This window comes from Melopsittacus undulatus, chromosome 2 (assembly GCF_012275295.1).
Source record: "Melopsittacus undulatus isolate bMelUnd1 chromosome 2, bMelUnd1.mat.Z, whole genome shotgun sequence".
Classification (NCBI taxonomy): Eukaryota; Metazoa; Chordata; class Aves; order Psittaciformes; family Psittaculidae; genus Melopsittacus; species Melopsittacus undulatus.
The window spans coordinates 110,096,937-110,154,584 of NC_047528.1; the positions used below are offsets into that span (position 1 = coordinate 110,096,937).

At 46.3% G+C, this 57,648-nt stretch overlaps 2 protein-coding genes across 2 annotated transcripts in view; one reads left to right on the plus strand and one right to left on the minus strand.

The window, feature by feature from the left end:
* QTRT2 (queuine tRNA-ribosyltransferase accessory subunit 2) overlaps positions 1-8,666 on the plus strand; it is a 16,529-nt gene extending 7,863 nt beyond the window's left edge. Inside the window, exons 4-8 of the mRNA XM_034060244.1 lie at positions 841-1,050; positions 2,103-2,302; positions 4,253-4,404; positions 5,870-5,987; positions 6,963-8,666. Coding sequence (XP_033916135.1) covers positions 841-1,050; positions 2,103-2,302; positions 4,253-4,404; positions 5,870-5,987; positions 6,963-7,224 — 942 coding nt within the window. The 3' untranslated portion in view covers positions 7,225-8,666. The remainder of the gene's footprint in view (positions 1-840; positions 1,051-2,102; positions 2,303-4,252; positions 4,405-5,869; positions 5,988-6,962) is intronic.
* A 10,128-nt stretch (positions 8,667-18,794) lies between these two features.
* Positions 18,795-28,977, minus strand: DRD3 (dopamine receptor D3). Its single transcript, XM_034074543.1, has 6 exons — positions 28,696-28,977; positions 23,645-23,757; positions 22,370-22,512; positions 21,134-21,330; positions 19,912-20,254; positions 18,795-19,082 (listed from the first exon to the last, which is right to left on the minus strand). The coding sequence occupies exons 1-6, from the start codon at positions 28,975-28,977 to the stop codon at positions 18,886-18,888; spliced, it is 1,275 nt and encodes a 424-aa protein (XP_033930434.1). The 3' UTR covers positions 18,795-18,885.
* Positions 28,978-57,648: the final 28,671 nt, after the last annotated feature.

Consider the following 57,648-nt stretch of genomic DNA (forward strand, 5'->3'; position numbering starts at 1 on the left):
GGCCAAAGTCTGCTCTCTTGCAGTCCAGGGCAGTGAGCTTACTGCACGCTCTTCTCACTGTCCTGAGGATCTCAAATTCAACCATCTCGTGATCACTGCAACCAAGGCTGCCCTGGAGTATCACATTTCCAACGAGCCCTTCCCTGTTGGTGAGCATGAGATCAAACACGGCACCTCTCCTTGTCAGCTCCTCTATGACTTGCAGAAGGAAGTTGTCTTCCACACAATCAAGGAACCTCCTGGATTACTTGTGCCGGGCCGTACCGTTGCTCCAACAGATATCAGGGTGGTTGGAGTCCCCCGTGAGAACAAGGGCCTGCGAGTGTGAGGCTGTTCCTACCTGTCTATAGAGTGCTTTATCTGCAGGTTCCTCTTGATCAGGCAGCCTGTAACAGATCCCCACAATAATGTCCCCCATAGCTCTTCTCCCTTTAACCCTGACCCACAAACTCTCTGTTGACTGCTCACCTGTCCCCAGAGTTCCATACTCTCCAGCCTGTTTTCTTCTTTTTTAGTTTTCTTTTTCCAATTCTGCCACTAATTTGGGTGATGATAGGCCATATGCTCTATCCCAGAGACTTTCAAATATGTGGAGAATTACTGTGTTGTGTGTTATGGTTTCATCAAAGCAGATCCCAGACATCCCAGTTAAGTAATTTATCTCCTTTCACTCATTGTGCCAAATGCAGCTGATTACCCGAACCATGGTCCTGGAGAACTTGCCTATGAAGTATCATTTCAGTATCTGGTGTTTCACCAGACCAGTTCCTTCTCTACTTTGACACTCTTAATATCTGTTAACTTTTGCAACTAACATTCATCCCTATTTGTCCTTGACAGACAGTGTCCCTGTGGGGAAGCTCAGGGCGCATAGAAATCACAGCTTCCAAGTTCATGGATATGCAGCGGGCTATCCAGCCAGATTGGTTCCAGTGCATCTCTGATGGAGACACCATTTCTGGAGAAGCTGGTAGAAAAAGGGCCAAGAAGTCTGTGGACAGGTCACTTTCCTTCCTGGATGCATGCCTTCAGATCCTAGAAAAATCACCGGTAAGATCCTCAGAATATGGGGCTGCTTTTTGGTCTGTGCTGCATCTTTGAATGGTCCCAGTATGAGACTTAATAGGAAATCGTGTCGCACAGATGTATCAGAGAACGCCCAGGTGAGAGTCCTGCATGAGGTATAAGCAGTAGCACTGTGGAGTTTCCTTCCTTCCTTTAATAACTTGCCTCCTGCACCAGGATACCCATAGAATAATAGAATGGTTGGGGTTGGAAAGGACCTTAAGATCATCCAGTTCCAAACCCCCTGCCATGGGCAGGGACACCTCACACTAGACCAAGGGTCACCCAAGGCTCTGTCCAGCCTAGCCTTGATCACTGCCAGGTATGAATCTCTACTAGTTGAGGAGAGCTATATAACCTTTTCCTGCTTTTGGACTGTAGTGCATTTCTTTTACTTCCCTTTGTGTTAATGCATGGGCAAAGTTCTCTGTCAGATTGAGAAAACCCATCTTTTTGCTCTGAAGTTCTCTCAGTTCCAAGTGGGGGAGGACTTGCTAAAATTTGCCAGTGCTGTTCTTAATTTCCTCCAGCAGTTTTGAAATTTCCCTCCCTTTTGGTGAGAGGGAACATACTAAGTCTGTACTACAAAGGAAAACGGGTGACAGGACCTGATATTAGTATCCCCGAAAGGAAGTTCATTGTGAGATCTGGAGTCTGACAGGATAGTGGCACCTGCTTTGTTTTCTGCACTGACACATGCAATATTGAGAGGCTGTCTATAAAAAGCCCTGTACAAAGATAATCTGTGGTTATTCCTTCTATAGAAAAGTGAGATAGCACTAAAATTCTCAGGGAATCAAAATTTTCAGTGTCATGGTAAGGAGCAGAATCTTGTCTCTGAATCCTTTTTCTGCCTTACACTTGAACTTCACAGTGCTATGTGGGGAATAGTCATACATGGGGTGAAACACTGTGCTTCTGCTAAGTTCCTGGCAGTGTGGGGCTTAAGTAGTTGGCATTTGGAGTCTGGGCTGTGAGATGTCTTGCATGTCTTTGGCAGAGCACACTGTAACACTTGTAGCTTTCTCCTGGGCCAGGAACTACAAAGAAGTGTGATGTTTGGGGCAATTGAAGGTGGAGATACCCTGGAAGAGAGGATCAGATCAGCCAGGGAGACTGCCAAGCGGCCTGTGGGTGGCTTTCTGCTAGATGGCTTCCAGGGACGTGCCATGGCCAAGGAGACCAAGTTGAAACTGATAACTTCTGTCATTGCAGAGTTGCCAGAGGATAAACCAAGGTAAGCTGTATGGGAAACATCCCAAGAAGTTTGTCTGTCCTATTATGAGCAGCATATACAGGCTACTGTGCAATATCACTGTATTGTACTGCTTTCTGTATGTGCCAGGCTGCATATGTTCTACCATTGTCAGGCTGCAGTGTTCAACCCCTGTTTCAGTTTTTAGCTGCAACTGGCACCAAGCTGTGCCTGCACTGTGGGCATAGGTGCTTCCTTCATCATTTCCTGAAGAGGGTGATTCAGGCCCCATTGTCTTCCTGCTGCCTTCTGCGCTGCTTTGACCTAAGTGTTCAAAATGCAATTAAATGCAAAAGCATGTGTCTGGTGTTGCAGCTTGTTCATGCTTAGTGGAACCTGGTGTTTGAAGTTTCCTGGTAATTACAAGGCTTGCTGTGTTGTTGCCATGCTGTCTGGTTTTGCTACTTAAAAGATCCCCTGGGAGCATTAAAGAGTCCAATCTGCTCAGGTAACCTCAGTGGCTACCAGTGCATCTGCTTCATCTATCAAGTAGTTTGCTTGTCTGGTTAAGACAAGTGTTTCTGACCTCTTTGTAGAAAGAAAGCTGGTTGCCCCTCAGGGGTCTTGTAAGTACTTCAAGTGAATTTCAGACAGTCCTGCTCTCCTGAATCACCCTTGCCATTCTGGCTGCAGAAGTTGTTTTGCAGCTGTGTTCTACCCCAAAATGAAATCCTCTAGAAGACAAATGCTTCCTGTGCTTCACCCAAGAAGTGACTGCTTTTTGTGTGATGGTGAAATGATCTTATAAATGTACTCTGAGTCCTGTCATGTACCTAAAGATGCTGAAGTTTCTTATTAAAATTTGTTTTACTTTCCAGTACCCTTACAAGAATAAATGTTTGTTATTACCTCTGCAAAGATACGTTTTAGCAAGGGTTTGGATCATATATGCAGAGCTACTGTGTTAACTATTAAGTATAACTTTTTTTCTGTGCCACTAGATCCTGAAACATAAGACACTCATGCTGTAGACTGCTCCTGTCCTTATTCTGTGCTCACAAATTTAATTGGAGTAGTTAGAAAGGTGATTAAAAATGGCACCTTGTGACTTCATTTTATCAGCCCCTATGTATTTTCATAGTTATCTGTTTAGATCATTGCCCTGCATTAGCTTCTACTGTTGTCAGCCCAGCCATGCACCTGCAGGAGAGCAGGCCCTGCTCTGTTCTCTTCTATTTCACCCACCCTCAGGGAAGCTGCCAACTAAATTTGGCTAACAGCAGGATCTCTGTTACCAGTGATAGCAATCCAGCTGGGCTCTTCCTGGCTCTTAATGCCATGTCCTAGGAGATGTTACAGCCTAGGTTTTGGGACAAATCATGTGAGCAGGTAGAGTGTAAAGAGGAGGGAAGAAGAAAGCAAGACACTTCTATTTCCAATGACGTTTGTCATTAGTGCATTCTCTTCCAGGCAGTTCTCCAAGTGCTATATGATGTGTCTGTCACCTGGAGGACTTGTATCTTTGACCAGCCATCTCCTGCTGTCTCTGCTGCTCTTGTCAAATCTTCCTAGAGTTTCTCCTAAATAGTTACCAGGCAAAGGGGTCCATGTATCTGGAAACTGGTAGTTCCCTGCAGCACAAACATGACTAAGGAAAATATCTGTTCTATGCCATACATGCTAGGGGAATTTTGAATCTGAGTGTGTTTGTGTATGTACTTCAAACATCGTGGACACAATGAGGTTTTTCTGCAGTAAATGAGGGATTACTGATGTCTTCCAAACAGGAGATAAAGAAAAGCCTGCTATGTACTGGATGAATTGGAAGTGTATAACTGGAAGCACACAGTGATGACTGTTGTATACACTTGCCTTCTGGTTAGCAGTTGCAGGGATAAGCTACATGTGCTGCACAGGTGTCTTTTCCTTCAGGTACTTGATTGCTTTCTAGACAGAATATTCTAGATTTGTCTTCTTGTGTGTCTCTTACAGGCTCATCCATGGTGTAGGCAAACCAGATGAGGTGCTTGAGTGCATTGAAAGAGGCGTGGACATTTTTGAGAGCTTCTTTCCCTTCCAAGTGACAGAGCGAGGCTGTGCCTTGGTTTTCAGTTATGACTGGCATCCAGATCCTGAAACAACAGGTAAGCTCCCTGATGGTCATGACAGTTTTTACTGTATCAGCCAGTATTGTGAGAAGCATAATTCATGCTTTGGTGGAATCTATACTTGAGGGGTTTGTTCCTGAAATAAGTGAAGTAACGACTGGAAAAACTGGGATTCCACTGTCAAGTATTGCTTTTGAAGGTGGGATATTTTGAAGTGAACTTGAGACTTCCACTTAGGGTCTGAATGATTAGCCAAAATTATTTCTGAAACATTTACTGAATAGAGACGTTTCTGTTCTACACCATTGGCAAATGTTCTATTACAGTTAGCAGTGAAGGCTGGACCTATTACATGGAGATCCAAGATATTTGATCTCTAGACTTAACTGAGTATGTACCCATTTAGATGATGTATTTTTTAAGCCCCTTTTTTCTACCTGACAGAAGTTAGGGATTCCAGTTCTTTGGGCAGCTTTCCTCTCTGGCCTTGTATTTGATAGTTCCTATCAAAACAAAAAGGAGCTGTTCATAACTCATTACCTGGTTGCTCTGTGAGATGGGAGCCTGTGTGTCGCCCATTAAAGCATCTATAAAATGTTTTTCAAGCAGCTGTTTTGGTTTGGCCTATTAAATCCTTTTAATACAGAAAAACCATTTCACATTTTTCCTCCTGGGTAGCACATAGCAGCTTTTTATGCCTGGATAATTCAAAACCTGAATAGAATGGAACATCTTGATTCTTTGTGCTTGCTGCTGTTTTTTAATCCTTCTTTTTGTTTGTTATTCTTTACCTTGTCTCATCTTATTCTTAAATCAGAAGATTCTGGGTAAGGACAGAATCTGTTCTGTGTCTGTTTAACACTCAGTGGACATGGACTGTGCAAACCCTAATATTGATGTGTCCAGGTAACGTCTCCTGCTTAAGAACAAACCTAAAAATGCAAGCCTACAAAATTATGTGGTGAGTTTTTGTTTTTCAAACAGACTGCTGGAAGGCAGATATGGAATCTACATTTTCTGCATTAGTGCTACCAGCCTCTTTCCATTGCAACTGTCTTCAAGGAAAGAACAAAAAGGGCATCTTTTTGAGCCTGGTAACAGCATGGAGTATAGAATGAGCAAATGCAAATGAGTTGCCTGTCATAATCTCAATAAAATCACTTTGTTCAGGTGATTGCAGTCTATCCAGCATGCAGTTCAGGCTGGAAGTATTTTTGACATTTTATTAAGAATGAAGTAAAGCAGCAGAAAGTTACACTGTTGTTTCAGCCCTAACTCTTCATTAGGTTTAGTAGATAAGTTTTCACTTTCCTCTTTCTGTTTTAATAATCTAAAATTGTATTTGTGTTAACTAACCTATGCTAATTGAAGAAAATCAGCTGCTTACTATAGGAATGAGGCGGAAACTTGGGGTAGGAGTAGCAGAAACACCTACTTTAAGGTTGTTACCCTTCCTCTGTCCTTCCTGTCCATAAAAGGCTGTTGTCTTGATTTAAAACAGTTTTCATGCAAAATGGCACCCAGGACCTGGAGAAGAATGATGCTGAAGAAGACCAGGGTGAAATCTCCAAAGCTGACCCAGAAATGACACCATTTGAGATATGTCTAAAGGACAAAAGGTACGTGAGTTTGTGAGGAGGGTACATACAGCTGTATCACTCAATATGATGCTTTTGTCCTCTGTGTTTGATGGCATGTGGTCAGTAGCTGGACAGGAGACTTTATAAAACATGAAGGTGTTGAGGGCAGTACTTCCAGACACATGAGTGGAGAGTGTTGGGCAAGCATTATAGCTTGTGATCAGGCAACAGTGTGTGGCTGGAAGCACTGACTTTTGCTTGACCTAAAGTCAGGGGGTTTCTGATCATTTATCCAGCAGATGTACTGTGGTCATAACTGTGTTCCAGCTGAATGACAGTAGGTTCACAAAGGTTATCTGGGGATTGTTCTGGTCTTCCAAATCTAGCAGGGGTCATCTTGAGATGCTAGATTTTATATAAACCATGGGGAGCCTCCACTTTCTGACTCTGGACAGCTGCAGAGCAGTTATGCAGTGTTCTGGATACTTACAAAAACTTAGGGCAGTGTTACCATGTGTTCTTCCTTCTCTTTTACACAGCTACCATTAGGCTCAGTAGACAGCTGTGTTACTTTGATCAATCCTCTCTCCACTTTGAGAATGGTGCTCTCACAATAGAGGGGAATACTGTTTGCTAAACAGTAAATCCTGAGTTTTGATAATTTTTTCTTTCATAAACTGATAGGTAGTGAGGTGTGTCTTGTGCTGCAGCTTTGCTGCCAGGGAAGACATTAGGTGAGGACTGTCTCTGCTGTTAGCTGTGTATAGTTGAAAGTCATCCTCTGACTTAGCTGTGTGGCATTTTTGGTTCTGTGGTGAGTTCCAGCATGATACTTGAAGTCCTACATGGCAGTAGAGCTGGTCTTGAATGTTAACACATCTCACAGCAACTGGATTCAGGCCCTCAAGACTTTTATGCTCAGGTTCCTGCAAAAGGCTGTATAGTAGCTGGATACTCTGTTGCTTAAATGTGTCTTCTTTCCTTTGATGTAATCCAACATTGCTTCCTCCTTAGGTACCAAGATGATTTTGGTCCTGTGCTGGAAGGATGCACGTGTTACTGTTGTCAGAGGCATACTCGTGCCTATGTCCATCACCTCCTCGTGACCAATGAGCTGTTGGCTGGTGTTCTGCTCATGATGCACAACTTCCAGCACTACTTCAGTTTCTTCAGTGCCATAAGGGATGCCTTAAAAGACAATAAACTGGATCAGCTGAAAGAGCTTGTCTTCAGGCAGGCACTTCAAAGCCCAGCAAATGCGAAGCCAGGCCAGTAACTTCAGAAAGCATAGAGGAGGATGCAGGCTACATCCTCATCTATTGGGACTGTGCTAAGGTGACTGCCAGCAGGGTCACCTGGACCTATTAGTAGTAAAATGCTTGCTTTCCTAGAGGGAACTGAAGGAGACATTTGAAGATCTCTCTTCTGTGGAGAAGGAAGGTCTTACTCTAACCCTCAATGTCCCTTCCAGTTAGTTGGCTTAAGTTTTTATTGGGGTATAAAAGAGACTGAACAGCTCAAGACCAGTATGGGTAGCTTTGTTTTCAGTTACTCACTGTTGGCTTTCATGTAGAAGGACAGAATTATTGAACTTGTGACTGAAGAAGCAGCAAGCTGAGAAAGTTGGGGCTATTCAGGCTGGAGAAGAGAAGCTGCATGGAGATCTCATAGCAGCCTTTCAGTATCTGAAGGGGGCCTACAAGGATGCTGGAGAGGGACTCTTCATCAGGGCCTATAGGGATAGGACAAGGGGTGATGATTTTAAACTTACAGAAGGGATGTTCAGGTTAGATATAAGGAAGAGGTTCTTTACTGTGAGGGTGGTGAGGCACTGGAACAGGCTGCCCAAAAAAGTAGTAAATGCTCCATCTCTGGCAGTGTTCAGGGCCAGATTGGAAAGAGCCTTAGATGACCTGGTCTATTCTGAGGCATCCCTGCCAATGGCAGGGGATTGGAACTGGATGATCTGAAGGTCCTTTCCAACCCAAACCAGTCTGTGATTCTGTATACTTAAGATTAATCCAGCTGCCTGGAGGCTCAGCAGCTGTTTGGGACTCTGATCCAATACCCAATGGATATTATAGGTAATTATTTTTCTTAGAAAATCCTAGTGATGTGGTTGTCCCATCGTGCAGCTCCTCGATGAGAGATCCCACCTCACTTTAACATGGTTCCTTGTGGCTGTTGTGAGCATCTGTGTCCCTGAATAGAACTGACTGGAAGTGCTGCTGTGTTCAGTGGCACAAGGAACTGACTGTACTACTCTCATGCTGCCTGTGGTACAGTATGTTCTCTGGGCCAGGAGGAATCCCTCCACCCCAGCCTGGCCTAAAAAACCCCTGCCTCAGGAACCACAGTCTATGCCATGAGAGCCAGAAGGAAGAGAACGTATGTAATCCATGCCCTGCTGTAGAAAGTTTTTTGACTTTGTACCCTTTCACCTGTATGGACGAATGTTTCACTCCTGCCTAGCATGTGGATGGTGATGAATGTACCACTCTTTCCAGCTGTCCTAGTGCTGCTCAGAGATCAAGCTACACAAATGTCAGGGTGGGATGGAGCTATGGAAGTGATGGATCTCAAGAAAGTGTTCAGAAAAGATTCTTGTGACTCCTTGTTTTAAAATAAGACTTTGTTATGACACATTCCTCTCATTCAGTTTTATTTTTTTATGCCCTGAGCTTTAGAATCCTGGATTTATTAATTTTTTATTATGAAGCAACAATAAAATATTTTTATTATTTGTTACACTGGCTCCTCACTGTGTGACAGAGGTGATGTGACAGAGGTGGTGTGACAGAGGTGGTGTGACAGGGGTGGTGTAACAGAGGTGGTGTGACAGAGGTGGTGTAACAGAGGTGGTGTAACAGAGGTGGTGTACCAGAGAGTGTGAGTGCACTGCTCAAGATGTCTCTGGAAGCTCAACCGGATGGAGAACCAGAGGCTCATTTTGCAGTGGGATCCTGTCATGAAGCAGTGGTACAAATAATTTGCTTCCAAAAAAATGCTGTAATAGACCTGGAAGTGTTAAAGACTTAAAGACCAACCTGTCCCTCTCCCCATAAGAGCTCTACTCCCTGAATTAAGCTTAAAAGAAATACTACAGTAAAGTTGCTGTCCTTAAAGCAATGAAAGATTAATCTGCAGTTTGCTCTTCACCATTTCTGTAATGTTTTAAAGTTTTACTATCTCGTCTCTGAAGATTTAAGATTTTAATACCTCATATCAGAATGACTTTGCCATAGCGTACAAGGAGTTTTAGCTTCCCTGTCAGGACTGCCTGTGCATCCCTGTCTCCTTGGGCAGCTACACAATGGTGTTAGAGTCCTTTTTACCATTCCAATCTTACCCACTGCATTGCACTAACTACACTTCTGTTCCACGGGACCTTAAAGAAATGTTGCAGACTTCCTTATTGCTGTCTTTAAATGGAGATTACGGGGGATTAATACAGCTCCAGAAACTATATGAACTCCATAACTAACATCCTCACTCCAAGAAGTATCTTATGGTTGTTAATGATGCAACACTGGGAAATATGGAGATGGTGCTCTGGATATACAGCGTGAGGTAGCAGGTCTGCCTATCTTAAAAGGCAGAGAATACTAATGAAACAAAAAATGGTTTATGCTTCTTTAAAGAGGAATGGAAGATACGATGGTAACTTGAGACTTTGCAGTGCTTGTTCTTGTTCCTACCGTGTTCAAATGTCAGTGCAAAACCTTATGGGAGGGGACAGGGACTATTTTAAAGCTTTTCATTCTCTGGCACTTTCATACCCATATACTCAAATCAACAACATACACGAGCCCAGCACTCAGGCACCAAGATGCTTGTGTCCAGAGGTCTGCCAGGGATGCTCTGTAAAGACATGGAGGATAAGGGCTGCTAGCTATTGTGCCTGCATTCTTCTTAGGCTGGTAGCCTTACTGCTAGTTTCAGAGTGGTATTTCATACCTTTTGGGAGCTAGCTATGATCAGTCCCCCCATCCTTCCCCATCTCTGTGAACCATTAGGATTTATTCATTTGTTTCCCAACCTGGATGTCCTGAGAAGCAGCACAGAGCTATACTGCAATCTTAGTGACTTACTAAGCCATTCTCATTAATCTTCTGTTCTTTCTTCTGGCCATCCCGTCTTCCCATACTGCTGTGTTCCTGTTCAGTCTCCAGTCATTCCAATCAGGTTTTCCTGTTCTCTGCTTAGCTTGTATGTGTGTGCATGCATGTACCACAGCTGCACAAAGCAAAGTTTCCTATTGCACAAAATCTACCTACATCTACTTATTACATAGCAAACAGTAAAGAACAGCACTGTCTCAGGTTAATGTGTTGTATTTACCCAAGTTTTCAATCTTTTGGTCTTCCTAGTTCACTTTGTAAAAAATAAACATTTTTCATGCTAACTTAGTTTTGTATTTTATTCTTGCTTTAATATGGGGAAGAAAACTACATGGAAAAAAACCTAAACTTTTCATGGGGAAGTAAAGATTGGAATGAATAAGGAGTGGAAAAATTTCCGTGCTAAATTAACTTCACTTAGCAATGAAGACTGCAAAAACATCCTTGACTGCCATCCATCCCCAAATGGCAGAATAAAAAGAGCCGAGCAGAATACAAAAGAGATGGTGTGTTACAAAAGCATCAGAGCCTGGAATATCTTTCCCTTAACAACTTTTAGTGTAACATTCCTCTTGAAGGCAGTTAAAGATACTTCATGTTTCTGATGAGAGTAACTATCAGGGCTGCATACTAAATGCTAAGTCCTGTGCTCTTCTGACCGCTTTATTGCTATTCTGCTCAGTAACTTACTCCTTTCAGAGCTATTTTAATGTTGCAACTCTTTAGCAGTTTCAAAGGCATGATTTAAAATGTGTTAAGGGAAAAAAAGATCAAATTGGTTTATGACTAAAATGTTTTCTCCTTTCCTTCAGGTATGTCATTTCTCCCTTCACACATTCATCCTCTAAATTACTAGGGCAAGGTGTCTGTGATGGGTTGTATCAAGCCTTATCTGGCACTTTCTAGTTCTGCTCTACTGTGGCTTTACAGGATTGCAGGAGCTGCCGAAGACTGGAAGTGTACCAGCAGGGTGTTCTGTTTCTTTCTACGTCTTTGAAATCCAGAGGGTTTTCAGATCATGGGGGGTTTATGCATAAAAGAATGGGTTGCAGGGGTGTTTCAGAGGTGTTTTTAAGTATTGGGTAGCTATTTTTTTCCTTCTGGAACCCTGGTGATGTTTTATTTATAACCTGACATGACAAAAGGCCCAACAAAATGTTTAAATTCTCCTTTTAGTAATTTCAGAGTTACCTCTGTGATACGGAATGCATACACAAAGTAGATGATGGTGCAGGCCAGTTTTATGGTCTCATTTGTAGTACATCAGGGGTGATCTACATAATTCACTGGGGATTTCATCTCTTTTCTGGTAATGCAGTACTTCTACAGACTACTAAAGGTGTTCAAGCACCTAACCATCTTTCCTTAAGCACATTCTGTAGGCACAATAGGACTTTTCAAACAAAAGGAGAGTGAAGTTAAATCCCTTTGAGAAGTTGGATCTAGGCTGGCAAACCTGGCACTGGCACCAAAGTGGTTAACATCTTCCTGCAGCAAAATGTTGTTGCTTCCCTGTTGCTGTTGCCAGTGTGAGTGGCATCTGTCAGAGGGCACAGTGTCCTCCCCAGTGGTGCATTGGCTGGGAAAAGCAATAGGCAATACCTTCCCTGCCTCACAGTGAGGTGATGATGGACTGCCTGCTTACTTCTACATCTGTCGCCTGTATGATTTCATTAAACCGGTCAGGTGAAGGTGCAACACAGTGGGATGCTCTCTCACACTTTGGATTCACCTTCTCCAGCTCCTGGCCTTGCTCTCTGGCTATCATTTCATTAACTTCAGAGAAAGCCTGCTCCTTGTTTGGCAGCCCTTTGTGTATCAGAACATCATGCAGGGCCATTTGGGAAGCAGGTTTGGATGAGAAGGGGTTGTCTGTTTAACCAGGGTTATCCCAGACTTCAGCCAGAAAACGTAAGAACCTGTGTGCTGGAAGAGGGCCATATGTAAAGAAACGATACCTAGAGGCCTTCCTATCTGCCAGACAGCTGAGGATTAGCCTGATTCTTGTCTTCCCTATCCCCCTGCTACAGTGCATAGCATTTTCTGGTCAAGGGGATGGCCAGTGTGCTGGGAAAGGCAATGGCTATGGATCTTGCCTGTGGCTCTACAAGGTGTATCTCACAGGTCTGTACTTGTAGAGGAGCTTGATTTGCAGATGAGTGGTCAAGAAAAGATCTAAAAACTATGGTTTTTAGGTATAATGGCCCAGTGCAGATTTACACTGAAGAGTGGTTTCAAGGTCCTTTGCAGGGTTCCTAGAGCCATTCCAGTGCTGTGTATGTAATGCATTCTGCTCTTGAGCTGACTGCGTTTTCTGAGGTATTGGACATATATCACAAAGCATGACATGAAGCTGGCTTTGTAGCTATTCTCTGTGCTTGTTACTGCATCCTTCCACAGGAGAACAGCTGATTTGCCTTTGATGAGGTAACTGAAGTAGCCAACATCTTGCAGGAAGTCAGCAGAGGCTACAAATCTATCCTGAGCAATTCATGCTGCCCTTTCAGACCAGAATGGAGCCATCTACAATGTAATGTCAAATGTAATGCTACTATGTGCCAAAAAAACAGCTGAGGAAACCGACCCATAGAAAAGACAGATGCTTTCCTCAGACAAAACTGAGTGAACTGAGATGGGAGAGAACAGAGACTGGCAGGCAGCCGAAGCCTTCAAAGAGATGCAGCATCTTCAAGGAAGGGAGCAGGAGATGGACCGTCTGGGAGGAAGGAGCATAGGCAAACAGGATGACTAGGATTTAGCAAGGCCAGCAAAGAAAGGAGTGGGAGCTGTGCAGTATGCCCAAGTGTAGCATTGCCAACATCGCGTTGCAGAAGACACTGGCATGTCCCTTTTCACATCCCTTGTTTCACACATGCCTTGAGGAGGAAGAAGCATTCTGTTGTTCAGGAAGTTTATCAACGGCTGCTATACTCCTGCTCACAAAAGGAGAATACAGGGTAATGCTGGTGGCCTTCAGACCTGAGACTAAGTGCTGGACTCACCCTGATACCTGGCTCTCCTGTTCCCCTCAGCACAGCGCATTCAAGGGAGTCCTACAGCATCCCGTCTCTCTCTGCCTGTCCCTCACAGACAGAGATGCTGCTGCTTCTCTGCTAAGGCATAGCAAGGTGAGCAGCCCACTGGCATAGGGTGGCAGATAGAAATGGAAGAAATGTGTGTTTCTGCCCAGTCCAACATAGCCTTTATCTGTGCTCTTCAGTGTGCCATGCTCACAGCTGTGGGGTGAAACTTAGACAGAAGCTCAGGGAGAATTTCTCACCTGGGCCTGCGAGAAAGAGCATCCCTATTGGAGAAAGGTGTGGTTGGCATCAGAGTTAATGTGCTCCTGTTCTGGTGCTTGAGGTGGCCTGAAACCAAGGAACTGGCATGAGTGATGCCAGGAAAGCAGAACAAGAAAAGTCACTGCTCTGTGTTGAATTGAGATTGACTGGAGAGTAACAGCACATCTGAATCAGTGGCACTTGAGAGGCAGGATTGGTCTGGAATATATCTTCTACCTCCTGTTCAGTGTCATTCAGCAAGATGTATGTAGCAGCCAACGCTGACTTTGAAGAAGTACTGCTTTGAATCCCTTACACCTTGAATTGCCTGCAGCCTTGTGAGCCTTCATTTGCTCCTAAGGCAGCAGGTCAGGTGGTAAGATACCACTAAGAGATGACAACTACATTAGTTCATTATTACAATCAGATAAGAAAAAGTTCACTTCAATGGCTCATCTCAAAGGCTAGTTCAGATTTATGATGCTTGTGCTTGTCTAAGAAAGAACTGATGTGCCCATTCTCTTTGAGAGATGAGGCTCCTCATGGCCAGGAGTGTTTTCAGGCTGAAGGCTGCCAGAATCTGTCATTATGGGAGCAAATCATCACACACTTGGGTGAAACTAATCAGAGCGGTACCCATATCCTCCAGATGTCCGCAGTTCCTATTAGTATCTCTCTGAGCATCATCAGAATCAGCAGCCTGCAGCCTGTTGACCCTTCCCCAAAATGCTGGCATTGATCAGATGATCTTCAGAAATGGTCACATCAGTAACAGTGGCTGAGATGGGGCTTTGCTTTGCAAATGAGCTTAAACCAAGCTCTGTCTTGCGTAAGGCTGCCCCTTCCAGAGGAGCTGCTAGCCTGAGGAGGTTGTGCTGACACCAGCTGTGGGAAGCAGGTCCCCATGTCACTCTGATCCCTCTCAGAGAAGCTGTAACACAGCAGACTCTATGTGTGCTATGCTACTCCTGCTTAGCCCCGCAGTGGGGTCCAGCTGAGCAGCTGGCCTGTCCATCCCCTAAGGAGTCTATGGAGGATTAGCTGGAGACATAAGATTTTCTGCAAACCTTTGCTTTGTCCCTGTTGTAGTCTGGCAAAAGTGGTTTGTAACGTGTGGCTGCAGCTGGGATTGTTAATACAACATGGCCTACAGCTGCTGCAAGGTGCACTGGGGCATGTTAGCTGAGCAGTATCACCTGCAGAGCATCAGGACCATGCCAGCAGGTGAAACCTGCCTCCTCCATCATTCTCTTGTCTTCCCAGCAGACAACTTTCTCTCAGAGAGGATTGTTTTACCTTCTGCTCTGTGTGCCTTTGTGTTCTCCTGTTTAGTATGTGACCTGGTTCCTGCTGCTGTCTCCGAGAGGGGTGAATAGTTTGTGGTTTCCCCCCTTTTACAATGTAAAGCTTGATGTAAGAACTGCTGATTTGAGCTCTGGATGGATTCAATGGAGTGCCTGGTACCACTGAAGGTTTTAGTAACTTGGGTAACCTGTGCTTTTGCTGATGTAAATTGTGGCCCTTGAGAACACAGCTGAGAACCATGGCACACACGTGGGGCTCTGATCCTTGGACATCTCTTGTTGCACCTGTATCCAAACAAGCCACAGAAAGAGTTATGATAGACATCATGTAGCAGCCTAAATAGAAAGTTCTGGTGGTCTGTGAAGGGGTAGTGGTGAGCTATGGAGATGCTCTCTGCTTATTTCTGTCTGCCATGCTTGTAGCAGTGAGTGACTGAAAGTTGCTTGGGGTGGGTTGCCTTGCCTTGCCATGTTTTCAGGCAGTCAGTACCCATCTTTAAACATCTTCTGTCATCATAGCTATCACACAGAGAGGTTGCGGATTGAGAGACACCCTGGAGAGCACATTGCTGCCTCTATAACCATCCATTCCAGCCCAGAGCCAGGCTCCTGCCATCTACTCATCAAGAACTCCTATTCTGAACTATGGATTTAGAAGCCATTTTATTTACATGTTTTAGCACTAAAATAAAAGCACATCAAGCTGCAGCCATCATCAGGGTCCTGTATGCCCTCTAAGGGAGGGCACTGGAAGGTGCACACATGCTCGGGTAGGTCGTGCTGCTCAGGAGCCCCCAGATTGCAGCATCACAGATGGAAGCAGTAAACCTGATGCATACATGTCACACCTATCACTGGTGTACCCCTGTGGCTTTGTCCACGTCTGTGTGTGGTACTGTACGTGCCTGGTAACATGAGCGAGCATAACTCACTGTGAGCCTCATTTGCCTGTGCTCCTACAGCTCAAACAGAGCCTATGGCTCCGTGAGCTGGCACACATGAGCTCAGTCAGAGCCTGTGGCTCTGTGAGCTGGGGCACATGTCTGCCTGGAGAAATGGGGAAGGCAGGGGATAAATGGCATTTTTCAGCCCATTTCTCAGGCGTGCTGTAATTGTGTCTAGACAGGCAGCCTTGGATGGCTGCCTTGTACCTTTGCAGGGGTGGCTGCTGTTCCCAGTGGGTTTTGCCAGCTCTCCTTCATCTCTGAAGGGGCTTAACTCTCCTCAGCTACAGTAGAGATGCTTCCTGGCTCTTCTGTTTGCTGGCTCGTTTACAAATGGCATCCAGCAGAGGGGACTTTAGGTAGCCTGTTTCTGCTGCCTGCTGGAGCAGAGCGAAGGTGAGCACAGGCTTCAGGACCCTTTGCTGTGCCTGCCATGTCTGCCCAGCCGTGCTGTCAGAGCAGGGCTCCTGATGCTGGGAAATATCTAGAGCCTGCGGCAGTCTCTGAGCTCCTTCTTTCTCTCTGCCAAAGAGGAGCTTTCTGCCTTCTCCAAAGGCTCTTCTAAAGCGAATGCCAGCGTCTAAACAGCCTGTGGTTCTCCAGCAGAGCAGAGTCAGGGCTCACCTCTCTTTTCCAGCCAGTCACAGAGTGAGGACGGGGAGGGGGAAGCCAAACAGCAAAGATGAAAATGTTGAAAATGAAGGTCAGGAGGAGGCATTTCAGTTAAAAAATGGGGAGTACAGATTGTTCTATTGCTGGTAATGAGTGCTGGGAGGGTGTGAAGGAGAGGTCCTGGGGGGCTCCTCAGCTGTCCCTCTGGCTTGCTGGGGAGGGATGAGGAGCATCAACTGGTTGCACCTTTGATTGCTTCTGTTCCTTGGCCTTTCCTGTGTGTTCAGGTTGCCATAGTAAAAAGGTGGCATGGAGCTGAAGCAGTACTTGAGGGCAGGGGGGAGAGATGCTGTTTTCTTATGGAGTTATTGTAATTATGGGTGGGATTTGTGGTGCCTTTTTCCTTCCGTAGTTATAGATCAAGAGATTACTGTCAGTTCTGTGACTCACAGTTCAAATCTTAACTATTAAACAAAGAACTGTATATTTAGATAACAGAACCTTCCCCATCCCTCAGAGGTGTGTAGGTACCAAAATACTGCTTGGTCTTCTACCACATCTCTTTTCCTCACCTGTATCCTGAATCACCTTGGGATTCACTGCTTGGAGAACAGGTTCAAGTTCAAGTAACGTCAGTGTGAATGTGACACCTGAGAGACGCTAGGGCAGGGCTTGAAACGGACCTAGCCATGCTTTAAAAGGTCTTTTTCCTTATTTCCACCTTTCCTGTGTGTATATAAAGCAACTGAAACTGGTCTCTGGTGATCTGTGTTATGAAGCATTTTAATGAGAATTCCTTGAGCAGCAATCTGTCCACAGGCTGATTCACACAATTGATACCCCCAATATCCTGTGTGCTGAGTAGCTCCCATGTTACCCAGCACCTATGAGCAGATGGAGTAAACAGTACCACACGCCTGTCTGGCATAGCTGGGAAACTGATTGACCATATTTTCAGCATTCATCTGCTGGAAGTGCTTAAAACAGCCATTGATTTCTTTCCCAGTTATAAGTAAAATGCAAGTAATAATGAAGGCCTCTTACAGATCTCCAGGCAGATGATTATTTTGTACAGGGAAAGTGTTAAGAGGGCTGCCACTGAGAAAAGGTTTAATGAAGGGCTATGTTCACCACAAAGGTACCAAACCTTCCAGTTACATCTGTGTTTTATTAGATTGACAATTACAATACAGTATGGAGGGTACCCCCCCAAGGCAAACAACACATGCTGTCCACGAGCATCTTCTCCCAAAGCCCAGATAAACAAGAGAAGAAGCTAGATCTCTGTTATGTGCTCCAGAGGCAGAGAATGGGTTTGGCTTTATACTAGGAAAGAGAGGAAGCCCTTCCCGGATGAGGAGCTGTGGCATGGACACAGGCAGAGACAACACACACAGGTACATCCAAAGCTGTCAAACAAGTGTGGCTAACAGCACAGCTAAGCCTGGTCTTGGAAGTGAGAGCTGGAGCCTCTGATCCAGTGCAGTGAGGGAGGGGAAATGAGAGAAACGTGTAGAGGCTGTCCCAGGTCAAGTTTGTCTATACAGGAAGAGCATTAGAGTGCCCTGACATGAGACCAGCTTAAATGGTACAGAAGGGCTGTTCATCCAGGAACTACTGGAGATGGCTTTGTAAAATATTGCTGGGAAAGGAGACTGTGGCATGGTTGTATTTGGCCAGCTCCTGGAAGCTGGGATGTATGGATGCCCTGTGTGCTGACAGGTATATTAGTGAGGGGAGCCAGAGTCCTGGGTCTGATCCTGGGGCACACATCCTTTCTTACAGGGAGGGATGTTACTGAACCAGCTCTCCCCCAGGCATGGGCTGTAACAGGAGTTATCACAACAGGACAGGACAAACCCATAATCTCGCAGTGCTCCTAACAAGGACAGGAGTGCAGAGATTGGTTCCAAAGAGACTACAAGCAAATTCCAAGGCAGGTGCATGCAACCTGCCCCAGGTGAAAAAAACCAGGTCTGAATCTATTGCAGGCATGACTGGAGCTATCCCAGGCCTTGTTCATTAGTGGCCCCAGTAGATGACTGAGTGTGTGGTAGTTAAGTAGTGGCCGACCTATCACTGGCCTTCAGGTTAGGAAGAGAGGGAACACTTGTGATAGTGCTATTTCTCATGAGACCTGACCTACCAGAGGGATGGTAGCCACGTCTCTGTCTTGCAAGGAGCAATAAAATACAACCTGGCAGCACAAGGGAAGGTTTCACTTGCAACTGGGGCGATTTACTCAAGCACTGAGACTGACCCAATTTTGTCAGCAAGCCTTCTGACAGAGACAACAAGGATGTTGTCATTTCTCTATCAGTGCTCTCTTTCTGAGATGGCTCATTTTAAAAGGGATAAGATCCGTAAGGAATAGGTCATGTTCTGCCCTCTATTAGGTCTGCTGTGCAAGAGCTGGGTGCCTTCTGCTGGCTGAGGCTCCAGCACTGGGAAGCCAAATGAATTCCCAGCCCACAGGCAGGGAGATGAGATGCTGTCTGCTTTGGTCCCATGCGCACTATGGTGGCTGATCTCGCACTGCACGCCCGGGTCTGCCTCTCAGTGCCCAGTGCTGAGGGATTCACTGGTTTGCTTCTGTGTCTTCTCCTCCTTCCCCAGAAGTGGGGAGCACTTGTACCACAAACTGCAGCCCATGCAGGCTGGTGCCAGCCCCGTGGTTAGCAGCAGAGGATCTTGAGGAAGGCTTTGCGGAAGTCGGTGTTGAAGGTCGTGTAGATGATGGGGTTGAGGGCGCTGTTCACGTAGCCGAGCCAGGTGCTGGCACTGTAAAGCCCTGGGGGCACATGGCAGGATGGGCAGTGGGTGTTGAGGATGTGAATCAAGAAGAAGGGCAGCCAGCAGACTATGAATGCTCCTGGGTTGGGAGAGAGGGAGAAAACAATCCAGGACTTTAGAGAGACAACTACTCAGAAAGGTAGAGGGCACTGATGTGGGTCCTCTCCCTCTATCCTCTCACTGTTTCCATGCATGTGTCTGCATGTGGGAGATGCTGAAAGTGACGTTACTGAGACAGAGGGACTTAGCAAGAGCTTCAGCTCCTTGGGATCAGATATGTGAATGGATGGATGCAGCCTCAGAAGTGGCCTCAATTGACAAAAGACAGTGGCCACAACTTGGGGGGAAAGACTGCTGCCTTAGCTGCTTTTATCAGTTACAATGAGGCTGCATTACTTCCCTGCTACTACCAAGTTAATGAGGGGAAGCGGTGTGTCTGGTGACCCTGGCAGGTGACTGGGGCACCATTCTCCTGGTTTCTCTATCCAGCTCTATGAACTGGTTCCAGTGATGCTCCTTGCCTCAGTTTCCCCTTCTGTAATTGGACCTGAGGGCTGCTGCATGTGCGGAAACTTAAGACTCTTTCAGCTTTATAATAAAGGAGACGGGAAAGCAAAGATGTTGGTTGCTGCTGCCTGTAGCAAGGATTGTTGGCCACTGATTTAAAACAAAAGGGTAACATAACGTAGCAAATAAAATACTAACATACTTGTCTCTCAACATCTGAGAGCATTTCCTTAGATCCCTAAATGCCCCATCTCTCTCCTGAGTCTGTGGAGCAGTAAAGCTGAAGTCTGAGCTTGGCTTACATTTCTTTAAGCTCAATACTATATTAGGAGATTCCTTGCTCTTGCAAGTCCCAAACCATCACCCCTTGCCCCTCACTATATAGAGTGGCTCTCACTCACCCAGGACGATAGCTAGCATCTGTGTAGCCTTCCTCTCCCGAAGCTGGATCAGCCGGGGCTGCTGGTGTGTTAGTTTCAAAGAGCTGATGGTCTTGCCATTGCTGAGCCTCCGTACCTCCAGTCCTGGCTTGGTGGTACTCCTGTCTTCCAGCCTGCTGTGCTGTGTGCTCCTGGGTGTCTTGGTGAGGGATGCCTCATGGCAGAAGCTGCGGTACCGCTGCAGGCTGAGGATAGTCAGCAGCTTCCTTTTGGTAGACATCTCCTGGCCTGAGCATTTGAGTGGGAGACAGGAGGAAAAGGTGCCTTGGCATCTGCTTGACAAAGCTTTTCTCTCCAAGTGTTCCTGCAAAAGAGGATTCCACACAGGGGCTGGGAACCTTCCGGACCATTCATTGGGTTAAAGGATGACAAGGAAAGTTGTAGGAGCCCCACTTGCTTCTTAGGTTTTGCGCCTTAGCCTCTAGACTGAGCTGGCTTATGAGAGGGGTGAACCAGCACTGAAAAACTCTCTGCTTCCATACCACTGAGGAGAAGTATGAGAACAAGTAGAGCTGAAACACCTGCTCTGCTAACCTTACACTTGTATTTTTGTGTTGGCCCTGCTCCCCTCAACACACCCCCATTTTATTAATACAGCTTCACTGTGAGAAATGGGTAAAACAAGTGGATATGCGTGACCAGGCAATCGCTTTCAAACCACTGTGCTGGTTCCCATGGTTGCACATATTTCATCTAGAAAGGTCAGTGGAACAAATGCTCCATGCACCATAAGCATTTTGACCTCTTAAGTCTGTCAGATGAAGAATTGTGTTGTTTTGGTTTTTCTTGTTTAATAATCTAGGTTAAAGCCTGTGAAGCCCCGAGAACAAAGCCTCACACAACAAAAACCAATAAATAAAGACATTAAAATCGATAAGTGAAGAAATTAGCCAGACTTCTGCATGGCTGAAAAAGCCCTGCTGTGGAGAAATACTGAAGTAGCCTGTGCCCTGTTCCTAGAGACCAGAGATACACAGGGACTATCCTCTTTCTAGAGGGCTGAAAAGGATTTAACTGGAGCTTCTGCATCTCAAATATCATGGTGTATGGGTGAGCGATGGAATGAAAACATGCCATGTCCCTTCTTTATGCTTTCTGTTCCGTGCTTTGACCCTTCAAGCAGACAAGATCATGCATGCCCTGCCCTGTTTGACAGCTCCTTCTGTATTCATATGAATCTTACTTTGTGTGTATAACACAGTTTGGTGCTGGCGCTGTGGCTGCCCTGCCGGGTGAGGGTTCGCTTCTTTTGTCTCTGTCTTAGCACGAGGTAAATCCGGACATAGAGCAGCAGGGTCACCAGGAAGGGAAGGTAGAAGGACACCAAAGAGGAGTAGATGATGAAACTAGGGTTGGATATGGAACAGACAGTGGGATCCCCTGGGGAGGAGAAGAGAAAGAGAGAGAGAGGAGAGAGCTGCTTTGGTTTAGTACAAGGGGTCTTCAGTGTATTAGCGATGCAAGCCAAAAGGTGTCCAGTGGACAAAGGCAGTCTAATGAGTGCAAGTATATCTGTTGTTGCAAATTAATTGTGTCCTCCCGACTCACCTAACTGATGCTTAAAAGGGACTACCTAGGGCCGTTTAGCATGACCCAGCATGGATCTGCCTGCTTGTCTTCTCTCATGTCTATTCCCATCCTTTCTCCTATTCCTCTGGCAGCCTCTGAGCTGTCTGGTTGCAGAGGTGTGCCTTCATCCTCATCTGACTCGACCAGGAAGGAGAGGGCAGCAGCACTTCCCACTCCCTGCTCTGTTCTCACCTCAAGCATTATATACAGGATGGATGGGGAGCAGTGGACTTCTGCCTGTGGCTCAGATGGGAGGAAGGCTCTCATACCCCTCTGCCTCCAGGGAGAATGGGCTGCCCTAGCTGAGGGGAAAGAGACCAACCTAATTCCAAGGAGGAGGCTAAATTGTTTCCTTTCCTCAAGGGATTAAGTGAGGAAGCAGCCCTCTGGATGGGAGATTTCTCACAAGCAGCACCAGTATGCAGTCCTTGCTGGGTAGGTATCTGTCCTGTACCACATTTAAAGCTGTGCCTGGAGCCGTTGATATCAGCAAGATGCAGTAAGTCTGATGTGTGCTGGATGTGCTGCGTGTCTGGAAATCTGCTCTGTATGTGCTGAGTGACTGGAGGTATCTGTAGACCCGGATGCTTTGACAGACATTGATTTGGCAGTAAAGCAGGCAGGTCTGTCGTCAGAGCAATAGTCTGCCTGAGTAAATGGCAAGCTCATAAGACAAGAGCATGTGTACTCAGCACCAGAGTTTTTTCTCACCATAGTGTGCTTTCCAGTTTCCCAAAATTTCCTGTAACTTGGAAAGTGTGCAGGACCCATGTTAAATGACCTGCCTGCACGTAGGGCAGTTCCATTTTCAGCCCCATACTGGATGCTGCTGTTCAAGGACATCACCTACCTGTAGTATTGAAGCCAAAGAGGAGAGGGCATGACACTGCGAATGCCAGCATCCAGACTATCACGATCATGAGAGACACCCTCCTGCAGGAGCTCTGCCCAGTGCTGTTCTGGTACTGAACTGGTTTCACCACTGCGGTGTATCTGTGGGCCAAACCAGCTCCAGAAAGAGGGAGGGAGGAAAAGGACCAGGTTTTAAAAGGAGAAATGAAAGCCACGTAGGGAACATGATGGTGGACGTGGTAAAGAAATAAATGGAAGAGGAGACCAGATGATGGGATCAGCAATTTGTAGAAATGATAAGTGGGGCATTGGGAGGAGGAACAGAGGAAATCAGAGTTAGTTGGCAGCACTGCAGAGAAACACTCTGCAGATCTGCTGGCATTGTGAGCTACAAGGTTTGGGATACCAGATGGATCTAGAAACCCCAGGAAACCCCTAAGGTTATATGTGCACACTGCTGGGAAAGAGCAGTCCTGGAGCAACCACAGCTTGCTGCACTCTGTGCCTCAGCTGCCCGCTCTGATGTTGGCCTTACTGACAGAGCCCATGGGTAGGTGCCCAGGGCTTTCAGCTGCCAGGGTGCCTCAGGGGATGCAACTCAGCAAGGGTAGGATGTGGAAGGCACAGAAGTCTTGTCTTTAAGATAGCCCAAGGGTTGATACTCCAGACCAACCCAGCGTTGAGAGCTGCTTCATACAATTACCCTTTAGTCACATATTACAAAGGTACAGCATGCAGTGTTTTTTTCCTTCCCCCACTTCTCGGTCCTAACAGTACCATGTGCAGCAAGGTCTTGGCTCCCTGCCCTCAGCATGGCTTTAAATAGGCTAAGTTTTAAGATGTAGAAAAGCAGGGCAAGGCTGAAGATTATACAGCAATAATCATCACCCCCTCCCTATGTGTGTGGCAGGATTTTGTTCATTAAAACGTCATGAGTGAGGTCTCCAGGAGGAGAAACCCTCTTTAAGACGCAGTAGGAATTAGATAACCAATTCTGGTTCCTGCTTTCAAGAAACATGAGGATGTGGTTGATTGCCTACTGGTGATGTTTTATTGCCTGTGCCTGTCTGCCCTTACTTGCAGACTTTTTCAAGCACGTGGTGGGCCAAGCCATATTAATAGCAGTAGCAGCAGTAATAGACTTGCAGGGAGGTTTGTGCTCCTGAGCACCCCAGTGCTGCCTGTGCAAATCCCACTTCCTTGTCCCTGCCGTGCTGTGGTACAGGGTTGTCCCACACCTCTAGTCTATCCCCCGGATGCTGCTGGCTCTCACCTGTCAATGCTGATAGCACAGAGGTTTAATATACTGGCTGTGCACATCATTACATCCATGGTGACGAAGATATCACAGCAGATACGGCTGAAGGTCCAGACTCCTCCGGTCACCTGCAACAGCAACCACAAAAGTGTCAGTCTTGTTCTGCACCGAGTCCTGATAAGTTATGTGTAAGGAGGTGGTCTCCTTCAAGTATCTGAACAGCTACATGAGTTCATGTCCACTGTGATGTGCAGAGGGAAACTGAGGTACCTGTGTTGTGTGCGAGATAACACAGTGGTAGGTTGCAAAGTAGGAGCCGGACCTCAGTTTCAGCCCTTTAGTTACTCTTATAGAGGGAGAAGAAATAGATAGCAGCTGTCCCTTCCCTTAAGGCCCAGCATGACAAATTGTTTTAAATTTGGTATCACTGTATATATCTTTTGATTAAGGATTATCTGAGAAAAAATAAGGGCTGAAAGCATTTCTCAGCTTAGCTGCTGGAGTTCTCTTGCATGCAGTGAGCTGGAAAAGTGCTGCAAATTTTATGCATTTATGTATGAAAGAGAGACCTGAGACCCAAGGTTTCTCTAAAGCCTTATTTGGATTCTTATCTCAGTTACAGATTTTGATTATTAGATCTGAGTGAGAACTCGCAAGCTATTCAGATAAAGGGTTTTGGTTTGCCACCATGTCGAGCTTTTGTTCTGGTGGTTTTGAATGTTTAATCTGAAGTGTGCAATCATGAAAGCTTAGCTGTGACCAATCTTTGTGATGGAGAAATGCTCTTTTTTTTGGCCTAGCCACCAAGTTCTTGATAATGACATTTTCACTTGATAACAGTATGTTCCAAGCACGGTGTGGTACTGCTCTCCTGGGGGGATGAGAGTGTGAAGTGAGGTGGTCTGCCTCAGTTCTCCCTCCTTGTAAGAGATGAATGAGGAGGCAGCCTGCTTTCCACAGATAAGCTTGTTAGATGAGTACAGCAAACAAATCTAATGCTGTGCTGGGAGGAGAGAAAAAGGGAGGGAAGTCCTTGCTTGGAGAGAGTCTTCAATGTTCAACTCCATAGGTCCTCCTGGTTCAGCTGGATCCTGGGAAGCTATCAGGGACTGGCACTCATTCCTAGTATCTCTGCTTACATTTAGGCCACCGGAGTCTTGTGGTCTAAACAAGTCAAACCCACTTGTTTTGAGGCCCAAGTACAGCAAAACCACTGATAAACCAGTGGAGAGCCACAAAGACAGTCCCTGGGGCTGGAACATTTGTCCTGGGAGGAGCTGCTAAGGAAACAGGGCTTGTTCAGCTTGGAGAAAAGGTGGCTTTGTAGAGGACTAACAGCAGTCCCCTACTGGGACTGCTGTTAAGAAACTGTTAAGAAACTATATAACTATTAAGAAAGTTAGAGAAGGGTAACTATGAAGCTGGGGCCAGGTTTTCCACAGCAAGAGGCAACAGGCATAAGCTGAAAGAAAGGTGCAAGCTAGTGATGAAGATGAACTTTCTGACCACGAGGACAGTGAGGTAGTGAAGTCAATTGCTTGGTGAGACTGTGCAGGCTCCATCCTTGGAAGTTTTCAAGACCCGCTCAAGAATACCCATCCCAGCTCAGACAGGAGAGTGTGCACAAGTAAGCTTGGCTTCTAAGGCAGTGGGTCAACCCTGCAACAAGTGTTGATGCCTAGGAAGGATGTGGCTCTCTGCAGAGAGATGCACTTGTATAAGTACAGAATTCACTCTGTGCGAGTTGTTTTCAGAGCTGTTTAAGAAATAACCATGGAAAATATAAATGGTTTTAAGTGTGCCAGCACTTGGGCACAGAAAATTGTTGAGGTGTGCTGTGTCTTTAGGCTGTTGCCTGCTGCACCCAGCTGCTGTGTGTCACAGTTCGGGTACAGAAGAAGACAGTCTTCCATTAGGACCCCTGACTTGAAGGGGAGAGAAATAGGAATTGGCTTGCAAAAGGCAACAGAGGACTATGCTTTCATCTTTGGTTCTCTGATACTTATGGGGCTCCTTTGTTTTCCCTCTAAAAAAGCAGGGAAAGAAAAAAAACAAAACCCAAACTCTTAAAGCTTTTCTTTCCAGTTTTCAAAGAAACCCCACACCACTTTTGCTTTAGCTGCAGATCGAGATCTGCTTGACCAACTCAAAATACATATATATGTGTGTGTGTGTGCATGTGTGTGTACATATATATATAGTTGTAACTGCTGGAAGCCTTTGCAGTGGTTTGCAGTAAGAAGTGTTTCTGGTAGTGTGAGACAAAATGTAATGCAGCGTTTGTGTGGTTTGTGGAGTCTGAAGGGTGTTTCACCAGGAGCTGGTGCCAGCTGTTTGCATGAAAGCCATCTGCTGCTAGCCCAGCAGATGTGCAAGCACTGAGGGAGCTTCCAAGGTCCTGAGCACATTCAGGTTTTAAGCCCAAGAATGTGAACCATTGGAACTCAAGAAGGTGATGGTGGGAATGGCTTTGAAGTGAAGCCTCTAGGGATGATGCATTCAGACCATGCCACCTGCATACTAAGCTGTGGATGATATTAAGAGGACACTTGACAGATCAAAATGTTTGGGCTTAAAACCCATCCTCACTTCCACCAGCCTCAACCTCTAAAATGGGCATTAGTTCTGCTGAAATCAGTGAAGTAGTTAATATTTACCTGCAGGGTATGCGAACCCAGAACTTATTCTGGAATTTAATAATGAAGAAGAGCCTTTTTATTACAGGCCTTGTTAATAATCTTTAAAGTTCTATTTCTGCTATTCCTTTTATTGCTCTGCTCATCTCTGCTACAGCAGCTAGAACTTGCTAGTGTGCATTTCTGGTTTTCGTGTGCTGGCAGGGTACCTGTTCTTTACCCCTCTGATGCCTTTTGTCCAGGAATCTCAAAGCACATCACAGGTATTAATTGAATGAATCCTCACAACTGCCTGGGTGAGGTGGATGGTCAAATGTTCTTCTTTGACAGCTGATGAGAGCAAACCGCAGAGAGATGAGCTGATGCAGTCTCTCATTACCCCTCTGTGCATATGCAACAGAAGTGGGAATAGAGTGCAGGCTGAAATCCTGGCTCTGTTAAAGACAATGCTAAAGCTCCCTAAAGACTATTCAGGTCAGGTTCTCACCTCATCTGCTTTATCCACAAAACTGCAGTATTATTGTTTTAAACTTTCCAACCATAAAGGAATCTTCCAGTTTATGTGCATTCATAAGCTTATGCAAATCCATCACTCTCCTGAATCCTTGCAAATAAACAAAAGTATGTCTGTAGATCAGATACGTATGATGACGCTGTATTGACAAGCACATGGGGGGAAAGTAGGAACATGAAGTTGCATCAGGTGATGACAGGCATCTGAGTAGTGGTGCATCTAAGCATGCTCACTTAAGTGTTTCATGTTGAAGAGTGTTCTTCTTGGGGGTGCTGTTAGCTCCCTGCAGCTGTGAAATGGCTGCTTATGGTTTTGCATGGTGGGAGTAACTAAGAGCACACACGTGGTCAGGCCAAGTGGTAAACTGCTGAGCTGCAGTTACTCAGTTGTCTGTCCTCCCTTTGACAGCCACCTTCAGAAGCTTCTTTTCCTTTGAAGGTAGAACTGGATGTCGTGAAAAGATGGAGAAGGATGCTCCAGGCCATGCTGCTACATGTCCTCCTCCATTTATACAATAATTATAAGGTATGATGGTGTTTAATGCCATCAAACTCCAGTGGGCAGGATACCCTAAAGCCACTGTCTTAGACATCTTGGTGAGCCAGTAGATGCATCAGCCACAGCATCAGAGGTCAGTAAAGAAATGGGGTAACAGAACTGGCATATTAGACCTACCTGTTGACCCCAAGAGATTGCTAGACACAGTACTGAATGCATTTTTGTGCCATAAACTTCACTAGGTGGAGATGAGGATTTTGAGACTATAAAATGTTCCTCTGGTTGATCTATCACAGCCTTACCAAGAGGCCTTTTGGAAAGACACAGTTCTTTACATGATTGATAAAATGACAGATTTTATGGAGAAGGTCCAGGCCACAGATGGCTCTAAAAATTGAGTGTAAAGCACAAAGTTCACAAGCAACATTTAAATCTCAGGTATTCATCCAGCTTTAGCTTCTCCATAAATAATGGCCAGGTCTCAGATGCTTGGTTTGGCAAATGTTCAGTAGATGACTAGGTATTGTACATGGTTTTGGAGACAATTATTCCTTGGCAATTTCTAGGCCCATAGTGTACTGAAGCATGATGCCATTTCTGCTTCACTGGTGGCATCGCTCATCCATAAACAGCAGCAAGTATCTAAATTACTCTGGACTGGTGTTTAAATCTTAGTCTTGCTGGAGTCCTGCAGTCTGTCTCTCTAAGAGATACTGTGCAATGCTGCGAGTGGTAGTTTGGGATGTGTGTGGGGTCTTCTGCCTGTTGTTTGGGTGACTCTTGGATCAGCTACTTTGATTATCCAAGCTTCACAGATAGAAATGAATCTTAAATGGGTCTCAAACACAACTAAGGAATGGGCTACTTTTGTGCTCACGAATTGTGACCACAGTACTGCATGGGGCAGAGGCTGCTCCATGGGTTTGCCTCAGTCTCACCATGTCCACAGCAAGTGCTAAGTTTAATGCAAAAGCATATTGTGATTCCATTAAAGATTGGAATATGTTTGGGGTGATGGACTATTCCAGTCCAACAAAATTTGACCTTTAATAATATACTTTAATTCCCATCTAATTGCAGAGTCCAATCTGTCTTGTTGGAATGGCTTCCCTCTCTGCTCCACCCTTATCCCCTTTTTAATCATTTGTTGTAACACAACCTAACTGTACACATCCTGCAGGCCAGCTCCAGGACTGCTCCACACAGATCAGCCTAAACATTACTACTGACTTGATGAGGAACATGATCACCCATGCAGTATCATGGTAAACCCATACTGTGGTGAAGTTCTGCTAATCATAGAATCATAGTATGGTTTGGGTTGGAAAGGACCTTAGGATCACCTACTTTTAACACCCATGCCATGAGCAGGGATGCCTCACCCTAGACGATGTCACCCAGGGCTCTGTCCAACTCACCTCCAGGTACACCACCCATGGCATCACCAAAATAGCCACCAGCAAGTCCGCCACCGCCAGGCTCACCACCAGGTAGTTTGTTGTGGTTTGCAGAGCACGTTCCCTCAGCACAGCTAAGCAGACCAGGACGTTCCCAAAGATGATGGCCAGAATCAAGATGCAGTAGCAGAGGGCGTAGTAGGCATGTGAGTGTGGCAGGTAAGGCTCCGTAGTGTTGTCTGCTCCACAGGGAATGGGGTTGGTGGTGTTTGGATGACTGCTGGCTCTTGTGAAGAGGGCCATGGGGATGCCTCTGTGAAGATGAAGAAAGAGGTAACTGAAAATCAGAGCTCTAGAATAGAATCACAGACTGGTTTGTGTTGGAAGGGACCTTAAAAAGCTCATCCAGTTCCACCTAGTGATAGATGCCAGTAATAGGCAGGGGCACCTATCACTAGGGCAGGTTGTTCCATCCCCATCCAACCTGGCCTTGAACACTGCCAGGGATGGGGCAGCCACAGCTCCTCTGGACTCCCTGTGCCAGCGCCTCAGCACCCTCATAGTGAAGATATGTTTCCCTAACATCTAAGCAGTGGAGAACAGTACCTTTTGTGGATGATGTATGATTTTTATGCTTTCCTCACAAATGCTACTTCAAGCCAGTTCTGGAGGTCAGGGTTTTTTTTCTGCATATATATAGGCAGAGCTTAGTTTATGGTCTTGCTTGGCCTTTTTCATTGAATTTAAGCCAAGAGAAGAATGCAATATTTCACTTCCTGTGTGTGTGTGAGATGCATCTTACCAACCAACACAGATATATGGAAAGTGGCAGTAGTTTTAAGATGCACCAAAGTCACAGCACAGTACAAGCCAGCTGGGCAAGAGCTCACTCTTAAAGACAACTTGTAGCACTGAGCACAACACAGTTACCCAAACCAGGTAGCTTGGACCTACCATCTTCCCTTTGATGAGGGAAGTGGAAAGTACACTTTTCCTGCAGCACATTCCTGTCCCAGGGTTTCTGTTCAAATAATGCTCTGCTTGTACCTTGCCTACCTTGCCAAAATTCAACTGCTCATTTCATCCATAGTGTGCTCTGTCTGCTCCATGCCTGGCTAGAAGATGCACTTCCTGCTCTGAAGAGCAAACCAACTTGTCATTTGGGATGAAATAATGGACGGATGCTTACAGGGTACTTAGCATTTATTTTCCTTACAATGGATTAGTGGTTGTGCTCAGGAACCTATCCTTTGTTGATTTAGAGGGAGGATATGGGCTATGAAGGCTGCTGTCCCAGGGTTGTTCTGTGACATTTAATTGCTTGTATATTATAGGGTTTTTTTTCCTTTGCTAGTGCTCCCACTGCTGAACTCCTCATCAGTGTGACAGGTATGAAATGCAAGGACAAAACGTTGCAATGCCAATGGTATAAATATTGCTCCTTGTTCCACCTCACCCCTTGAACAGCAGCATCTGTGATGCACGCACTCCTGGAGGTGTAGCTGCACCATAGGTATAAATGGGTATAAATAGCTCCAGCACCCTTAAAACGGGTGTCACTTGCCCCTGCTGCTTGTAGCTGGGAGAGCACAAGGGCAGAATGAGATGGAAACTGAACTTCCCTCTTTCCCATGAACACAGATCCCTCAGGACTGGGGCGAAACAATCTCTTATGGTACGTGTTTTGTTTACAAGTGCCCATGCTTGCCTCTCCTTCTGCCAGCCCCTGTCAAAACTGAGCCTTCCACTGGACCTGAAGGATTTCCATAGCATGACTCCCAGGACTGTTTGTTCATAAAACAGTTCTGCTGCAGCCACCCAAAGACAGGGCTTGTTTTGCAGTGAGTGTCCCTTGCAGTGACACAGCTCCTGCTCTGGGAAATCTGTATTGTCTGGGGCCATCAAAGGCCAGCTCTGTAGCGTTGGAAAAAACCCTACATTAAGCAGCTGCCTAGCTGATAAGCAAAGCCACGACAGGGAATGAACAAAACAACACACAGAATAGAACCAAGAGGCTTAAGGTGCTGTACTACACAGTTTGCCAGCGGGTTTACTGCCCCATCTTTTGTCCCTTACATCCTCAAGCACTGTTTTCAACTATCACCGGGAGGCAAATGCTCCCTGCCAGGTTCCCCCCCAAGTTCCTCTCTGCCAGGATCTCCAGCCCTGGACTGCCCTGCACCCCCATGGCTCTGCCCGCAGCCAGGATGCTGCAAAACTAGGGTACCGGGATATAGGGGTACAGGGACACCGGGGTGCCGGGGTACCCCCTACCCGTCGGGACAAGGGTCACTGCCGCGGGGACGAGCAGACGGAGGGGAGAGGGAGGGATGCTCGTCCCGTAGATCTCCGTCTCGGGGGGCAGTCCGGGTGCAGGTCCTGCTTCGGGTGCCATGGTGCGGGTGTGGGGTGCAGAGGAGGGGTCCGGGGTCCAAGCATGGCCACGGCTTTGGGTCCCGCTCCTGCTGCTGCTCCGCGTCCGCCGCTCCCGCACCCGAGGGGCAGCCGTGCGCTCGGGGGGGTAAGGAAGCTGGGGAGACCCAAAGCGGGGACACTGCGGAGATGGGGGGACCTCCGCTACCGGGGGGGAGAGGAGTACAGGGGTCAGCAGTGAGCACTTACCCCGGCCCGCCTGGCCGTGCCCCCGCCGCTGCCGTCTAGACGGTGTCGGTGCCGGTCCCACCTCCTCCCGGCCCGACCCGCTCCCTCCTGCCGCCCTCCCGGTGCGGAGCCACGGGGCGGAGCTCGGCTGTCCCCCGCCTCCCCATCGCCACCCGCCGGCAGCAGCCGGCCGGGACCCCGCGGTGCCCGGGGGATGTCAGCCGGGTCGGGGTCTGCGCTCCCCATCCCGTCCTCAAGCGCCCGAGGGGGTGCTCTGCTACCAAAGGGACCTGGCGGAGGGGTCTCAGCTAATTCCGGAGCCAGGGGTGTGCTTTGCTGAGGGACAGACCTGCTTCTGCCTGGGAGGAGAAGTAGATAGGGGGAACCCCAAATCCGGACCCTTCCCTTGACCATGAAGCGCCTCTGTTGTGGTGGAGAGGGAGGAGATGTCCCGGCCGAGCTGCCCGCTCTGCGGTGGAAGGCAAAACAGGCAAAAGCCCTTCGGGGGATGCTGCGAGCGTGCTGCTTGGGATAGGAAGCTCTCACTTAAAAATGGTTAGTTTAAAAATACGAACAAAGTGAGGATGGCTTTAAAATTGGAGAGTATTGGGGGAAAATAAATCTTTCATAAACTACCTAAAACTGAGATGAAAGAGTGCTGGGTAAGCAGGGAGAAAGCCAGGAAGGACAGTGATGTGGGGGAAGCATCCTCCTGGAATCCCTGCCTGTGAGCACTGCATCCACCATGGCCACAGCACGACTACAGCCCCTGCCTCTGTTGTGTGGCTTCCCTTGAGGTCTGAGATCAGGTCTCTGAGGCCCAGTTCTCCTCGGACTGTGGTTACCGTGTGGGGTATGAATGGTCCCAGTGGGTCTCCTGGGGTTCAGCTGTGCCCATCACTCACTGGCACAGCAAGTGGGGCTCACTCTGGGTTGTCACGAGGGTGTAGGAAGCTCAGCTGTAGGGCTGAGGTTTCCCTTCCCATGCATGCAAGAGTTGCAGGAGCTGCTCTGCAGCCTCAGCAGGGAGAAGGGGAAGTTCTTTCCCCCTTTATGCACCCGCTGGTCAGGGTGGTCATGGACTAACTTGTAGGTGGGTGAGGAGATACTGCAGGCAACAGAGTTTATTTGCTTAAGGAATAAGTTACCTCAACAAGGGTGCTCTGGGACTCTGGCTGCCTGAATCATTTCTCCTGACTGCAGACACCAGGTCAACCTCTTTGTGGGTAAGGGTGATAGGTGGGAGAAGTGCTGTAGAGAGTACTCATACCCATGAGGTGTGAGGGATGTGACGGTACCAGCTTCAACCTGGCTGTGGGTGGTTGACGGGAGCTAATCAGCACCAAGGCAGTGAGTACCCCAAGGTAGATGGCATTGAATGGGTGTCATGATTCACTGCCTCCTCCCTACAGGTAACATATTTGCAGGTCAGGTGTCCTTGATGGAGGATATAGCTGCTAGGTTATAGAATGAATGACACATGAAGGGTTTTACAGCCCCCTTGTCTCCTTGGGAGCTTCAAAGTGGTGTAATATAGTCTGTATTTACTGTGCTTATGTGTATGCCACTGAACTGCTGTCACCTATTCCATACTGCTCATCTTCAGCAAAATACATTCGCTAATTGCACTTGGAGCAGTTGAGGAAGGGGGGAAGCCCTCTCATCCATCCCCAGCAGAGGCTTTTTGCTGTGAGCTTGGAAAGACTCCAGCACACCCACACTCATGTGCTTAAAACCAGAGGGAAAAGCACACATGGTGATGCTGTGGGAGTGAAGGGCCGGGTGCGAATGGCTGGTGAGCATGACCCCTTGCTGTGGGGCTGGAGGCATTTTAGTTCAGGTTTTAAATGCAGTTTGTTTGTAGGCAATCCCCAAAGGGTTGTGACCAGCAAGGTGCTTACATGGTTTCTAGGACACCGGGACCACAAGGCACTACTGCAATATGCTGTACTGATGTTATCCGTTCAATGGAATGGCTAACCACAGATCGATCAAGAGGCATTACCTTGCAGCTGCCCCCCTCCTTTAAGATAAGGGGATTCAGCAGGGGGAACCCACAAAAGCACTATTGTTCTGATTCATGTCTTCATCTTCCAGCATTGAAACTCTCTGTTGCCTTTTCTTGTGGTCAGTGGAGCCCCCAGTGCTGTCTCTTCCAGGAGCCTCCTCACTCTGTAATCCATGTTACCCCAGGACCCCCACTGCAGATACCCCAGCCTTTTATCCTTATCTGGTCCTGAAAGGCAACCTGTCCTCATCAGCCCACTCAGCTGAATGAGACAGATGGGCAGTAGGAGCTTGTGAAACTCCTTTCTTGCTTTAATAATTTTTGTACCTTTCCTTAATATTACTCTGACTTGAGAAGAAAACTCATCCAGTTGTAAATGTTGCTGCTCTATTTAAGCTCCTTCTCAGCAGTGCTCCCTCCCCACCTCCTTCCCGGGCGGCTCTTCTTGTGTCCCCTCACTTGGTTTTCCTGGGACTGGAAAAGTCCTGCCTTTGGGGTAGGGATTTAATAACTTTCTTGTGTTTGCCCTGCAGCAGAGGTCTTGTGGAGCAAGATAATAATCCATGTGATCGTTTAATTTAGATTAGATTGTACCCCACACAGAGACAGGCTGAACTATAATTGCACAGCAATCTCAGCTGTGATATTTGCAGGAATTTGGAGGTTTTTTAACATTACATCTTCTTTAATACAGTGCTCATTGCAATGCCTCACTCATAAATTCTTCCTCTTCCTACTCCCAGTAGGTGGCTTATATTTGCCCCAGTTGAACAGTGGACAAGCCTTTGGCTGTGGCAACACAGCATCACTGGAGCATGGCAGAGAAACAGGTCGGTAGTGACTTGTGGGAAACTCAGGATGAGAGGATGTGCTAGCAGGTTTCACAGGTGTATCTTAACAGCAAAGCCTCCTCAAGCTCCTGGATCTCCAGCTCCATCACAGGCTTTATGCCCCACGTGCATAAAGCTGGGAGAAGCCATGGTTCCCACATCTGGTCCATGCCTTCTGGATCCTCTCCAGCCTGATTTTCTGCCTTCACCTCCAACACCAGCTCTCCCAATTCTTCTTTTCATTCTTACGTGTTCCCAAGCTCTTTCAAGTAACTTGGATAAATCTGTGTTCCTGCTTGTTTTTCTCCATCTCCTTGCCCATCAGTCCTAATGTTCCTCTTGTACTAAGTATATTCAGTGAGTGTTTGTGCATTCCTGATCCCTCATGTCTCTCTGGGCTATGCTCACATTTCTTCCTTTGATTTCTAGTCACAATCTCGGTATCCTGTTCAGTTATAGAATCATAGAATCATAGAATAGTTAGGGTTGGAAAGGACCTTAAGTTCCACCCCCCCTGCCATGGGCAGGGACACCTCACACTAAACCATGTCACCCAGGGCTTTGTCCAACCTGGCCTTGAACACTGCCAGGGATGGAGCATTCACAACCTCCCTGGGCAACCCATTCCAGTGCCTCACCACCCTAACAGTAAAGAACTTCCTCCTTATATACAATCTAAACTTCCTCTGTATAAGTCTTAACCCATTGCCCCTTGTCCTATCATTAGGGACTGACTACAGTCCCTAATGAATAGTTCCTCCCCAGCATCCCTGTAGGCCTCCTTCAGACACTGGAAGCTGCTCTGAGGTCTCCACGCAGTCTTCTCTTCTCCAGCCTGAACAGCCCCAGCTTTCTCAGCCTGTTTCCATAAAGGAGGTGCTCCAGTCCCCTGATCATCCTCGTGGCCTCCTCTGGACTTGATCCAACAGTTCCATGTCCTTTTTATGTTGAGGATACCAGAACTGCACACAATACTCCAAGTGAGGTCTCACGAGAGCAGAGTAGAGGGGCAGGATCACCTCCTTTGACCTGCTGGTCACGCTCCTTTTGATGCAGCCCAGGATACAGTTGCTTTCTGGGCTGCAAGCACACACTGAAGCTGGGTCATGTTCATTTTCTCATTGACCAACACCCCCAAGTCCTTCTCCACAGGGCTGCTCTGAATCTCTTCTCTGCCCAACCTGTAGCTGTGCCTGGGATTGCTTTGATCCAAACCTCTGGCAGCTTCACTCAGCCTATTTGTCTTTCCCCTCTATTGCTCCTTCCCAAGTTCCTAACTCTGAACCTTGCCATCTCTAGCTGGGTTGCTAGTGCCCTGCACTGCTGCCCCTTAGAGGATTGTTAGCAAATGATATATGTGCTTTCACACAATGGCTGCTGTCACTACAGCCGGTGTTTAATGTTCAGTGTCTAATATGTGCTACTCAGCTGCAATAAACCTTCCATCATTCATCCTGCAAGCCAGGATGCTTCCCTCACAATGAGTATTGTCAAAATACTCTGCATCCACAGAGGTTTTTAGGACTGGATAAAGCCCTAATCTGACCTCATGGTTGACCCTGTTTGGAGTGGGATGCTGTGCTAGACACATCTGGGAGAGCCTTCCCAACCTGAATTTGCCTGTGCTGCTATGAAAATCACCTTGCTCACTGGATGTAAGCAGAGCATTCCTGCTGTCACGACCTGCAGACTTCTGATGAAACTTTGGTTCATTCCCATACAATCCAAGCAGGAATTGCTTGTTCAGCCTTGGTCACTTTAAATTTTTAACAAAACTCACATGTTTTCACAGTGGCGACCAAAAAGGAAGTCAGGCAGCTTTGGGATAATGTATGCACAGCAGCTTGCAGAACCAGTACAGGCTCCTCCGAGAAATGGGAGGAAGCTACATGTAAAATAAGATTCACAGGACGTTCAGATCCTGCCGATATTGATTCCCTTCTGCTCAGTCTTTAACTTCCCTGCTCCCTCTTCCAGCAATCTGGAGATAGGTGGCGTATCCCAAACCTGCACAGCACACAGCACACAGCAGCCTGAGCTTAGCCCGCAGGGAATGTTTGTCATGTAAATCGCATCCACAACGGGTTTTATACAGAAAATAATATTACTACAAGGGTAGGTGGTAGCATAGCAACTCTCATCTGGTGGTTAGGTATTAGGCTGGGACTTTCAGGTCCAAGTGCTTCTGCTTCACCAAGGGCATAATCTGGGGTAGAGGCAGAGACAGCTCTGTCAGGCAGAACTGGGACTTCAGGCTCTGCATCCTACAAAGCAGGCTGATAAAGCCAGCATCCCAACCAAACCCATCTCTAAAATTGCTGTTTTGATCCCATTTTCTGTTCATAGAATGTTGGTAGTGTTAGAACACGTGTTTTGCAGCGTGACTGTGACAGGATGGATCCTGCTGCAGTTAATGTTGTTCTGCATCCAGCCACAGACACTCAGAGAGATGGGGCTTCTAAAACATGAGGAGGGTGACTTCTGCAGGGACCCCTGACAGAGGAAAGGCTGTGGAGTTGCAGGGCTGCCATTACCTCTGTTCCTCCTTCCTGCGTTGGAAAATGCACCTGTCTGGTCTGTGATGGCCTGTGTTGCTGGGGTGTCTCACCTCTCTCTTTCATATAAGGCACAGACTTGTAGTAGCTGGGGTTAAGTCATGTATTGAAGCAGCCCATAATCTCAGACAGCCTGGTTATTGCTGAAGCATCTGCCACAGCCATGTCTGGAGGCAGGGAGGGGTGTGTGGGTCTTCCTTGGATAGCATGACTGTCCCTCCTGCACAGGACAGCTCTGATCATAGAATCATAGAATAGTTAAGGTTGGAAAGGACCTTAAGATCATTCAGTTCCTACCCCATTGAATGCTGGAAGGGAGCACAGCCCTGCTGGGAACAGCCTCTCAGTCTGAAGTAGACAGGGGTTCTAAAAGCCAAACCCAAATGCTAACACTATATATGCTTCTCAGTCCATGTTCCTTCCCTCATTCCCTCTCTTCCACCACAGCCTGAGAATCCTCAGCAAACAGATCCCTTAGCAAAGGTCTGCTGCAACAGCAGCTCTTTCTGTGGTGTGTCTGCTTTCCCCACACCTCCTCCATCCAAAAGGGCTTTTGGGGTCTTGGCATTATCACTAATAGTACTGGTGCTTTTTATCCTACACCTGGGATCCTTGCTCAAACCCGGCTGTCTGGCGCCCATGGCTCTGGGGTGTTTGTCCTGGTTCTCTGACCTCTTGGTTTCTCCCACTGCTGCTCACAGCTAGCAGGGATCTTTAATCCTCTTTTCTGTTCTAGGTGAGAGGCTGTGTGCACTCAGGCTTGAATGCAAGCAAGATAAAAGGGGTGTTTGTGGCTCTCTCCTGTCACTAATCAACCAAGGGCCCCAGTGTCTACCCAGAGTTACCTTTGTCTTTGGGTGGCACAGTGCTACCACCCCACAGGGTTTCTTCACTGGGCAGTGGCTCTGACCTCTCCAGACTGTGGTGTGACTGACTGGTGGACATCATCCGTGTCACTGGGGAGGATGTGGGGAGATACCATGCCTCCTGCATGGACCTGGAGTGTCCCTAACCGCTGCTGGCTGAGATGCCCACATATCCCACAACACACACCAATCACTTAAGCCTCACGGATGAGTGTTGCATCTGCTGAATGTTGACTTTGTAGCCCTGAGGCATGACCCAAGAGTGCTCCAGGAGATTTAGCTTCCAGTTTAAAGAGAGAAGATCCTATTTCCACTTTCCTCAGAACTGGGTTGCTCCAGGAGCAGTGGGAGGAGCAGGGTCTGCCCTCCTATGGGTTTGAGACCTGTGTCTTCCTTATACCACCATAACCATGGCTGCTTCTCCTCCCAAGCAAGCACAGCAGCACAACGGAGAGAGCAGGGAGCAGCAAAGCCTGTCCTGCTGCCTTTCTCCTCCCTCTGCTCCTAGTTTGCACAGGGTTTGGAGTAGTGTCATCCTCTCTAGGTTTGCTGCTACTCCCTCTGTCAGGCTTGTGTCATTGGGCTCAAAAGCTTTGCTAAGGACCAGAGAGGCAGTATGATTGTGAGAGCCGTGTTTCCTTAGGAGAGCGATGAAGCTGAAAGCATCTGAACTGTTTTTACTTAAAAGAACTGAGAAAACTGAGCTGAGACAAGACCGACAAAATTATAGCCCAAAGAGTGAGCCAAGAAATTAGGCTGCGTTCTGGTTCTCTTCATTATAGCTTTCAGAGGTACTTCAGCTGCTATATACAGACACACCATGAAATGATCTCAAGTGAAAATTGCTGGGGTGAATGTAGCATTTACGCATTTCCCTGGCTGTGAACTGAAGTCTCTCTCTGCTTTCCATCTGCCTTGAAGTCAAACCTCCTCACAGACCCCCCATTCCTTCCTCTCCTGCATCCCATCCAATTCCTGCCCTGAGACTTACTCATCTACCTGCCTCAGTGAACCCTGCTTTACCTAAGGTTTCTTGTGGGTTTTTCAATGTAAACCTCTATTCTGGGCCAGCAAAAGGTGAGACCTGCTGCTGCCTCCCTGGTTTTCTACCCTATATCCCTGAAGTGCACCAGGAGACAGGGAGCATTTCAAGGTGTCATTCAGAACTACATCTTCCTATCTCAGTGCCATTCACACGCTGCTGGTTTTAAAACCCTGTGCTAAGTGCTTTTCCCAAAGAAGCAAATAGCAGCTTTGTCAGAGTCATCTGCGGGGTACTTGCAGTTTCACAAGCTTATGGAGCTTCAGGCTGGTTTGTTTATCTCTATTAGGCCAAGCCTCTGAGAGCCAGAGATCAGGAGTTTCAATGTGCGCTTGTGTTCGGGCTGTTTTCAGTTGCAGAGCAGAGCTGTGAGCATGGTGGGATCAGAAGCCCATAGCATTTAGTTTGGTGGGTCTGATGAGCAGCAGGTATTCTGTTTAAGCCTGTAATACTTTCACTGTACTCCTGCAGCAGTGCTTACTGATGACTTGCCCAGCACTGCCTGCTACATGGCCTTCTTCTTCACTTCTGTGCTACTCATAGCTCCTTCCCATGCCCATGGCCTGATTCAGGCTGAGTATCTTCAAGAACGTTAAGCTAGAGCTAGAACACAGGGGGAAGAAACACATTCTTTTGCCTTTGGTGGAACCCTAGCTCTTAAAATGGAAACCCCACATGTTTTAGAGCTCAGACTCGAAATTAGATGGGAATTGCTGCAGGGCTATAGAGGAGCCATGAAGGGGTTTGTCTGATATGCCCCAACCCAGAGCTGAGGTTGAGCATACAGGTAACATCTGAACAGGTTTGGGGGCTGAGTGCTTCGACCTGCTCTGAGAGCACATGGGGACCTTAGCTCCTGTGCAGTAGCAGGACTGATTACTTTTATTACTACAGCATCTAGGAGGCCTGGCTGGGATAAAGACCATCCTGAGCTGGGCACTGGGCATACCAGTAGGAAGAGGAAGCTGTTTCCCTGTATGCAGGCAAGATCTACAGCACAGAACAGTTGTAACTGGAGCTGCCGACGCTTGAGTCCCACCAGTGGAAGGGCTTTTGAGGGAGGTGTGGAGCAAAGACAGTTACTACAGGGCACATGGGGTGTCAGTGGCAGGGCAGTGCCATCAGTGATGGCAGCCTGTCTTGTGGGACACGAGGGGACAAGGTGGTGGTGCCCTGCTGAAGAATGAATGCACAATGACTCTGGAAAAGTATTTTACAAGTGGCTTTTCAGGTAGTAGGTACTTTGTGGTGTTTGACCTATACCACTGTCTCCATCCCTCCTGAAACCTTCCACTAGAGCAGGTTGTTCCAAGCCCCATCCAACCTGGCCTTGAACACTGTGAGGGACAGGGCAGTCACAGCTTCTCTGGGCAATGTATTCCAGTATCTTACATGGCCAGTGCTCTAAAGAAAGAGAGGTTTCCTGCACTGGTTTCCCTGTTTAACGCAGCTACATACTGGTCCCTGACTCATGTAAACAGCATGTTTTTGGGTTTTTTTATTCTATCTAACCTCTTGGTAGCAATGATATGGTGTGGCAGTGAGTCACACGGGATAATGATGGTGTTTAAAACACAGTCTTTGTCAGTACCAAATGTTTTCTCTTTTAATTTCACCAACTATCTTCTTATGAGGGAAGATTAATGACATCTAATATCCTTGAAGAGAGGCTTTCTAGGGAATGGGTTCTGTATGCACATCTCTTAAGAGATCATCACTGGATTACAGAATGTGAGGCCTTTCTTTACTGCCATAGTGCATATTCCTGCATTGTTTTCTTTGCTTACCAACTTTCACTGTGTTTAGGCTCTGCTGTTGGTTACTTTAGCTTTTTTGGTGCCTGCAGAAATAGCCCACTCTGTAACATGAGGTGCCTGAAGAGCACCTCATGTGCACATCATCCCACCATCTGTCTGCAGATCAGCCAGCCCTGCTTGGTCATGAGCTTTTTGAAGGGTACCTCTAAGTTGCCCTTCACCTTTTTGCTTAGCTCAGTTTAGTCAGTTCACCTCAATCCTGTGCTTTGCATTAGAGGGACACTGTCCCCTCTGTCCTGTGTGAAAAGGCAGCAGTTGCTAACCCCATCCGCAAAGCCACTGCGGCACATTTTGGTCCATGTGCCAGGGAGCAGTGGGAGCAGAGAACCTGTCCCTGTGCCAGCATCTTCCCTGCGGGACCTTCAGGGAGCTCACAGCTGGGGGAAGGTGCTCTGCCCTCTTGGAGTAGCTCCAGAGGCAGTCCCACATCCAATTTCAATTCCTCCTCCAGAGCGGGGTGATGATGGTCTCGCTCCAAAAGGCAGAAATAAGGAATTAAAGATGCTGGTTCTCTGTGTTTTCACCTCCAGCCTAGGAGAAACACAAAATCGTATTAAGTCAAGTGCTGTTTGTTAAACTGATCAGTAAAAAGCCAGATAGTTGTTCCCTGGCAGCTCTGACCACCACAGGAGCACAGCAGTGAAATTAGTCATACTTTTATCACCGACCTGGCTCTGTTCTTGGCCCTGATTATGCTGTTATTGGGTTATAAGATGGTACTGCCCAAAGCAAAGACCTGCTGTTGTGAGGCTCATCTCCCATCTGTGATCATAAAGATTCAAACATGAGCACCCAAGGGGAATTGCTGATCTTCTCTCTTAGGTCTAGAAAGAAGTCCACAAAAGGGACTTTTTTACAAGGACATGTAGTGATAGGACAAGGGGGAATGGCTTCAGACTGAAAAGGAGGAGATTTACATTAGATATTAGGAAGAAATTCTTCCTTATGATGGTGCTGAGGCGCTGGCACAGGTTGCCCAGAGAAGCTGTGGCTGCCCCATCCCTGGCAGTGCTCAAGGCCAGGTTGGATGGGGCTTGGAGCAACCTGTTCTAGTGGAAGGTGTCCCTGCTTGGGGCAGGGGTTGGAACTGGATGAGCTTTAAGGTTCCTTCCATCCCAAACCATGCTATGATTCTATGATGACTCTATGAAATAAATCACATTTTGCTATTAAATGACTCTATGAAATAAATTGCATTTCTGCTTGTTATGAAGTCTGTAATTGCTGGTTCACTACTGAAACTTTAGTCTGGAGTTCCTCCCCATGAAAGCTTTGGTTGTACATTGATGCCCAGGAGAACAAGCAAGGTCTCTGCACCGAATCCAGATTCATGCCCAAGCATCTCCAGTCTGCCCCAAGACTCCTCCTGGAGCAGCTCCCCATTGCCACAGGGCGCTTTTCCCTGGAGTCACCAGCTTGCTGTAATGCTGTCCCCTTGCAGGTGGTATGGTCCCAGTGGTTCCTCTTTCTCCCAGGGCTACCTCTGATCAGCTGAGTCAGCTGTCTCAGGGTTTCCTCTGCCAGTGCAAAAAGAGGGGTGTTTTGCTTTGGAAGGTAATCTTTGCATCAATAGCAATCAGTCTGTAATCACACAGAAGTCTGAGAGCCCATTCTCTCTTCGAGTTGACACGTGCATGTAGCAGTGCTGGTATCTAAAGACAGAAAATTATCATGTCACTGCTGTTAATGTTTCTGAGGCAAACACAGCAGCAAAGCTCACCGAATTCCTCCTGCTGCTGACGTGGGAGCAGCCCTGTGGGACTAGTGCGTATGTTACCATCCCAGATAAGATGTGGCCTAGCTATAGTGTGTTTGCATTGAGGAGCTTCACATTCACAGGATGACCGTGTTAGTCAAAGTAAGGAAACTTCCAATGTGCAGAAATAAGCTTTAGCATTGATTAATTATAAATATCTCCAAAAAAATAAGACCAGACACCAAATGCAGTGAGAGAACTACTTGTTATTTCTAACCTTTTCTCTTTCAGTGCAGAACATTAATCTTTTAGGTGCCTCATTAGAGATGTCTGTGCTATCAAGGCAGGAGACCTGGGGTACAGCAGCCCAGACAGGGGTTGTCTCACCAGAGCTAAAGCAAGGGTCCCTACACTGAACCAGAGTAAAAGGTTGGCTGCATCCTCACAGATTTATTTCTTACTGGCTTAATGTTTCTTCTTTTTCCTCCTGACTGGAAATTGCACATGAGCTGCTCCTTCACTAAAACATAATGCTATGAAACTTTTAAGTGCCCAGAGGTTATTGCAGCACTGTGCAAGACTTGCCCTCATTCTGGAAGGGACTGCAGAGAACTAAACTGCTGTTACTCGCCTTGCTCTCCAGCTGCTGCTGTCTTAATGGGTCAGTGCTCACCGGTGTTGGCCAACTCTGGTATAATATTTGGGTAATTAATTCCTTGCCTCAGCCTTCCTTGGGTACTAAGTGTTTCCATAAAAGTTCTTGCTGGCTCTATGCTTCCCTCCGGATTCTGGAAGGAGAGAGAAAGTTAAAGTATTTCTAGGACCTGCAACAACAAGGGCATTTGCAATTAAGGAGATATATGCTTCAGTGCATAGGACTGAAGGATGGTCCCAAGTAATTTCCTGATGTGGATTCATAATGACAAGAAAGGAGAGACATTATGTTGTAGACTTTACCATGAACCTTTAGAAACCATAGGAGTGTTCAAGACCAGGTTGGATGAAGCCTTGGGTGATATGGTTTAGTGTGAGGTGTCCCTGCCCATGGCAGGGGGGTTGGAACTAGATGATCTTGAGGTCCTTTCCAATCCCAACTATTCTATGATTCTATGATTTGATAAAGGTATCAAATATAAGAACAGAAGGCAGTAACCTATTCTAATCCATTGAAGGCAGGTACTAATCCATTTCAATGATTTTCTTCTCTTTTGGAAAACCAGTACCAGGTGAGGTGAGTTAGCAGGTTGCTCTTTCTAGTTAAGGCTTGTTGATTTATATCTTCTTTTCAGTTAAAAGCTTCAACACGGTGCCATGTTTGAGCAGTTTGTAGGAAGAACATTTTAGTATCAACGCTACACAAACTACCAGTACTAAATTAGGGAACAGAAATGACAAAAATACCCTTTCAGTTCTGTCTTTAAGTAGGAACTTCTCTGTGCCTGTAGATGTTTGGTTAGTTTAAACAGTGTCTGATCCATAGGATTTCACTTATAGCGAACAAGCGAATATTAATGAACCTTTTTGTTTTAGGGGCTTGGTAACAAATTCAAAAGATAATGAGAATGTAGGGAAAAATATAACAAAACTCTGCATGGGGTCTTATGGAAAGAGAAAGGAATTTCTAAGTCAAATCTCTGGAAGGTTGTAGCGAGGTGGATTTCTTCTCCCAAGCAGCAAGCAACAAGACAAGAGGATGTCAGCACCGATGTTTCTTTGGCATTTTATCAGACATCTGAGGCTGGTGCGGGACGGTCTGCTAATGTTTTTCTGTCTCGCATACATTTTAACATGCCATTGGTCTTCTTAAGATCCTTGGGTTTATGATCTGCTTTTCTCCTAAGCAGCTGTTTATACACTTCATTAATGGTGACTAATTGAGTCCCTTGAATAAAGTCCTTTGGAGGCTGTCCAAAGACACAAACCCAAATAAGCCTGGGCGCTGCGATGAAACACAGTCATTAAAATATCTTCCCCAAAGCCATGTAAGCAGATTGCAAATGGACCAAAGAAAGGTCTGATGAAGAGAGGTGGGTGTGATGGTATATAAATTCAGGTAGGCGTCATCCAAAACCTAGGGTATGAGGGGGAAGGAAACAGGATTAAAATGCCTTGAAGCTCCCTTTGTGCCTATCTTACACTCAGCAGCTTGTATTTATGGTCACCTAAGATCACTAATGCAGTTCTGAGCCAAGGGGCAGTGAGGAGACCTGCAGTCCTGAGCTCTCACACTGCCATGCTTGCAAAGACCACAAAGCATTCCGAAGCCGTAAGTGGCTGTGAAGCCAAGCTATTGACCTTGCTGTGCCGGACAGTAAATCCCCATGGAGGCAGCTTGCTTGGCTTCAGAAGGTGTCTGGGCAGGCAAGAGAAACACAGTTAAGAGGAGGTGAAGCTTTGGTGCACTGTTAAGCTGGGGGAAGGAGGCAGTGAGCAGTGTGAGGGATGCAGGCTGTGTGTGCTGAGGGCATCATGGTGCCCCAGATCAACCCATGCTTCTCTCTGCCTGTCCTGCAGCTTGTGGGGCAGGATGGGGGGTTGGTTAGTCATAAAATCATGGAATGGTTTAGGTTGGAAGTGGCCTTCAGAAGTCATGAAGTCCACACACACACACACACACCTCCAGGGACATCTTCAACTAGATCAGGTTCAAGGCATTGATGCACAGAGCCTTGGGTGACATGGTTTAGTGTGAGGTGTCCCTGCTCATGGCAGGGGTTTAGAGCTGGATGGTCTTAAGGTCTTTTCCAACCCAAACCATTCTATGATTCTATGGCACATCCACCACCCCTTTAGGCAAATGCATCAGAGGGTACATGGGTTGAGAGGTGAAGTGAGGAGGAAACATAATTTGAACCATTTGGAGATCTGGCAGCTGCAAACCCTTCCTCCAAGGCAATGAACACTTGCTGAAAGTTTGGGCAAAGCTGCCACTGAGCAGCAGTGGGTACAGGCTTAGCAAGCCTCTCCAGGCAGGGCTTAAGGACAGGTGTTGGGCAAGCGCTGCCAGAAGTGATCAGGGGTCAGCTGCATGCCTGAATTAGCAGAGATGTGATGACAGCTTTTCTATGGGAGGCTTCAAGGGAGTTTCAAGACCTAGGAAAGCACAAGTTGTGGCTGCAGACTCTGGAGGCTCCTTGCCAGCTTGCGCTGTGTCTTAAGGCAGTGACTTAGGTGAAGGCAAAGCAACCACTGCCCAAATCCCTGGGGCAGGCTTGGTTCCCTTAGGCACAGGTTTGCTGGTGGAGCAGCTGGGCTGCAGCTCCATACTTTGCTGGTGGCCAAGGTGCAACACCGCAAAGCCCCAGCACTCTGTGCAATGGGATGTGCATGTCCTAAATCTTAGAAAATGAGGATCTCTTGGGCTGAGAAGCTTTCCTTCTCCTCACATCACTATAGACATGAGCTTGCAGATGCTTCTCCTCTCTCCCCTCCTCCCAAAACCAGTGTAGCGGTCTCCTTATGGCTTATTTCCATCACAGGAGATGCAGGAGTTGTCCCGCACATTGCAGATGCTATGCTGGGAACTAGAACTACATTTGCAGGCAGAAGCAGCTGACTGCAGCTCAGTGACATGCTCATTTGTGCTTCTTTCAGACGATAGCTTTTAATATAACCTCTTCAATTTTCTTTGTAATAGCAATGCCTGCTGCAGTGGGAATTGCAAGAGCTATCACCTGTTAGCTTATTGGCTTGGTGGCAGCATGGCCAAGGGGGCTGCGTTGGTGTGTGATCAACATCTTCATGCTCTCTGGTCCAGGTACAGTCCTAGGAGAGTGCTGAGTTATGATGGGTTTCCAGGGGTGCAGACAGGGAAGGAGAAACCTTGGGGTTTGTCTGAAATGCTGCTATTCATTTGCAGTGGGGCAAGTTGCTTTTAGCACTCAGTGCTTCCCTTGGTGCTGCAGGCCTCCAGAATCATGTAAGAAGCAAACCAGGAGGGTTATGCTGTTGTCTGGGGAAGCTGAGCTCCTGTTGTTTGCGAATTTGTTTGTTTTCTTTCTTTCCTTCCTTTAATTGTGTTGTTTTTACTCTCTTCCAGACAGCTGGCTCTGTCTCATTCATCAGGCTAATTGATGACGGGCAATGTGGCTATATGGAAAATAGAACTTGTTTGAATAGCTGAAATCTTCTTCACTTGCATATTTTAATGAGATGAGATGAGATAGATGTGGTTGCGGTCAGTAATACTGCCAGCTCCCTTATCAGGCACTTCTGGCTTGGGCAGAAAAGCCAGGCCTGAAATCCCTGCAGCACACAGGGATTTGAAACTGACTATCAGCCATGATATTGGTGTGAGGTTCATCAGTGCTGTGCTATGAGGACAGTGTCTGCATGAATTAAATGCTAAATCACTGTTGCCTACAATGTGCTGGTTGGCATAAGGGCTACCACTGAGGGGCACATGTGAACCAAGTGCTTTCAGGGACTAATGCAGGCGAGACCATTGTCTGCTGGTTTGTAGGCACACAGAGATTTTTGGGCAGAGTGAGTTTCCACAGACACTTCTAATTCCTTGGATTGATGATATTTATGCCTTTCCTCCATCCTAATATAATGGCTTGGTCCACAAGACACATTGCACAGCGCCTGTGTAAGTGTCACAGAGATGTCATCAATGATGACGATTACTAAAGCATCTATGTGAAGGCCTTGAAGCACAGCTGGCTTCATTTCACCAGGGCCATGGGGAGCATCTCTGATACTCAGAAAGATGTGCAGTGATGGCAGTATTCATCTGGTCTATACCCATGCAGTTGTGTAAGGGCATCCTCCTGTGTCTCATGACGGAAATCACATTTCTTGTTCCTTAGGGGAAATGATATTTCAATCTCCTGTTGTGCTTCAGACATGGGTTCTGTCCACCAGTGAATGGGGCAGCCAAGGAAAACTGCTGGAAAGCAGGCTCTTGGCAAATGAGGCAGCATTCCAAAAGCAGCTACATCCTGCTTTCTAAAGGCACTGGGGTTCAGCTCTGAGGAGCTGTGTGGATGCTTTGCCTCCTTTGAAACAGAGCCGTGTTAGACACACAGAACTGCCCCCATAGACCTGGCCTTAAAGCATTTAATAAATCTGTCTGGGTCTCCAAAATCACAGAGCTACTGTTCCGAACTGTTCTGCATCCCATGGGTATCCATTTGGAACATTAGGACTGCAGCCCTTTGGAAAAAACCCAAGCTATTTTTAATGAAATCTGATTATAATTTAATTTTTATCAGCACTTAGCAAAAGCCACAGTTCTGCTAAAAATTGCTTGAACTTTGCACATTTTCATTGGAAATGGGGATTATTCATCTTGGTTTTGGCACAAGGAAGCATTTTTAGTTGTATGAGAAAGTGGCCTGAAAAAACTTTGAGGTTCCTGATTGATTTTTTTAGTTCCTTAAATTCTGTTCCATTTCCCATGCTGTAAAATATGCAAATGTGAATCTTTAAACATGGGTTTCTGTAAACCCTGATCTGGGAGCTGTGCTGTAACCTGGGCATTGGGCCACAGATCTTGCCTTTCTTTATTAATGCTCTAAACAACTGTGCATTTAGAGGATCTTTTTCTTCCTGTGGGGGCAATTTAGGCATTGACCCTTGCAGTGAAGGGTCTTTAGAACAGAACCACAAGCAACTTAAGGCTCACCTTGTGTGTCTGCCAGCCAGCAAGGAAGCTGCACCTTCCTGCAGATGAGCTAAGGCTGTTGGCTGTTTATGGTGACCCTGGAGGGGCTTCCTGACTGATTGTATGGTTTGATGTACACCCCTTGCATGATCATATACCTGTTTTGTTGTGAGTCTTGGCATACAGGCCTGGATGGAGATGCTTGAGCAGTCAAGCCATGTCTGGTCCCAGTCAGAGGAGGCAATGGAGGTGTTCAGAATTAGGGCTACCAGATGGCTGTGCTGGTGGTGAGCTGCAAATACTTCCACTGTCCGGTTCCATGGCTGTAAGGAGCCTGAGGGCTGGGGTAAAGGCCTGCAAGGAGAGCTCTTGGACTATGTTTAACTCAGGAGCCTGACACCCTTTGCTAGTCTCGCAGCTTGGACATGGGGTACATGCACTGATGATAGGTTTAGGCTTCTGCTTCATCCCAGTGGTAAGAGAGAGCCCTGGCCATGGCCCAGCCTATCTGTGATTATTATAAGAAGAACTAACTCAACAAGGCAGGGCTCACTGATACTTGTCACCTTCCTCTGACTACAGTTGGACCCATGAATGGGGAGGTGAAGAGCCTGTGCATCCACATGGCTCTTGCCATACTGGGGGGCAACTGGTGTGCATCCAGCACCCTGTGTTGGGCCAAGGAACCAGCGCAGACCCTGGATGAACACAGAGGAGTCCTAGCTGCTGTTTCTGGAGTGGCACCTCGGCAGCAGTGTTTTGGCTGAGTGTTTTAAACCAACACAAATGTCTCCCAGCCAATAGCTTCTGATCTTAGAAAACCTGAAGGAGGGTCTTGAACCCACCGGAACGCTGTGCTTTGATGTTCAACTGCATCTTCTGATCCGTTCTGAGGCCTGAGGACCCAGTCCCCAAGAGGGCTGAGCTGTGGCCATGACTCAAGGTCCTCTAGGGTTTTCAGGGTGAGGAAACTTGTCAGAGCTTTGTGGCAGTAGGAGTGGAAGTCTACCTGTATGCCCATGTGTGTATCAGTGACATGTCCCCTTGAACACCTAAGTGCTTTCTGAGGACATGCATTGGCTCCCCAGAAGCCTATTTCTAGGCATTCTTGCAGTTTTCCGACTCTCAGCTGCTACAGATGCAATTCTGAGGAGATGTTCATGTCAGGATCCTCATTTTTAGGCTTATCTTGTGTGTCTATGTGTGCTGGTACATCTTATAGCTGCTCCCCCACTCCACTGAGAAGCCACAGTCTCACCTCTCCCTCCAGACCAATGGTGAGGGTACAGCTCAAGAGCCTTCATCTCTTCCCTGATTGAGGACAGGTTTCCTGCAGGAGTTTCTTCCTCATCAACTGAGTATTACACCTCTAAGAAGCACTCCATCCTACAGGGTTGGTATAGGGACACATCCCAAATCACCTCTATTCCCTGGATCCTCCTCCCTCCTCCACTAAGGTCCACCCTCATGGAACAGTGTGACCCTTGGCTGGGTCATAGCAATGCATCACCCAAACTTGCTGACACCTTGGTACCAGTCTTGCCTGGGGTAACGTGGTGGTTTCAGTGGTTTTGGTGTGCGTGTTTGTGTGCCTTCTCTGGTGTGGAGCAGTTTGGTTTAGTTTGGTTTGCCTTGCAAAAATATAACCACAAACATGCTGCCAAATATACCATGGAGGTGCTTGAGAGGGATGCCAGGGGACCAGGCACCATGGCAAAGGAAGAGGCAGTGTCAGCCCTGAGTTCCAGTGTGCAGAAGGGGGCTGATAATGAACCTGAGCATTTAATGTCTTGAACTACAAAAGCCACATCAGTAGTGTGAGCATTGCAATAAAAATGGGCTGATTTAGTGGAGAGGAAGACGAGACTGTGAGGGTAGGGCTTTTGAGCATGATATCAGGCTTGTTCTTGCATCAGTTGTATCATCACAGGTCTGTAAAAACGGGTCTGGAGGTTGGAAGAAGGATGTGGTAGATGCAGGAAAGCTTGGGCCACCCATAACCCAGCAAACCTCAGTGTCCAGAGCTATCCCTACATAGTTCTCCTCCTGACTCCGAGGGAAGTGTGAGGGGTTAGACATGAGATAGTTTGGCATGTCTGGTGACGGTGGCTGAGAAGTAGGGTTTTAGTTACATGCTAAAATTCCCCTCAGAGCTGCTCATGGAGCATGGTTTTTCCCAGTTGTCCTTCATCCCATTATGGAAAATGAAGCCAATTCTTTTGCATGCAGTTCATGCAGCAGAATGCAAAAGGACAAAATGGTCCTGATTTTCATGAGGAGAAAGTTAAGATAGGGTGTGGGTCTTACTCTGGGGCTCTCACTCCTCTCCAAGCAGAAAGCTGCTTATCCTAAGGTAAACCTTACTGTTTGTTTGTAATATGATGACCTGGCAACAAAATTAGGGGCTTTTCTAGGTCCAGTATGGTTTTGGTTAAGTGGGAGCAGTGTTTGGGCAGGGAGCAGGAGCTCAGTTTAGGTCTGCATTTCCAGTTTCTACAGTAATTCTAATTCTCAGCCTTAGCATCCCCAGCTTGGCCATGTCTGCGCCCTGGTTTTTACATCACTTCTGCTGTTACTTGCAGCAAGCTTATCTCTATTTTTATGCCATTGGCTTAAGTGCGACCTGGGAGTGAATTTGATGGGGTTTGACTATTCTGTGTTTTTAATGAAATTCATCAAACTTAGGATATTGCAGCTCAATGGTTAATTGGTACTGAAGGGAAAACCTTAGTTCAGGTATGGAAAGTTAAGTGACATCCACTATGAAAATGGCAGGGCTGCAAGGACACAGCTGAAAGGCAGAACTGCTTAGATCTTCAGTAACTTTGAAAATACCACAAACTGTAACACTTTTAAGCTTTAAAATTTAAATGGAGCAAAAATTCGTTGCTTTTAAAAGTTACTTAAATGTAGCTTTCTTTCAGCCACATCTCTGCTGCACACCCACAGTGCCTGTGGGATTTTGACCATTTCCACTTTGGATCTGCAGGAAAAATCATTAGTGAACAGCATGAACCTATATGAACCATCAGCTGGTGTTCTTTGCCACCATTCAACATAGTTATTAGTAGCTTTTAGAGCTGTCTTTTTTAATGTGCTGCTTATACTGATAGAGGAAAAACTTCTTGTTGAAACGATGGGACTGAGGACTGTCAAGAAGGAGATTTCCAGGGGAAGACAGACCCTTCAGAGGGATTGTGGAGCCCACGGAGCTCTTCACTCTGTCAGAGCCAGAACCAACAGGCAGAGCATGTTTCTGATACTTGGAGGGACTGACAGGGGCTCATGAATGTTTTGCTTTCACAGACTTAGCACAGAGTTGCTTAAAACTGGGAGAATGAGAAGTCATTCCTTTTATCTCCAAGATTTCCAGGCATAGAATCATAGAATAGTTAGGGTTGGAAAGGACCTTAAGATCATCTTGTTCCAACCCCCCTGCCATGGGCATGGATACCTCACACTAAACCATATCACCCAAGGCTTCATCCAACATGGCCTTGAACACTGCCAGGGATGGAGCATTCACAACTTCCCTGGGCAACCCATTCCAGCACCTCACCAGCCTTACAGTAAAGAATTTCTTCCTTATATCCAATCTAAAACTTCCCTTGTTTAAGTTTTAACCCGTTACCCCTTGTCCTATCACTACAGTCCCTAATGAATAATCCCTCCCCAACATCCCTGTAGGCCCCCTTCAGATACTGGAAGGCTGCTATGAGGTCTCCATGCAGCCTTCTCTTCTCCAGGCTGAACAGCCCCAACTCTCTCAGCCTGTCTTCATACAGGAGGTGCTCCAGTCCCCTGATCATCCTTGTAGCCTTGTCCTGCATTCAGCAGTAGCAGTCATTTTCCTCTGTACTTGGTGCAGTGCTGTGGTTTTGATTCTGGTCTGGGAACAACGCTGATAACAGCGATGTTTTTAGTTGTTGCTCGGTAATGCTTACCCTAATCAAGGCCTTTTCAGTCTTATGCTCTGCAGTGAGGAAGGGCATGGAAAGCTGGGAGGAAGCAGAGACAGGACAGCTGACCCAAACCAGCCAAAGGGACATTCCATTCCACAGCACATCATGCCCAGTATTGAACCCGGTTGACAATCCCAACAGGATAAAGGTTCTGCTCTGGCAGCAGGGCCTCACGCCACACTGCACCAGCTCTAAGAGGGGGTCCTGGGGCCATCTCCCTCCCGCACCCTCCAGAGACAAAGTAACGCACAAAGACACCCGCCACGTTCTTTTTGTCTTTTTTTTTCTCTTTTTTTTCTTTTTTAATTATTCCTTCATATTCAAACTTCACAAACAGTGTGAACTTGTACAATACCTCAGAAAGTGAAACTTACAAAAAAAGTGCTGGTAACATTAAAAAAAAAAAAAGAAACAAAAAAAAAAGGAACCAAAAAAACAAGAAAAAACAAACATCATTCTTAGCAACATCAATTACTCTTCCACACAAAACAGAAACCTTGTAAAATTTATTTCCGTATTTTTTTTCTTTAAGGCGTAATACTTCCGTATAAAGTATATGCAAGAGATAAAACTTCACAGTATTCCAAAATGTCACAATAATAATAATAATAATAATAATATAGTATAATGAAGCGCTACAGTTAATTTTCTTTTTTTTTGTGGGGTTTTTTTAGGATTTTTTTTTGTTTTTTTTTGTATGTTTTTCCTGTTTTAAATAACAAATACAAGTCACAGGTAAATATACGTGAGAAAAATACGAGGCTAATATTAAATGGCAGGTAAGGATACTCTCACTGTAAGAAAAAACTGGCAGGATGTGTGTATTTATTCTATATTTTAAAGCACTTGATAGAAAAGGCGTATGCAAGGTAATTTTTATTTTCTTTTTTTTAATCAACTTTTCTATTTGCTTGTTGGTTTTTTTTTCATAACTGACATACCATTTACAGAGTATAATGAGAGAAAAAAAAGGAACTTACTTAACCCCTCAAAACTTTTGACCTGCTCTTCACATCGTCACAAACTGTTTCTCAAGAGATGCCTGTACAGCAGGGGTGTGTGTGTGGGTGTGTGTGTGTGCGGATGGGAGGGCGCCTGACGACACTTAGGACCACAGCAACACGCATTAGTACCGGCAGAGCCCCGTCTCCTGTGGAGTATCTCTGCCACTCTGGGGTCAAATCCTGACGTCTTTGTGCTGGCAAGACAGCCCCTGAGGTTGTAACTGTTGGTTGCCTGCATAAAGACCCCAGGATTTAGGCCCGGGTGCAGTTTCCCAATCACTCAGCATCAAATGACTGTCAGGAGTTTTTTTCCCCAAGAAGAAAATGTCCCATTCGGGTGTTTTACATCTGCACACACTTGTGCGTGCTCTCCAATCCATCATTTAGCTTCCCCTCCATGCCACAAAGACTGACCAAGAAATGTTCATCCGGGTTCAAGCCACGAGGAATGGGACCATGGCTGGACACTCAGGCGCGCGTGTTGCAGAAAGGCCACGTACATGTGCCTGGCCTCCCCATCACGCATGTGTGTCCGTGCTAACAGCCAGCCACTTGGCCCACGGGTAACAAAAAGACAGCAGATAGCATTAACACATCAGTAAGGTGCTCAAAGAAAAAAAGGTGGCTCCCACTCCTGGAATGGGAAGCCACGTAAGGTGCTTCAAAAAGTTTATTTTTTTAAATTATTTTTTTTCTTTTTTCTTTTTTTTTCAGTTTCAGACATTTAAAAAAAAGGACTGATTGAGCATGTGGTACGTGAGAGCAAGGCCGAGAGTTTTGAGACTTCTGACATCCTCCAGAAACAAGAGCTTCCTCAGGGCAGGATGCGTTTTGTTTGTTGGCTTCTTTTTGCCATTGGTGGTGGTGTTGTGATGGATCAGTTTAGATGCACATATTCATTCTTTTTTATATAAAACAACAACAAAAAAAAAGTAACAAACCAACCCAATGTGAGACTGGAAGTCAAACTGCATTATTGGGCTGAGTTTCTGTTTTTGTCTTTTTTTGTATTTTTTTGTGGTTTTTTTTTTGCCCATTCATTCAGTTAGCACCGTTCCTTTTTATTCTGGTGACAACCCAATTCCTTCTGTAATTATTGAACGTACAGAAAGGACCAAGTAGTTGTTTTTATTTTTTGTGATCTGTTTCAAGAGCCCAACCGTAATTCCTCTGCTGCTGCTGTGTTTGTGTAGCATCTGGTTTCATGAGCTTAAGGAGAAAGGTTAGTCTGCTGATATTTAAGGTTGATGTGTGTGTGTGTTCGTATGCATACACATTGTTCTATACATACACACTGCATGGAGTAGATTAGAACTGGAGATAAAGTGAACTGGGTTCAAACACATATGCACTGTCTTCCCCTATGTATTTGAAACAGTCTGGAGCTTTGATTTTGATTTTTTATTTAAAGTGCATTTAAAGCAAAATAACTGGCATTCACATACCCCATGGAAAAACACGACAGCAGTGGAAAGCTTGACTATGCTAAACTCCTTGGACTTGACAACGCCAAAAGCAAATGGGGCAGTGACAGGCCTCGGTGTAGGCAGCTATTCTTGGGCAGCACCATTGGCAAGGAGGGAAGGCAGGAGGTGGTGGAAGGGAAATTGCTTTAGAGGTTGAATATTTGAACTATTTTCAATTCTGACATAGCTGTGTCATTCCCAATACAGCTTCCTTTACAATGATTAATGACCTCTGTCTTAAGGATGTACATGTCTGACTCTCCCTAGTTCTGTCTTTCATCATGTGTGTCCCAAGTGCCAGCATCTATTAGGAATAAGGCACTGCTGAAGTTACAGTTTTACAAAAGATGCAAAGTAATCCAACCCTAACAATCCTAACTGCCCACACTGCTCTCCTCTCCCTCCTTCCTTTTTTGGTGGGGGAAATACTGCATGTGCTAGAGCTTATTCTTATGTTCTCTGTGTGTGTCAAAAGTTAGCCTTGGACAAATGTCTTTAAGTAAGTCCATCAGCACCAAAGACGGGTAGGAATATACCCCTCCTCTTGAATATACACATGCAGACTGTTAACTGGGAGGCTGGAATAACTACACCATTCCCCTGCTGCTCCTTCCTGGCTCTAAGGCCCAGCCTAAAGGAAAAAAGATAAGCCCCCCCATTTTAATTTACTGGATCATTTATGGAAGTGATCGAGAGGTTTTATTCCTTCTCATCACATGGGTGCTACAGGTTTTACAGGTGGCTTTCTGAAAAGAAAGACAAGCTCCTGGAAAGCCTGCATGGAGCTTCCTGCTGTGCAGAGGAACTGCACGCACCTTCGTGCTTGCCTGGCAGATGGACACTACTCAGGGGCTGCTTCATGCTGATTTTTACATCCAGAAAAGCCTCTAGAGCTCAGCTGGCTCCTCCACAGAGACAGGGACACTGACTGTGCAGTGGGCACATCTGCAGGGAAGCTGGGTGGCAGTTGGGTCCCACAAGCGGCTGTGGATTGCAAGCCGCTTTTCTGTTGTGCCAGTGCATTCTTTTCTCTCCCTGTGGTTTTGACCTGGGAACAAGCCCTGTTCCAGTAGCTGGGTGGGGTTAATTGACCCTAAAAATACTGCAGTCAGCCCATCATAATATGTATTTGCTGTGGCAGCTGGTACATCCTTCTCCTGCTAAAAGGCTGAAAACAGTCTATCAGTCAACTACCTCCTCTGAGCCAGGATCCCACTGGCTCCTCTCCCCTTCACCAAAGGCTAGGGCTGCCTCATAATGCAGAAAATACAGCAGAAAGAAAGAAAAGCAATCAAACAGTAGGGGTTATAGCAAAGAAAGCGTGAGATCAGGCAGTCTAGCACTTAAGTTCTAGGCTAGTCAGTTTAGCTACCATCAGTAACATGGACTGAGATTAAAGGATTAAACTGCTGTGGACTGCTTTTAGAAATGACACAAACCTTGGGTGGGAAATGAGTTGCCTTTTTTTAGCTTTTAGTGGTTTAAAAGTCATCTTGATAAGGCCACAAACTGCATTTGTCTTGTCAATGTAACTGCCTGCAAATGGCATGAACTGAAATTGAGTGCTTCACTCATCTAGGATAGCAATGGGAGAGAAAAGCCACCCCATGTCCACTATGACTACTCTGTAGGAGAGGAGCATCTGAGGAGGTGGTGGTGGAGGGTTTCTCCTTGGGAAGACCTGCTACGTGTGGAAGGGGAAAGGAGCTAATAGCATCTCTCCGATCTCCTTCCTCTCACCACCACCTTACTGTTTTGCTGGACACCTATAGACAAGTAGCACTTCTAAAGAGCCTCCTCCTGCGTCTCTCACGTGTAAGTTGGGGAAGGGGAGGAGGTTGGTATAATTACAAAAGGGAAAAAGAAGGCACATGATTTTACTCAGTCCTGACTGAACCCACATTTTGAAAGCAAGGACAGTTTAGGTGGAGGGCAGAAAAGTGCTCAGTGGAGCGGGTGCTCACTGAGAAAAAATCTCAGGGCAAAGGAAGAATAAAAAGGAAAGGCAGGAGAAATGAAGGCCACATTCAGCTTTCTGTCTGCTTGACAGTCTCAAGATTTGGCTGCATTATTGTCCAGGAAGGAAAAGAGTCTGGTTGGTCTCAAATATAGCCCAGTTACATATCTCCAGTTTTTTGTTATGGCTGTTGGTGTCTTCCTTCTTCCCTTTTCTCTGGTCCCATGAGTGCCTGGAGCACTGCTTTAGTCTTTTTAAGCTTGCTCGTCAAAAACTGAGAACATGGCACTGTTTTTTGTTGCCCTCAGCCTCTACTTCTCCTTAAATCAAACCGAGTAGTGCTCCCCACTGGTCAGTCCCACTGCCAGAGTGCCAAAAAGGCTCAGTTAGAGACTGAAAACGTAAACCATCCTCACGGTTTCAGTTGGGTTGGTGAGTTGGTCACAAGAGTCACTGGCTGCATGAGGGCAAGCAAAGGGAGCTGTTGACTGAGAATCTGGGATGTCATTTACAGAGGTGGTTATGAGCATCACAGCTCTCAGTCACTTAACCCCTTGCACACTGCCACATCTAGGTACCATGAGTTTTCCTTCTCTGCCAGTTGACTGTAAGCCTTTCTCATTCCTGTAGTAGATGGTAGAAGAAGTAGAGCCAACGGCCTGGCTTTGGGATTCCAAAAGACTGCTTTGCATTTACCCCTTGAGTCTCTGCCTCAAAAATGCATTTAGTTTCTCTCCCACCCTCCCAATACCTGCCCCAACTTGCTCAGGAAATCATAAGGCAGAGTAATGAGAAGGAGGATCACCAACAGCTCTGTGAAGACACAGGGTGGTAAATGTTTCCACACAAATTCACAGTCCAGTGTTTGTGACATTTCATAAATAACTTTTTTTTTTGTCTTTTTTTTTAAAAAAAGAAGAATAACACAAGAACAATCCCTTTACTTACTCATCTGAAACAAAATAAACAGCAGTGGCTACAAACTTCTTCTTGTAACAATTACAAAAAAACTCCCAACAATACAATCCCCCGACTTTTAACACGCGCCTTGAATGTGTATTTATTTTAAACCTCAAAACTGCAGCATATCCTTAAGGGCAAACTTTTCAATTAGTTTTTTTTTCTTTCTTTTCTTTTTTTTTTTTTTTAAATAATGTGTTCACCAAAAAAGAAAAAGAAAATTCCACAAAACAGTCTTGTACCAAGAAAATGCATTCAAAAATAGAAAATACTACACAACAAAAATATGTACCCTTCCTTTCCAAAAGAGTCTTCACAAAAATGTAGAAAAATGCCAACCTTTTAGTATTTTTTTTCTTCCTTTCCTGAACACTTAACTTTCAACCTAGGGCACAATTATTTCTTGACTTATAATGTCTGTTTTTGCATAAAATATGGAAGATAAAACCAACTATCAGGACTGTGAAGTTACAAACAACACCTCATTATCCTCCCCCACCCCACATTCCCTCCTTTAGAAAACAAAACAGAGAAAGCCAATGTTTCAACAACTGATTGAAAGCCATCAGGCTAGGAAAAACCATCAGCTGATATAGGGATTC

Excerpts from the sequence above, each read along its gene's own strand:
- DRD3 (XM_034074543.1), bottom strand. The coding sequence starts at position 28,977 with ATGGCCCTCTTCACAAGAGCCAGCAGTCATCCAAACACCACCAACCCC. Across the intron at positions 23,758-28,695 it reads CATGGGTGGTGTACCTGGAG|GTGACCGGAGGAGTCTGGAC; the intron begins GTGAGTTGGACA and ends TTGCTGTTGCAG. Across the intron at positions 21,331-22,369 it reads CTTTGGCTTCAATACTACAG|GGGATCCCACTGTCTGTTCC; the intron begins GTAGGTGATGTC and ends TCTCCTCCCCAG.